The following is a 72,089-nucleotide window of genomic DNA, read 5'->3' as shown; positions in this document are numbered from 1 at the left end:
CAAAGAAAGGCTCCTCCAGGGCTGCGCAACCAAGGACTCCTCCAGAGCGGAAAGACAAAAGGGCTCCTCTGCCGCCAAGCCATCAGGGGCTCCTCCAATGCTGCACCACCAAGGGCCCCACCAGCATAGCACCACCAACAGCTGCTCCGCTGCACCAAAGGGGCTCCAAGAAGAGCTGGGCATCAAACAAACTGCTCCTCCGGCGCTCCCTGCTAACCACTGCTCTGCTGCGGCGGCACAAAGCCAACCTCTGGGGAGGCGCCAAGACACGCTCCTCCGACGGGGCGACAACAAGGACGCCTGCGCAACGGCACTAGCACGGGCTCCTCCAGCGCAAAGCAACAAATGGCTCCTCCAGGGCGCTGCCACCATCGGCTCCTCCTCGGCAGCGTAACAAAGGGCTGCTCCTCTGCGGCACGACGAGGGGCTCCCGAGGCGCTTTGCCACCAGTCGCTCCCCTGCGGCGCTGCGCTACAGGGCTGCTCCGGGGCGGCGCCACTGGGGGCTCTCCAGGAGCAACGCTATCAGCATCTCCTCTGGGGTGGTGCGAGCGCAATGCAACACGACTCATACCACGCTGGAAAGAACAGACTTGAAATACAATACGTCATACCACGTATTACAAACAGCCCAGCAGAAAACACAAGACGTACCATAGGATACAAAATACAACCCTACGCACACCATACCCACTAGGCCGGAAATACAAGATACAGCTCAAGAGACCCTCAGTACAATAAGCACTAAACCACGCAAAACCAAAACAATACATACAGCACAAAATACAGTCCAGATCAGATCATGCAATACTCAGTAGGCACAGGACGACGCACTACGGAACACAAAACCAACTACAGTACGCTCCACCATGTACCCCCCGCCCTTGCTACAGCCCATCCCCGACAAAGGACATTGTACAGACCACTTAAGAGACACAGAAGATGCCGTACAATCAAATACACCAAACCAAACGCCATACAAAAGAGCAAACGCAATGATGCGGCGATGACAGGCTCCTCCGGTGACATCTGGCAAAGGGCTCCTCCGGGGTGCCGCCATTCAGGGCTCCTTCAGCGCGGGGCGACGAAAGGCTCCACAGAGACGGCCTGGGCTGTGTGATGAACATGTCCTCTGGGGCTGGCACGATGCAGGGCTCCCCAGGCTAAACAACCCCAGCTCCCTCAGCCTCTCCTCGAGACACACACCACCGAAGAAATCGCAGGAGCCAGTACATTACAAACCATAGCGCATGTCACAAGACACTTCCAGAAACAGCGCACAAAACCAGACGCAAAAGACAAGACAGGAAACAGAATCTGGGCGGGAAATACCTCAAAAGACAATACGTACCAGAAAATACAGGCAAAACAAGACAAAACCCAGTAAACGACACACAACAGAAGGTACTATGCAATACATATAACATACAACAGAAAACAAAACACGAATACATACCATCAAAATCATCCTGCACAATAAAAGACAGCACAAAGAATACACAGAATACTGAACAGACAGTAAAAAATACTCTACAGAAAACAAAATCCATTCCATGCAATGTATACCATACAGCACACACTGTACAAGAACTACGACTCCATACACACAATACATATGCTACAATACAAAATACAAGTACCACAGTAGAAAAATACAGGCCAACTACAATGCGACACCATCCCAGACCGGACAGGAGATACCACAGGCAGGGACCAGACCCACAGTACCTACCCTAGGGTACGTACCAAATCACCAGCGTCAGGAAGATCTCCCGTGGGGCACTGCGATGCAGGGCTCCTCCAACATAAGTTGACACAGGTGCCCTAGCAGGCCGCACGAGAAGCGGCTCCTGCGGGGCGGCACAAAGAAAGGCTCCTCCTGGGCTGCGCAACCAAGGACTCCTCCAGAGCGGAAAGACAAAAGGGCTCCTCTGCCGCCAAGCCATCAGGGGCTCCTCCAATGCTGCACCACCAAGGGCCCCACCAGCATGGCACCACCAACAGCTGCTCCGCTGCACCAAAGGGGCTCCAAGAAGAGCTGGGCATCAAACAAACTGCTCCTCCGGCGCTCCCTGCTAACCACTGCTCTGCTGCGGCGGCACAAAGCCAACCTCTGGGGAGGCGCCAAGACACGCTCCTCCGACGGGGCGACAACAAGGACACCTGCGCAACGGCACTAGCACGGGCTCCTCCAGCGCAAAGCAACAAATGGCTCCTCCAGGGCGCTGCCACCATCGGCTCCTCCTCGGCAGCGTAACAAAGGGCTGCTCCTCTGCGGCACGACGAGGGGCTCCCGAGGCGCTTTGCCACCAGTCGCTCCCCTGCGGCGCTGCGCTACAGGGCTGCTCCGGGGCGGCGCCACTGGGGGCTCTCCAGGAGCAACGCTATCAGCATCTCCTCTGGGGTGGTGCGAGCGCAATGCAACACGACTCATACCACGCTGGAAAGAACAGACTTGAAATACAATACATCATACCACGTATTACAAACAGCCCAGCAGAAAACACAAGACGTACCATAGGATACAAAATACAACCCTACGCACACCATACCCACTAGGCCAGAAATACAAGATACAGCTCAAGAGACCCTCAGTACAATAAGCACTAAACCACGCAAAACCAAAACAATACATACAGCACAAAATACAGTCCAGATCAGATCATGCAATACTCAGTAGGCACAGGACGACGCACTACGGAACACAAAACCAACTACAGTACGCTCCACCATGTACCCCCCGCCCTTGCTACAGCCCATCCCCGACAAAGGACATTGTACAGACCACTTAAGAGACACAGAAGATGCCGTACAATCAAATACACCAAACCAAACGCCATACAAAAGAGCAAACGCAATGATGCGGCGATGACAGGCTCCTCCGGTGACATCTGGCAAAGGGCTCCTCCGGGGTGCCGCCATTCAGGGCTCCTTCAGCGCGGGGCGACGAAAGGCTCCACAGAGACGGCCTGGGCTGTGTGATGAACATGTCCTCTGGGGCTGGCACGATGCAGGGCTCCCCAGGCTAAACAACCCCAGCTCCCTCAGCCTCTCCTCGAGACACACACCACCGAAGAAATCGCAGGAGCCAGTACATTACAAACCATAGCGCATGTCACAAGACACTTCCAGAAACAGCGCACAAAACCAGACGCAAAAGACAAGACAGGAAACAGAATCTGGGCGGGAAATACCTCAAAAGACAATACGTACCAGAAAATACAGGCAAAACAAGACAAAACCCAGTAAACGACACACAACAGAAGGTACTATGCAATACATATAACATACAACAGAAAACAAAACACGAATACATACCATCAAAATCATCCTGCACAATAAAAGACAGCACAAAGAATACACAGAATACTGAACAGACAGTAAAAAATACTCTACAGAAAACAAAATCCATCCCATGCAATGTATACCATACAGCACACACTGTACAAGAACTACGACTCCATACACACAATACATATGCTACAATACAAAATACAAGTACCACAGTAGAAAAATACAGGCCAACTACAATGCGACACCATCCCAGACCGGACAGGAGATACCACAGGCAGGGACCAGACCCACAGTACCTACCCTAGGGTACGTACCAAATCACCAGCGTCAGGAAGATCTCCCGTGGGGCACTGCGATGCAGGGCTCCTCCAACATAAGTTGACACAGGTGCCCTAGCAGGCCGCACGAGAAGCGGCTCCTGCGGGGCGGCACAAAGAAAGGCTCCTCCAGGGCTGCGCAACCAAGGACTCCTCCAGAGCGGAAAGACAAAAGGGCTCCTCTGCCGCCAAGCCATCAGGGGCTCCTCCAATGCTGCACCACCAAGGGCCCCACCAGCATGGCACCACCAACAGCTGCTCCGCTGCACCAAAGGGGCTCCAAGAAGAGCTGGGCATCAAACAAACTGCTCCTCCGGCGCTCCCTGCTAACCACTGCTCTGCTGCGGCGGCACAAAGCCAACCTCTGGGGAGGCGCCAAGACACGCTCCTCCGACGGGGCGACAACAAGGACGCCTGCGCAACGGCACTAGCACGGGCTCCTCCAGCGCAAAGCAACAAATGGCTCCTCCAGGGCGCTGCCACCATCGGCTCCTCCTCGGCAGCGTAACAAAGGGCTGCTCCTCTGCGGCACGACGAGGGGCTCCCGAGGCGCTTTGCCACCAATCGCTCCCCTGCGGCGCTGCGCTACAGGGCTGCTCCGGGGCGGCGCCACTGGGGGCTCTCCAGGAGCAACGCTATCAGCATCTCCTCTGGGGTGGTGCGAGCGCAATGCAACACGACTCATACCACGCTGGAAAGAACAGACTTGAAATACAATACGTCATACCACGTATTACAAACAGCCCAGCAGAAAACACAAGACGTACCATAGGATACAAAATACAACCCTACGCACACCATACCCACTAGGCCGGAAATACAAGATACAGCTCAAGAGACCCTCAGTACAATAAGCACTAAACCACGCAAAACCAAAACAATACATACAGCACAAAATACAGTCCAGATCAGATCATGCAATACTCAGTAGGCACAGGACGACGCACTACGGAACACAAAACCAACTACAGTACGCTCCACCATGTACCCCCCGCCCTTGCTACAGCCCATCCCCGACAAAGGACATTGTACAGACCACTTAAGAGACACAGAAGATGCCGTACAATCAAATACACCAAACCAAACGCCATACAAAAGAGCAAACGCAATGATGCGGCGATGACAGGCTCCTCCGGTGACATCTGGCAAAGGGCTCCTCCGGGGTGCCGCCATTCAGGGCTCCTTCAGCGCGGGGCGACGAAAGGCTCCACAGAGACGGCCTGGGCTGTGTGATGAACATGTCCTCTGGGGCTGGCACGATGCAGGGCTCCCCAGGCTAAACAACCCCAGCTCCCTCAGCCTCTCCTCGAGACACACACCACCGAAGAAATCGCAGGAGCCAGTACATTACAAACCATAGCGCATGTCACAAGACACTTCCAGAAACAGCGCACAAAACCAGACGCAAAAGACAAGACAGGAAACAGAATCTGGGCGGGAAATACCTCAAAAGACAATACGTACCAGAAAATACAGGCAAAACAAGACAAAACCCAGTAAACGACACACAACAGAAGGTACTATGCAATACATATAACATACAACAGAAAACAAAACACGAATACATACCATCAAAATCATCCTGCACAATAAAAGACAGCACAAAGAATACACAGAATACTGAACAGACAGTAAAAAATACTCTACAGAAAACAAAATCCATCCCATGCAATGTATACCATACAGCACACACTGTACAAGAACTACGACTCCATACACACAATACATATGCTACAATACAAAATACAAGTACCACAGTAGAAAAATACAGGCCAACTACAATGCGACACCATCCCAGACCGGACAGGAGATACCACAGGCAGGGACCAGACCCACAGTACCTACCCTAGGGTACGTACCAAATCACCAGCGTCAGGAAGATCTCCCGTGGGGCACTGCGATGCAGGGCTCCTCCAACATAAGTTGACACAGGTGCCCTAGCAGGCCGCACGAGAAGCGGCTCCTGCGGGGCGGCACAAAGAAAGGCTCCTCCTGGGCTGCGCAACCAAGGACTCCTCCAGAGCGGAAAGACAAAAGGGCTCCTCTGCCGCCAAGCCATCAGGGGCTCCTCCAATGCTGCACCACCAAGGGCCCCACCAGCATGGCACCACCAACAGCTGCTCCGCTGCACCAAAGGGGCTCCAAGAAGAGCTGGGCATCAAACAAACTGCTCCTCCGGCGCTCCCTGCTAACCACTGCTCTGCTGCGGCGGCACAAAGCCAACCTCTGGGGAGGCGCCAAGACACGCTCCTCCGACGGGGCGACAACAAGGACGCCTGCGCAACGGCACTAGCACGGGCTCCTCCAGCGCAAAGCAACAAATGGCTCCTCCAGGGCGCTGCCACCATCGGCTCCTCCTCGGCAGCGTAACAAAGGGCTGCTCCTCTGCGGCACGACGAGGGGCTCCCGAGGCGCTTTGCCACCAATCGCTCCCCTGCGGCGCTGCGCTACAGGGCTGCTCCGGGGCGGCGCCACTGGGGGCTCTCCAGGAGCAACGCTATCAGCATCTCCTCTGGGGTGGTGCGAGCGCAATGCAACACGACTCATACCACGCTGGAAAGAACAGACTTGAAATACAATACGTCATACCACGTATTACAAACAGCCCAGCAGAAAACACAAGACGTACCATAGGATACAAAATACAACCCTACGCACACCATACCCACTAGGCCGGAAATACAAGATACAGCTCAAGAGACCCTCAGTACAATAAGCACTAAACCACGCAAAACCAAAACAATACATACAGCACAAAATACAGTCCAGATCAGATCATGCAATACTCAGTAGACACAGGACGACGCACTACGGAACACAAAACCAACTACAGTACGCTCCACCATGTACCCCCCGCCCTTGCTACAACCCATCCCCGACAAAGGACATTGTACAGACCACTTAAGAGACACAGAAGATGCCGTACAATCAAATACACCAAACCAAACGCCATACAAAAGAGCAAACGCAATGATGCGGCGATGACAGGCTCCTCCGGTGACATCTGGCAAAGGGCTCCTCCGGGGTGCCGCCATTCAGGGCTCCTTCAGCGCGGGGCGACGAAAGGCTCCACAGAGACGGCCTGGGCTGTGTGATGAACATGTCCTCTGGGGCTGGCACGATGCAGGGCTCCCCAGGCTAAACAACCCCAGCTCCCTCAGCCTCTCCTCGAGACACACACCACCGAAGAAATCGCAGGAGCCAGTACATTACAAACCATAGCGCATGTCACAAGACACTTCCAGAAACAGCGCACAAAACCAGACGCAAAAGACAAGACAGGAAACAGAATCTGGGCGGGAAATACCTCAAAAGACAATACGTACCAGAAAATACAGGCAAAACAAGACAAAACCCAGTAAACGACACACAACAGAAGGTACTATGCAATACATATAACATACAACAGAAAACAAAACACGAATACATACCATCAAAATCATCCTGCACAATAAAAGACAGCACAAAGAATACACAGAACACTGAACAGACAGTAAAAAATACTCTACAGAAAACAAAATCCATTCCATGCAATGTATACCATACAGCACACACTGTACAAGAACTACGACTCCATACACACAATACATATGCTACAATACAAAATACAAGTACCACAGTAGAAAAATACAGGCCAACTACAATGCGACACCATCCCAGACCGGACAGGAGATACCACAGGCAGGGACCAGACCCACAGTACCTACCCTAGGGTACGTACCAAATCACCAGCGTCAGGAAGATCTCCCGTGGGGCACTGCGATGCAGGGCTCCTCCAACATAAGTTGACACAGGTGCCCTAGCAGGCCGCACGAGAAGCGGCTCCTGCGGGGCGGCACAAAGAAAGGCTCCTCCTGGGCTGCGCAACCAAGGACTCCTCCAGAGCGGAAAGACAAAAGGGCTCCTCTGCCGCCAAGCCATCAGGGGCTCCTCCAATGCTGCACCACCAAGGGCCCCACCAGCATGGCACCACCAACAGCTGCTCCGCTGCACCAAAGGGGCTCCAAGAAGAGCTGGGCATCAAACAAACTGCTCCTCCGGCGCTCCCTGCTAACCACTGCTCTGCTGCGGCGGCACAAAGCCAACCTCTGGGGAGGCGCCAAGACACGCTCCTCCGACGGGGCGACAACAAGGACGCCTGCGCAACGGCACTAGCACGGGCTCCTCCAGCGCAAAGCAACAAATGGCTCCTCCAGGGCGCTGCCACCATCGGCTCCTCCTCGGCAGCGTAACAAAGGGCTGCTCCTCTGCGGCACGACGAGGGGCTCCCGAGGCGCTTTGCCACCAATCGCTCCCCTGCGGCGCTGCGCTACAGGGCTGCTCCGGGGCGGCGCCACTGGGGGCTCTCCAGGAGCAACGCTATCAGCATCTCCTCTGGGGTGGTGCGAGCGCAATGCAACACGACTCATACCACGCTGGAAAGAACAGACTTGAAATACAATACGTCATACCACGTATTACAAACAGCCCAGCAGAAAACACAAGACGTACCATAGGATACAAAATACAACCCTACGCACACCATACCCACTAGGCCGGAAATACAAGATACAGCTCAAGAGACCCTCAGTACAATAAGCACTAAACCACGCAAAACCAAAACAATACATACAGCACAAAATACAGTCCAGATCAGATCATGCAATACTCAGTAGACACAGGACGACGCACTACGGAACACAAAACCAACTACAGTACGCTCCACCATGTACCCCCCGCCCTTGCTACAACCCATCCCCGACAAAGGACATTGTACAGACCACTTAAGAGACACAGAAGATGCCGTACAATCAAATACACCAAACCAAACGCCATACAAAAGAGCAAACGCAATGATGCGGCGATGACAGGCTCCTCCGGTGACATCTGGCAAAGGGCTCCTCCGGGGTGCCGCCATTCAGGGCTCCTTCAGCGCGGGGCGACGAAAGGCTCCACAGAGACGGCCTGGGCTGTGTGATGAACATGTCCTCTGGGGCTGGCACGATGCAGGGCTCCCCAGGCTAAACAACCCCAGCTCCCTCAGCCTCTCCTCGAGACACACACCACCGAAGAAATTGCAGGAGCCAGTACATTACAAACCATAGCGCATGTCACAAGACACTTCCAGAAACAGCGCACAAAACCAGACGCAAAAGACAAGACAGGAAACAGAATCTGGGCGGGAAATACCTCAAAAGACAATACGTACCAGAAAATACAGGCAAAACAAGACAAAACCCAGTAAACGACACACAACAGAAGGTACTATGCAATACATATAACATACAACAGAAAACAAAACACGAATACATACCATCAAAATCATCCTGCACAATAAAAGACAGCACAAAGAATACACAGAACACTGAACAGACAATAAAAAATACTCTACAGAAAACAAAATCCATCCCATGCAATGTATACCATACAGCACACACTGTACAAGAACTACGACTCCATACACACAATACATATGCTACAATACAAAATACAAGTACCACAGTAGAAAAATACAGGCCAACTACAATGCGACACCATCCCAGACTGGACAGGAGATACCACAGGCAGGGACCAGACCCACAGTACCTACCCTAGGGTACGTACCAAATCACCAGCGTCAGGAAGATCTCCCGTGGGGCACTGCGATGCAGGGCTCCTCCAACATAAGTTGACACAGGTGCCCTAGCAGGCCGCACGAGAAGCGGCTCCTGCGGGGCGGCACAAAGAAAGGCTCCTCCAGGGCTGCGCAACCAAGGACTCCTCCAGAGCGGAAAGACAAAAGGGCTCCTCTGCCGCCAAGCCATCAGGGGCTCCTCCAATGCTGCACCACCAAGGGCCCCACCAGCATGGCACCACCAACAGCTGCTCCGCTGCACCAAAGGGGCTCCAAGAAGAGCTGGGCATCAAACAAACTGCTCCTCCGGCGCTCCCTGCTAACCACTGCTCTGCTGCGGCGGCACAAAGCCAACCTCTGGGGAGGCGCCAAGACACGCTCCTCCGACGGGGCGACAACAAGGACGCCTGCGCAACGGCACTAGCACGGGCTCCTCCAGCGCAAAGCAACAAATGGCTCCTCCAGGGCGCTGCCACCATCGGCTCCTCCTCGGCAGCGTAACAAAGGGCTGCTCCTCTGCGGCACGACGAGGGGCTCCCGAGGCGCTTTGCCACCAATCGCTCCCCTGCGGCGCTGCGCTACAGGGCTGCTCCGGGGCGGCGCCACTGGGGGCTCTCCAGGAGCAACGCTATCAGCATCTCCTCTGGGGTGGTGCGAGCGCAATGCAACACGACTCATACCACGCTGGAAAGAACAGACTTGAAATACAATACGTCATACCACGTATTACAAACAGCCCAGCAGAAAACACAAGACGTACCATAGGATACAAAATACAACCCTACGCACACCATACCCACTAGGCCGGAAATACAAGATACAGCTCAAGAGACCCTCAGTACAATAAGCACTAAACCACGCAAAACCAAAACAATACATACAGCACAAAATACAGTCCAGATCAGATCATGCAATACTCAGTAGACACAGGACGACGCACTACGGAACACAAAACCAACTACAGTACGCTCCACCATGTACCCCCCGCCCTTGCTACAACCCATCCCCGACAAAGGACATTGTACAGACCACTTAAGAGACACAGAAGATGCCGTACAATCAAATACACCAAACCAAACGCCATACAAAAGAGCAAACGCAATGATGCGGCGATGACAGGCTCCTCCGGTGACATCTGGCAAAGGGCTCCTCCGGGGTGCCGCCATTCAGGGCTCCTTCAGCGCGGGGCGACGAAAGGCTCCACAGAGACGGCCTGGGCTGTGTGATGAACATGTCCTCTGGGGCTGGCACGATGCAGGGCTCCCCAGGCTAAACAACCCCAGCTCCCTCAGCCTCTCCTCGAGACACACACCACCGAAGAAATCGCAGGAGCCAGTACATTACAAACCATAGCGCATGTCACAAGACACTTCCAGAAACAGCGCACAAAACCAGACGCAAAAGACAAGACAGGAAACAGAATCTGGGCGGGAAATACCTCAAAAGACAATACGTACCAGAAAATACAGGCAAAACAAGACAAAACCCAGTAAACGACACACAACAGAAGGTACTATGCAATACATATAACATACAACAGAAAACAAAACACGAATACATACCATCAAAATCATCCTGCACAATAAAAGACAGCACAAAGAATACACAGAACACTGAACAGACAGTAAAAAATACTCTACAGAAAACAAAATCCATTCCATGCAATGTATACCATACAGCACACACTGTACAAGAACTACGACTCCATACACACAATACATATGCTACAATACAAAATACAAGTACCACAGTAGAAAAATACAGGCCAACTACAATGCGACACCATCCCAGACCGGACAGGAGATACCACAGGCAGGGACCAGACCCACAGTACCTACCCTAGGGTACGTACCAAATCACCAGCGTCAGGAAGATCTCCCGTGGGGCACTGCGATGCAGGGCTCCTCCAACATAAGTTGACACAGGTGCCCTAGCAGGCCGCACGAGAAGCGGCTCCTGCGGGGCGGCACAAAGAAAGGCTCCTCCTGGGCTGCGCAACCAAGGACTCCTCCAGAGCGGAAAGACAAAAGGGCTCCTCTGCCGCCAAGCCATCAGGGGCTCCTCCAATGCTGCACCACCAAGGGCCCCACCAGCATGGCACCACCAACAGCTGCTCCGCTGCACCAAAGGGGCTCCAAGAAGAGCTGGGCATCAAACAAACTGCTCCTCCGGCGCTCCCTGCTAACCACTGCTCTGCTGCGGCGGCACAAAGCCAACCTCTGGGGAGGCGCCAAGACACGCTCCTCCGACGGGGCGACAACAAGGACGCCTGCGCAACGGCACTAGCACGGGCTCCTCCAGCGCAAAGCAACAAATGGCTCCTCCAGGGCGCTGCCACCATCGGCTCCTCCTCGGCAGCGTAACAAAGGGCTGCTCCTCTGCGGCACGACGAGGGGCTCCCGAGGCGCTTTGCCACCAATCGCTCCCCTGCGGCGCTGCGCTACAGGGCTGCTCCGGGGCGGCGCCACTGGGGGCTCTCCAGGAGCAACGCTATCAGCATCTCCTCTGGGGTGGTGCGAGCGCAATGCAACACGACTCATACCACGCTGGAAAGAACAGACTTGAAATACAATACGTCATACCACGTATTACAAACAGCCCAGCAGAAAACACAAGACGTACCATAGGATACAAAATACAACCCTACGCACACCATACCCACTAGGCCGGAAATACAAGATACAGCTCAAGAGACCCTCAGTACAATAAGCACTAAACCACGCAAAACCAAAACAATACATACAGCACAAAATACAGTCCAGATCAGATCATGCAATACTCAGTAGACACAGGACGACGCACTACGGAACACAAAACCAACTACAGTACGCTCCACCATGTACCCCCCGCCCTTGCTACAACCCATCCCCGACAAAGGACATTGTACAGACCACTTAAGAGACACAGAAGATGCCGTACAATCAAATACACCAAACCAAACGCCATACAAAAGAGCAAACGCAATGATGCGGCGATGACAGGCTCCTCCGGTGACATCTGGCAAAGGGCTCCTCCGGGGTGCCGCCATTCAGGGCTCCTTCAGCGCGGGGCGACGAAAGGCTCCACAGAGACGGCCTGGGCTGTGTGATGAACATGTCCTCTGGGGCTGGCACGATGCAGGGCTCCCCAGGCTAAACAACCCCAGCTCCCTCAGCCTCTCCTCGAGACACACACCACCGAAGAAATCGCAGGAGCCAGTACATTACAAACCATAGCGCATGTCACAAGACACTTCCAGAAACAGCGCACAAAACCAGACGCAAAAGACAAGACAGGAAACAGAATCTGGGCGGGAAATACCTCAAAAGACAATACGTACCAGAAAATACAGGCAAAACAAGACAAAACCCAGTAAACGACACACAACAGAAGGTACTATGCAATACATATAACATACAACAGAAAACAAAACACGAATACATACCATCAAAATCATCCTGCACAATAAAAGACAGCACAAAGAATACACAGAATACTGAACAGACAGTAAAAAATACTCTACAGAAAACAAAATCCATCCCATGCAATGTATACCATACAGCACACACTGTACAAGAACTACGACTCCATACACACCATACATATGCTACAATACAAAATACAAGTACCACAGTAGAAAAATACAGGCCAACTACAATGCGACACCATCCCAGACCGGACAGGAGATACCACAGGCAGGGACCAGACCCACAGTACCTACCCTAGGGTACGTACCAAATCACCAGCGTCAGGAAGATCTCCCGTGGGGCACTGCGATGCAGGGCTCCTCCAACATAAGTTGACACAGGTGCCCTAGCAGGCAGCACGAGAAGCGGCTCCTGCGGGGCGGCACAAAGAAAGGCTCCTCCTGGGCTGCGCAACCAAGGACTCCTCCAGAGCGGAAAGACAAAAGGGCTCCTCTGCCGCCAAGCCATCAGGGGCTCCTCCAATGCTGCACCACCAAGGGCCCCACCAGCATGGCACCACCAACAGCTGCTCCGCTGCACCAAAGGGGCTCCAAGAAGAGCTGGGCATCAAACAAACTGCTCCTCCGGCGCTCCCTGCTAACCACTGCTCTGCTGCGGCGGCACAAAGCCAACCTCTGGGGAGGCGCCAAGACACGCTCCTCCGACGGGGCGACAACAAGGACGCCTGCGCAACGGCACTAGCACGGGCTCCTCCAGCGCAAAGCAACAAATGGCTCCTCCAGGGCGCTGCCACCATCGGCTCCTCCTCGGCAGCGTAACAAAGGGCTGCTCCTCTGCGGCACGACGAGGGGCTCCCGAGGCGCTTTGCCACCAATCGCTCCCCTGCGGCGCTGCGCTACAGGGCTGCTCCGGGGCGGCGCCACTGGGGGCTCTCCAGGAGCAACGCTATCAGCATCTCCTCTGGGGTGGTGCGAGCGCAATGCAACACGACTCATACCACGCTGGAAAGAACAGACTTGAAATACAATACGTCATACCACGTATTACAAACAGCCCAGCAGAAAACACAAGACGTACCATAGGATACAAAATACAACCCTACGCACACCATACCCACTAGGCCGGAAATACAAGATACAGCTCAAGAGACCCTCAGTACAATAAGCACTAAACCACGCAAAACCAAAACAATACATACAGCACAAAATACAGTCCAGATCAGATCATGCAATACTCAGTAGACACAGGACGACGCACTACGGAACACAAAACCAACTACAGTACGCTCCACCATGTACCCCCCGCCCTTGCTACAACCCATCCCCGACAAAGGACATTGTACAGACCACTTAAGAGACACAGAAGATGCCGTACAATCAAATACACCAAACCAAACGCCATACAAAAGAGCAAACGCAATGATGCGGCGATGACAGGCTCCTCCGGTGACATCTGGCAAAGGGCTCCTCCGGGGTGCCGCCATTCAGGGCTCCTTCAGCGCGGGGCGACGAAAGGCTCCACAGAGACGGCCTGGGCTGTGTGATGAACATGTCCTCTGGGGCTAGCACGATGCAGGGCTCCCCAGGCTAAACAACCCCAGCTCCCTCAGCCTCTCCTCGAGACACACACCACCGAAGAAATCGCAGGAGCCAGTACATTACAAACCATAGCGCATGTCACAAGACACTTCCAGAAACAGCGCACAAAACCAGACGCAAAAGACAAGACAGGAAACAGAATCTGGGCGGGAAATACCTCAAAAGACAATACGTACCAGAAAATACAGGCAAAACAAGACAAAATCCAGTAAAAGACACACAACAGAAGGTACTATGCAATACATATAACATACAACAGAAAACAAAACACGAATACATACCATCAAAATCATCCTGCACAATAAAAGACAGCACAAAGAATACACAGAATACTGAACAGACAGTAAAAAATACTCTACAGAAAACAAAATCCATCCCATGCAATGTATACCATACAGCACACACTGTACAAGAACTACGACTCCATACACACCATACATATGCTACAATACAAAATACAAGTACCACAGTAGAAAAATACAGGCCAACTACAATGCGACACCATCCCAGACCGGACAGGAGATACCACAGGCAGGGACCAGACCCACAGTACCTACCCTAGGGTACGTACCAAATCACCAGCGTCAGGAAGATCTCCCGTGGGGCACTGCGATGCAGGGCTCCTCCAACATAAGTTGACACAGGTGCCCTAGCAGGCAGCACGAGAAGCGGCTCCTGCGGGGCGGCACAAAGAAAGGCTCCTCCTGGGCTGCGCAACCAAGGACTCCTCCAGAGCGGAAAGACAAAAGGGCTCCTCTGCCGCCAAGCCATCAGGGGCTCCTCCAATGCTGCACCACCAAGGGCCCCACCAGCATGGCACCACCAACAGCTGCTCCGCTGCACCAAAGGGGCTCCAAGAAGAGCTGGGCATCAAACAAACTGCTCCTCTGGCGCTCCCTGCTAACCACTGCTCTGCTGCGGCGGCACAAAGCCAACCTCTGGGGAGGCGCCAAGACACGCTCCTCCGACGGGGCGACAACAAGGACGCCTGCGCAACGGCACTAGCACGGGCTCCTCCAGCGCAAAGCAACAAATGGCTCCTCCAGGGCGCTGCCACCATCGGCTCCTCCGCGGCAGCGTAACAAAGGGCTGCTCCTCTGCGGCACGACGAGGGGCTCCCGAGGCGCTTTGCCACCAATCGCTCCCCTGCGGCGCTGCGCTACAGGGCTGCTCCGGGGCGGCACCACTGGGGGCTCTCCAGGAGCAACGCTATCAGCATCTCCTCTGGGGTGGTGCGAGCGCAATGCAACACGACTCATACCACGCTGGAAAGAACAGACTTGAAATACAATACGTCATACCACGTATTACAAACAGCCCAGCAGAAAACACAAGACGTACCATAGGATACAAAATACAACCCTACGCACACCATACCCACTAGGCCGGAAATACAAGATACAGCTCAAGAGACCCTCAGTACAATAAGCACTAAACCACGCAAAACCAAAACAATACATACAGCACAAAATACAGTCCAGATCAGATCATGCAATACTCAGTAGGCACAGGACGACGCACTACGGAACACAAAACCAACTACAGTACGCTCCACCATGTACCCCCCGCCCTTGCTACAACCCATCCCCGACAAAGGACATTGTACAGACCACTTAAGAGACACAGAAGATGCCGTACAATCAAATACACCAAACCAAACGCCATACAAAAGAGCAAACGCAATGATGCGGCGATGACAGGCTCCTCCGGTGACATCTGGCAAAGGGCTCCTCCGGGGTGCCGCCATTCAGGGCTCCTTCAGCGCGGGGCGACGAAAGGCTCCACAGAGACGGCCTGGGCTGTGTGATGAACATGTCCTCTGGGGCTGGCACGATGCAGGGCTCCCCAGGCTAAACAACCCCAGCTCCCTCAGCCTCTCCTCGAGACACACACCACCGAAGAAATCGCAGGAGCCAGTACATTACAAACCATAGCGCATGTCACAAGACACTTCCAGAAACAGCGCACAAAACCAGACGCAAAAGACAAGACAGGAAACAGAATCTGGGCGGGAAATACCTCAAAAGACAATACGTACCAGAAAATACAGGCAAAACAAGACAAAACCCAGTAAACGACACACAACAGAAGGTACTATGCAATACACTATAAGTGCAATAAGCACTAAACCACGCAAAACCAAAACAATACAGCACAATATACAATTTTGACAAAGGTCGTGGAATACATACCCATGAACACAACACATTCTTTAGAATACACGCAAAACGCCATACAAAAACTACACTACACTACATTACATATGATGGAAGATATAATACAGGACATATACTACAGATTTCAAAATAAAATACTAAATACAGAATGCAATACGAAATACTACACATTGCATAAGATAAACAAGAGACTGTTATAAATCATTAGGGTAGAACACATTATTGCACAGTAAATACCATATTACACAGCATACAATAAAACTCACCCCACTCTACAAAGGACACATAGAACACAGGAAATACATTGCATAAAGAATTCTCTACAGAAAGCACAATCCATTCCATTGCATGGATACTACATAGTACATGCAGTACAAAACCTACAGTTCAATACACATAAGACATCCACTACAATACAAAATATAAATACAATAGAAAATACAATACATACAAAATGCAATACCTTACCATATGATACCATAGATACCGGACTTAGATTACATACCACACAATACATGCTAAGTTATACCACACCTGCTAAAAAAAAGGCATGCATACCATACATTACAATGCATACCATGCAATACATACCAGACCGTTCCCCACACCATCGCCTAAATACCACAGCATACCTGAAATACCCTGTAATAGCATACCATGCCATCCTACAGCATAAAAAAATGTACCTTCCCATACTAAAAAAACCCACCACTATACATACCATACTGCAAATACAGGAAAGGCAATACAAAATGCAATATCACGCTTAACGTAAAACAACGCAGACCACACAATACCATACCCAATGCCAAACCACATCCCACACTACAGCCAATGCTTCTGGGGCAGCACAGCGAAGGGCTGCAAGGAGGCCTGGGCAGCACGATGAACAGCTCTGAGAAGGAGGCAAAATATAGGGCTCCTCAGGCATGGGGCAACAACGGGCTCCTCCACGGCAGCGTGATGAAGATCTCCTCTGGGGCGGCGCAAGGAGGGGCTCCTCCCGTGCAAAGCTAATAAAGGCCTCCTCAAGGGCACTGCAATGAAGGGCTCCTCTGCGGGGGTGCAAGAACCAGCTCCTCCGCTACCAAGCGACTAGGGGCTCCTCCAGGGTCACATGAGGTCACATAATTCCACCGAGCTATACAACCCCACTTCCCTCTGCCGCTCCTCAGACAACTTGCAATACACACCCCAGATACAATACAAAACAAGATACACACCAGACATTCCATACCATACCCGACATACAAAACGTACAGTACAATTCCTAGAATAAACATAATAAATACCATACAACCTATAGAATACAAGAAAGCCAACAGATTACATACATAAATACCATACAATACAGAAAATACACGCTACAACACAAATAACCGCACACAAGATGGCACAAACTGAAGCACAATACAATACATATGAGACAATGCAAGAGCCCTACATAAAATACAGTACATACAAAACATACCAAACAACACAGGAAATCATACAGCACCACACATACCACACAATTTATGACAAACCACACCATACAAACCACAACACAATACACGTCATCCTAAAACACACATCACAACACAGAGAGAATACAACACTACACACAAGAGACGGGAAATACTAAGTGTCAAATACCATGCAGACAGGGCATTACAAACCATCCAACAGAAAATACAGGGCATACCCCAGAATACAAGACTATACTATACATACCATACACGCAACACACACAGAAGTGCATGACACACAACACAAAATACAATCTATGCAATACCAAACCATACAACGGGAAACGCATGCAACCCAAAATACAGTCCAATACAAAATACAACCCATACCACGCAATAAAATACAGACCACAAGAAACAATACATACATATTACTGTGCGTGTAATACTATGCCACACAACACAATGCATAGAATTCTGCACAACACAGGCAATACACAATACAATATACAATCCAAAACAACCTGCAGTACAATATGGTACATACTGTATGGTCTGTCTCACAGGGTATCTACTACACCGTACGTACCATGCAACACAATACAAGAAAACACAGAATACAAAACACAACACAGAATGGAAAAAGTAGTATACAATAGAACACAAAATACAATAAAACACACAAGAGAATACAGTACATCTAACAACAAAATTCCCACACAATACATACAATAAATATACAACACATACAGTAGAAGTACTACACAACACAATGCACTAACACACTAACAGAAAAAATATAAAAAGAGTACATACGATCCAATATGATACTACACATACAATACATACAGATACACACAACACAGTACATAAAACCAATACACAGAATACATACAGTGCAATACAAAATATAAATACCATACCATAGAATAGAAAATACAATACATACAATAGAAAATACCATACCGCACTATACCATACCATACAATGGATACCATACATGCAAGACATATTATATTCCATACAATACATGCCAAACAATACTATACATGCTGTACAATACAATGCATACCATGCGGTACATACCATATAACTAAACACCATACCCTAAACACTGTACACTAGCATAACCTACCATAGGCACAATACCATACCACACATACTATACCATACAAAATACACCTTACCATCCAAACCAAAACACCATACATACACTAACGGCAATACAAAATGCAACACAACGGTCAAAGTAATGCATAGAACACAGTACCACAGCCAGTTCCATACCATATCCCGTACCACACCAATACCTCTGGCACAGTATGCTGAAGGGCTCCAAGACCACCAAGAAACACAATGGAACTGTCAAAAAACACCAACTGGGGAATCACCCCAAAGAAACTAGGAAGAGAATGGCTCCTCCAGGGCCATGCAGCGAAGCCCCTCACCAGCGTTGTGTGGTGATGCACTCTAATAAAAGCTGGATGATGAAGCACTACTAAACAGATACACAGTGAATGAAGCTCCCCAGAAAATCCAGGTGGTGAACTCCCCAGGAAAGCCAGGCAGTGGAGGAACCCAACAAAGCCACTCTGTGAAGGACTAGCTGGGCATTCAAGCATCCTCCAGGACCTCATGCTGACGCACTCCTCACATGCTTCAAAACCCTTGTGAGCACTTCTAGAAAACAGCACTGAAATAGCTGTTCTTATCCTCAGTCAGAAATACCCAGCCAACAACCGTACAGAGATAATTCCTAGGAAGCTGCAGGAAAGTTCCTGAATGCATCCAAATTCATCACCTCCTAGGCCTTCCTGGGAAATTCCTCATTTCTCACTGGTTTTACTGTGCTAAAGAACTGCACTACACCATTCCCAGAATGGAAATGCTGCCTGCGTTTAGCCAGGCTACACCTCACAGGGACACAAATGCCGCATCTCTTCCCAGACCACTGCTGTTGCACAGGGATCAGTCAACTTTGTGGGCAACAGAGTTGAGAAGAAGCTATCCTCTTCAGTCTTTATGTTAAATATATACTACCTTTACAGGGGACATAGACATTCTCAAGGCCAAGGGAGGAAGGGCTTGTCCCTGCATGGCATTTAACAGTCTGTTCCAGAAGAAAAATAAAGTACCGAGATTAATTTCTGGGCCCCAACACCACAATCCAGCATATCCTGTAAATGCAGACTTAAAGGGAAAGCAGTGAGCAAGCCACTGCACTTTAGACACAATCCTGCAACACCTTCATGCATACGAGGGCAGGGGGGTCTCCCTGGCAGCGAGTTACCTCCTCCCCCTGCCAGCAGCAGGGACAGAAGAGCGACAAGCACTCACACCATAAGCAAAGACATGTTTCTGACACTGCTTGGAAAAGACCACTCCACACCACCTACTCACACACACGGAGCACCACAAAGCTGGGCAGCACTAAATTCAGCCTGCTCAGGCAGCTCCTGCTTGCCTCGGGGGTGATCCACATACCCTTCTCCCCACAGCCAGCACAGGAAGACTGGAGCTCCCTGAGCACAAAACCCTGGCATCGTTTCTACATGCACCCCAGGGTGTAGCGCAGGGCATGGGCCAGGCTTCATTTATTCCACATGAAGAACTGCCTGAAGAACAGGTTCTGAATGGACTGGTGCCCATGAACCATCTTAGCTGCCCCTCACGTCAACAGCACATCCATAACCAGCTCCGTTTAGTTTTCAAATGCCAAGGGGGGTGTGCGTTCAACGGCCTCTTTTGAGGTGGAAACTGGCAGCACCAGAGGTCCCCGGTCCCTATCTCCAGTGCTCAGCCTCTGAACCGCGGGGCCTGATGCTAAACCACCCGGCGTGACACAGCGCCACAGCCCGGCGCACACTCGGGGCCTGTCACCGTGCCGGCTCCTCACGGCAGGGCCGGGCACAGGCTCCAGACCCGCAGGCAGGCTGCCCGCCGCCCGCTCCGGGGGAAAAGCGCCTTTCTCCCCTCGCCAGTCCCGCCGGACAAGGTGTTGGCTCACCCGGCCGTCCTCCACGAAACTGCCGCCGCCGCCGCCGCCTCAGGGCGCTGCCGCCTCAGGGCGCCGCAGCCGCGTCCTAACGACAGCTCCGCGCGCGGCAGGACCCGCCCCTCGCACCGGCCGGTGCCGCCCGAAGTTTCCCGAAGCCGCGCGTGCTTCGCACCCACCAATGGGAGGGGAGGGGAGGGGAGGGGAGGGTGCCGACAGCCCCGGCCGGAGGCCAGAGCAGCCCGCCCGCAGCTCTGGCGGGCCGAGGGAGGGGAGAGACAGCGGCGCCCGCGGCAGAGCCCGCCTGGCAGGGCTCGGCTCGCCCGCCCGCTCCTACCCAGCCCCCGTAACCCCGCACCTCAGCCCCGGCCCCGGCCGAACCCCACCTGAAGCCAAGCCTGGGGCGAGCCCCAGTCCCAAGCCGCAGACCAGCTCCTGCCTGTCCCGGGGAGGACTCGCTGAGGCGGCTCCGTCCCGACACAGCCCGGCTCCGATGCCTCGCTGCGGCAAGAGCTCTGGCCGCGGCAGCTCCCCGCCGAGGGCAGCTCCCCCCGCGGGCAGGGGCGGCTCGGCCACAGCGGCGGCAGCAGCGCCCGCCGGCCGCAGCCGCCCGCGGGGAGGCGCTGAGGCGCAGTGCCCTGGCAACAGGCAGACGCGCTCCGGGGAACCCCTCAGATTCCCTCTCCTGTGACAAGGCGCCACCCCATTGGCCGGCGGCCCCGACGCCTCTGGGCCCAGCCAATGGCGAGCGCCCTGGCCCCCCCGCCCGCCCGCCCGCCCGCCGGCAGCCCCGGGCCCGGCCGGGCCCAGCACAGGCCCAGCGCGGGGGGCGGCAGGCTCAGGGCTGCGGAGGCCGCGCACAGCTCGGGGCGGGAGCAGAGGGGCCCCCTCAGGGCCCGGTTTGAGTCCCCCTCGACTCCTTCCCCGAGAGGAGCCTGGTCACAAGGGGACGGCCACACGAGCTGGTCAAAGAACACAGCAGGGGTGTTGCAGAGGGCACCGCGTCCACAGAGGCCTCCTCAGGCGGCCACAGGGAGGGCAGCGGGCCTTCACCCCACTGCAGGGAGAGGGGACTCAGCCAAGCCCTGTAACGTGCTTCCCTGTCAGCATCAACACCGCTCACGGTGACTCCCTTGAGCAAAACTATTGGGGGACAAACTTGGAAGAAACCTGCAATAAACTTTGTCAGAATCCACGGCTGAGCCTATGGAAAGCTCTTACTCCTTTGCTGTCTGCCCAGATGTCACGGCAGGATGGTAAAGAACTAAGAGGCAAGAAAAGCAGAGAAAAATCAAATTCAATTGAAAATAAATTCCTTTAGTTTAAAAATGAAATCACATTAGTTTAACTAAAGAACTCCTTTTCAGGTCCCACTCCAAGATTAAGTCATTATCCCAGAGTTACGTGTATTCGGGCCACCACAACAAAAAATGGCAATAAAGAGAGGACTGTGCAACAGGAGCAGCAGAGCAGCTCCCTCCTCTAAGCCCCTGTCAAGGGCAGGTACCTGGGCACGGACCCCAGACGGCCTCCGCGCCCCCTCACCTGCCATGCCCATGAACAGGCCAGCAGAGGTTTGTCTCTGCAATCACTGACCGTCGGTGGAAAACCCTTCCCAGGATCATGCCTGGGCTGGGGTCTCCTGTCATTCTCACCCGAAACAGTGTCTGTTTCTGAGGATCACTCTTCCAGAAAGACATAAGCCAAGGAGAAAGCAGCCAGAGGCTATGGTTAAGAAGGGTCAGGGCTTCAGGAAACAGGGTCTCACAGGATTAATCATAGGGTGAATGGACTTGTTTAACATCAGCATCTTCTTAACAGAAGAGCTGTCTAAGGGCCTTTAAATATTTAAAAGGATGCTACAAATCAAAAAGTAATTAACTTCTCCCCATGCTCTGGGTTGAGGGCACTCCGTGTTGACCAGGCTTTCAGTGAAGCAAAGGAAATGCATTTGAGGTGTTACGGAAGGAGAATTTGGGGGCAGTTTGAGAGCAGTCTGTAGCACCACAAGATAAAAGGAGGGAGGAGTTACGGTCTGCGCCCCATCACACAAGGAACAGAGGCTTGCACATCTTAGCCATATTATTAAAACAGATGGGTACCCTCTCAGGTGGCAGCTGGAGAGAAGCACTTCCTACTCACTTCATTTGAAGTACAGTATTTCAAAATGGATTTTCTGGGGAGGAGGCAGGGGGGTAAAGATTTCACCAGTTGCTTTTTTTCAGAGCAAATAAGCATGTATTACAGGGTAATGTGATGCAGAGTCTACGTGGTGAAACGTTACCCTCTGCCTTTCTGGGTAACTTGAAAATTTTCAGGGTCTCCTGAGTGCCCGGGTACTCTCATCTGTATCTCCAACAGAGTAGTTTCAATCAGTATTCCAGTATCCTGGAGTTACCAATTCATCCTGCCAGAAGAATAAAAATGCATCCTGCTCTTAAGGAAAGAATACAAGAACAGGGAAATGCACTTCAACAGAGAGAACTTCAACCTACCAGCACAGAGCAGCTCACAACGGCTTTGACTGTCCCAGTGTGCTGCTTTGGTCATACCCAAGTTTTTCAGTCCCGATGTATCAGTAATAAAACTTGATCTATCATGCAACATCAAAATTTACTTCCAAATGTGCTTTTGTGATTACAGATCTGACTGGGAGCCTCCAGCAATAAAAAGCTATTTCTGCTTTCAAAATAAAGGCTAGTAGCTCCTGTGAGCAGCTTAAATAGCCATTCACAGACTAATGCTGTGATACAGAATGCTTTAGCTTGAGGAAGGTTATGGTCACAGAAATCACTGTACAAAACACCAAATGGATTCTTTCTGTATGGAATAACTTGAGCAAACAGTAAGCCGTTGGCCAACAGAAGCTGATGTTCTCCAAATTCGCAGGAGTTCCCCATCATAAATGTTTGTATTTTTGACATCTACAATTTTTGAGAGAAGCTTCTGACACACAATTGGCAGAAGATGGTCCCCACATCCAAAAGCACCCAATGCCAGCTTGCAGCAACAGCCATTTCATTTTAAGCAGAGCACACTGAGCCACACAGCTGAAAAGCTTGAGCGTATTTGGATGTCTGTCTCCAGCTCCCAGGGGAGCCAGAGCCACACAAGAATAATTCCCCTGCAGAATTTCCAGATTTGGCACCTTTTTGGACACAATTCACATGGCTCCAGTCACCTGCCCTGAAACACACTAAAACTTTTACTTTCTTGAAAGCTCAGGCGTGCTGCAAACACACAGAAGGCAAGATCCTTCAACAGTCTTTAGAAATCACAGAGACACAGGCAAACGTTTTTCCCGCAGTATGTTACAAGTTTAATTGTGCAAAAATACAGTCATCAAGACTTAAGCTTTGTTGTAAACTGAATGTAATTCCAGTGAGGTACAGGCATGGAAAGAGGTCCTACTGTAATTACAGCAAATACACCATAGTCACTGTGTGTATGCGGTTCGATACACTGATATACTGTTCTCAAGTGATTTACACATTCTGTATTTAACTGTATTAATCTGTATTTAATCTGTATTAATCAAGAGAACCAAAGAAATGACACCAAAGAGGAAAGCCAGTAGCACTGCACTAACTCAAAAGAACGTTAACAAAATTTAGACAAACTCCCCAGTGATGGCCAAGAATTAATCTGTGATATGGCAGGTGGGCAGTGTAACTCCCCTAACTCCCCTTCATCCAACACAGTATATACTGTGCTTCAGCAAAAGAAAAGGCTTTCCTAATGCCAGCATTTATTTCAAGCACAGGAAGATGAAGCATTAACAACCTTTAAAACTGTGTTTCAAACCATGAAATACCAATGGTGTTGCATAAGAACATAAGAAATAGATGGGGGGGGGGGGGGGGGCAGGAAACACAAAAAACTTTCAGAGCTCAGTTCTCTGGCTCCACCACTTAATAAGACAAAAAACCCATATGGAAAAGACAGACACTGCTGAATCCCCTCGCTGACTAAAATCCTCCTGCAGTGCCTACATCACTGAGGAAAAAATAGCTTTCAAAGCAATTCCCCTCCTTACACATTCATGTTTTAACATAACCAGCTTGGGCATTCGTAATGCTGTCCCCCTATGGCTACTTTTTGGTTCTAACAAATCTAGACGCTTCTTGCAAAAGCATTTCAACATCTTTGTTATCCTTGTCTTCTGAACTTGGTTCCCAGTCAGAGTCTTCATCGGTAGGTTTGCACACCTCTTCCTCATCATCTCTAAAGCCGCCATTAAGGTCATACTCATGTGGTTCATCTTTCTGCAGGAGCGGGCTGGAAACCAGGACCATGCATGGCAATCAGTTAGCTGAGGGGAATGTGCTCAAGCTTGTCTAGACAACAATTAACATGATGAGACGTGTTTACAGAGCACAGGGGAGTGGGAGACGGATGGCGCCAAGGATGGCGCCAAGGAAAGGTAACAGCTTGCTGTTAATTGATGGCAGTTAACCACCAGTCAGGGATTGCCTAGGATGCAATGCTTAGCTTCAAGAACCAATCTGTTTAAAACGCGCAGCTTCTGAAAGTGTATATAACCTCGTGCTTCTGTACAATAAACTGACATTTGCTTGCATCAAGCTGCGTCCCGTCTCTTCATTCGCCGCATCTTTCTCCACAGCCCTTTCTCCTGTAGGGACAAAAATGCCATATATTCATGAATAATAAATACAGAACGAAAGAGACCTTGCAGGGGCCATCTAGTTAGCCTCTCTCCTCAGCAGGAGAAAGGCTCAACTAAAGCACTCTATCCAATGCTGACAATTTTGTGTTTGACTTTCAAGACTCTCATGTAAAGCTGTACCATCCCTCTCTGACCACTACTGCAGGGCTTACCAGTCTGATCAATTAAGAAAGTTCTCCTTAGTGGCTTTTCTTCCAGCACTTGGAAAACAGTTGCCAGGCCTCTTCTGATAACATCTTCTGATATCAGAAGAAAACGGTATCAGATAACATCTTCTGACAACTCTCCTTTCCTGAAGGAGTGGCATACACAATTTTCCTGGTCATCTTCCTGCTACTTCTATACCTAAACAAGGCATCTTTCTTGCCCTTTAGCCCCTAGCTCTTGCTAGACAGCTATTCTGACTCTAAATTTTCTGCCTTCACCCACCCATATTTACTTAGGGCTACTTTATACTCTTGCTCTTTGGAATCTGACATGGCTTTGAATTCCCATTCACTTCTTTCCTGAGCTTCAGGTCAGCAAAGACAATCTGCTAGATCACTCACCTCCTACGTTCTCAACTTCGATCTGTGCTGTGTAGTCTGTGCTTCCTTTCTGAACACACGTTAAGGAAACAACAAATGCTGAACACTTCTTTCCTGAGCTGGATGCAGCCTACCCCTTTCCCAGTTCAGTCTGTTCTATCGCGCTGCTGTCCAATCTGCTGCCTATCCATCTTCTGCACAGCTCACACTTTGTGATTAAATTGCCTTCTCTCTTCCCAGTATGTCACAATACTCTACATTGGCAGGAGTCAAAACTTGGAAACCTCTATTCACAAGAAATGGATGCTGCTCGCTGCATGTTCCTAAACTTTTTTAGGCAGCTTGTCTTGCAGTAGTCTTTTAATTGCTCAAATATGTTGACATATATAAACCAGTTCCCAGAGACAGGGCAAGCCTGATTTTTGAAGAAGCCTTATCTACCTGACTTGGTAGCATCGATGCAAAGCTGCTGCCATAGCAGCATTGCATTCTCCTTTTACTTATCGGTAGCTGTGAACCTTTAACAAGTTTATTTCCACTGCTTTGGGACTTTGGCAGATGTGCACGACCATTGCTCTACCAGCCTACGCTACCTCCCTTTTTCTTACAGGCCCACAATTCCTAACTAGCCACAGTCTGTTAATATTCCAGTCATGGTATGCTGCCCTTAAGTCACACCCCCGAGTAAAGCTGTATTTGTTCCTTTTCTTCCCAGCCTCCAGTTTCTGCATTCTTACCTCATTTGGAGATAACCTGTCAATGATCTCATAATGATTTATCTGTTGAGCAGTTCTTATCATCTTTTATATGAAACTAGAAATGTGTCTTCTCAGCTACACAACCCAGTCCAAATCATCCATGTTTATATTAACCTCAGGTATTTCTTAGCAGCTTCTTGAAACCTCAGGTCAGAGCTCCAGACACTCAAGCTGTGCGTGTGGTGAACAAGCAAGAACACCAGCGCCTGGTGTAGTCAGATCACATCCTCTGTCAGTTACATTTTTCTGCTAGTGGGAATGTTACTATTCCAGAATCATCTTATGGTCTGATTAACATTTTATACTCTATAGCAAGGTTTTCAAAAGCACTTACAGCAGCAGTCAATTCCCTCAAAGGTACACAATTTTATGGGTGAACTGTGCTACAGAGGCACCCAATGACTTCCTAGAATAAAGTCAGCCATGCGTGACACAGCCAATACTACAACTGAGAAATATCCTATGGCTAGCAACCTATATAGCACCTAGCAGAAAATCCTGAAAATATCAGCTGTCAATTTCGGCTGTAATCCCATCCCATATGATGCTTGCTAGTTTACTGTTTACCAGACTTTAGAGGAAAGTAATTATGCCCATGTTTACCCATAACAGCAGAATTTTTTCTAAGAATCACAGACTATAGTCGTGCAGAAGGAATTATGTCTGGAGGGAGAAGTCGAAACAAAGATTCTAAATACCTTAAGAACAAAATCTCTCTTCTCAGCCTAAGCCTGTGAGAATAATAAACCCAAGACCGGATTAACAAAGAAAAACTGCTCTTCACTTTCACAGCACTGCAGGTGGTATTTTACAACAGAAATAGGAATTCTGGAAAAATACTGATTACTTCCATATTTCTCCTACAAATGTATGAGGAACATACGATGTTGGTTTTCGTCCACCAGTGTTTTTAGATTTCAGCAGTGAATGATGCACTTCCTTCCATGTCTTCCCACTCCTCTCTTTCTGCTATAGTTTAATTCAGCTCCACAGCCCCTGAAGCTGCTCATTAAGCACAATTCTGCCTTTCCCCTAGTACCATATTTATAAATATGACCTTGAAACATTCCCTGGAAGTATCTCCTTCACATGGGGAGAAAAAGCTTGCTGACCACCCCTTTACAAAGGGTTATGTTTGGAAGTGAGCCGATCAGCTTGCTAGAAAACATACACAGAAGCGTGCAGGAGAACTCTCAGACTCCATAGCCACAGCAGGTCATTCATCTAAGTAGCAACAAGGCAGTGAAGTCATTCACTAGTGACAATTTAATGACAACACACATTCCAGCCTTTCTTTTTTTTTCCCCTTCCTCCCTTACAGCTATTTCCCCAGTAATTAGCCTTAGACTGTTTCTCAGAACATAGACCACATTCTCTATTGGCAATTTGTAATCCATCTCGCAGCAATTAGACTATCAATGTTAAAAACTAAACATGGCAAATGTCATGTAGATAGCACCCTTCTTTTCTTGGCTGGTGGAGTTTCAGTGCACTTGAACAGAAATTAATCCTGCTGTGCTTAACAGTGCAGTTGTGCCAAACAGCACGAAATAAAGGCTAATGGAACCTTGCCTGTGTGATCTTGCATGGCTCGGTACGACTGCCTCAGACGTGAGCTTGCTGAGTGCAACCTTTTACAAGCTTTGCCCTCAAGAGAACGAAGCAAGCCAGTCAACAAGATATTGAGGGGAAAAAAGAAATTTAAACAATCATTAAATATGAACAGAACTTTAATTAATGAATTCCCTTCTTCCCACTGTGCATGGAATATCATTTTTTCCCTGGTTCGTTCTTAGGATGAGGAGTTGAATTTAACAGATTGAATTTCACTTCCATGTCAAAGATTTACACATTTACAAGAGAAGCACTTTTCCATCCATAGCCATGCCTGGCTGACCACCTGCCATGAGCTGCACACACAGGATCTACCATTCTGGTAAGGAAGGTCCTCTTATGAAAGACACAGCTACAATTTTAAACCTTCAAGATTAGCTTTAAACTTCAGATATGCACACAGTCCAGCTTGCTTCATTATTAAAATTTTAACCGCTCGCTGCACTTACAACGCTGCTTACAACTCTTGCCACTCTTTAATGCACATTTCTGCAAGGGAGCGGTGATCAAGATGGGGCTCATACTTGCATCATGGGATGTGGCAAAGCGTACAGCTAACAAATATGCCTCAAAATATGCTAGTGCACAGATACACCCATATCAAGCATTCAGTGACAGCAGAAGTACACACACATGATAAGGAAATGGGATGGGAAAGACATTCCCGAGTGGAAAGTAGGTCGCAGAACAGAATGGAGGCCAAAACACTTTGTCTAGAAAACTACAGCTATTTGCACTTTACTTTCTCTAGAAGGCAGATCTCTGTTTTGAAGATTTCTGTAGGAAATGCCCAGCCACACCTTGGTGATCTCAAAGAAGACAAGTCAGTTCCCACCTCCACTCGAGATGCAGCAGTTCCACATCCTCATGCCTTGTTCAGGCCAGTGAAAGTAAAGATGGCATATCATCAGGCTTTCAGACTGCTCTTCAACGCTCACTTTTAAATTATTTTAGAAATAACAGGAAGCTTCACATTTGGAAGCCAAACTGAGATACAAGAGATGCCTTGAAACAGAGCTAAAGGATATTTAAAACTGGAGCCCATGCACCTGCCACATGTAAGTTAATATTATTGGCAGCAGCAAAGCAAGCTAGGTGTACTACTGGTAAATGGAGGAGATACTCATACACAGTATTACAGGTTACATTATCAAGAGAGACTACAGCTTGCCTGTGATACTACACAATCCTCACTGATTTCTAGAAACTAAAGTTCGAAGGATACATACATAGTTCACAGGGAACACTGCCCCAGCTGAAAGGCATTACCCTTCTTCGACACTTCAGTCCTAACAAGCCTGTAACATCAATACCTCAGAGTAAATATAAGAAAAGCTCATCACCACATCCGCAGATATCTTTTGACATTTATTTAGAGGTCAATGCAATGCAGAAGGAGTATCTCAATGTTTCAAGAGCAATCAGTCTTCATGGGGTAACCTTAACTAGCTGTGGATGAACTATTGGCTCCTTTCATCCTATTATGAACCCTGTTCAAGGAAGGAAGAATTGACTTGGTCACACATGTCTCTCAAAACATTTGTTTGTTTCGCTGCCTGCTTCCAGGGAAGGACAGGTGTGCTCAGCACACAGGAATTCAATTCCAGCACTATTACTTGCAAAAAAGGAAGCAGAGTTTTACTAAAATAATGACTACCTTCTTCTCAGGTAAGTATTATCAAGCATCTCCAGCACCACTAAATGCCCCAAAACCCAAAGCAGATCAGTTGCATCCCATGCTGATGGGCCCATTCATAACATCAGAACATACCATTTTTTGAAGTTTTTGTCGTGTTCTTCTTTCAGGTACTAAAGAAAGAAATGTTATTAGCCAGGACAGAGTACAACCTAGCAATAAGGTTATTCGGAGAGGTTGCTACAACAGAAGACTGACTTATTAAAAGAAATGCTGCAATGGTTGTGCTGTATTTACAAGTATAAAAACTACTCTGCTGCCCCCAAAAACCTTTTTTTTTGTATTAAATGATTCTTGAAAGATTACCCAGATGAACTGTTCTTACAATTATGAACCATGCCATCTGTAGACAAACATCATCGGTACTGTTTGGGGTTTTTACAGCAGACAATTGCAGTATTTCAAAGCATTTAAATATTTTACGCCATTGTTTCCATAAATGCAATTTCTCCTTAATAACCATAGAATCATAGAATGGTTTGGGTTGGAAGGGACCTTAAAGGTCATCTAGTTCCACCCCTCCTGCCATGGGCAGGGGTAATGTCATAATCCTGATTTTTTGAAGTAAAATGCATTATCATTACATTTCCCTAACTGTTCTGCTCTAAAGTATTGTCTTTTTGCATTGGGAATTAAATTGGGGAAAAAAACCCCTCCAAGTCCAATAATTAAGAAAAAGCACAAAAAGAATGCAAAGTACATCTTTGAATTCTCTAAGAACAGACAAAATATAAACAGTATATTCCCCTGTGTTTTTCAACAAGTCTAGTTACTGGAATACAAAAAGACTTTTAGAATAGAATCTCAGATTCAGTTTTAATTATATTCCCTCCAAGCCTCAACAGAACATACATGCTATAGGGATATACACATTTTGCTGTGGGGATGGGAAAAAAAGCTACAGAAAAAATTTACTGCAGTATCCATTTGAAATGTTGAGAAATACTTCAGTATATTCCCTGTTTTCACTGTAATACTCCAGCTCCAAATGGAGGAAGCAGAATAGAGAGATCTGGTAAGACCATGCTATACCATGCTTAGTTTTCAATAAAACCTGTTAAACTCATGAAAACAGCCACTTGCCACCTGGCATTTTTGTCAAATCCTAAGATACAAAGCATACAAACTATGTCAGCGGTGTCTGACCCAGACCATCTTGTTTCAGTTGAAAAACATTTGAAAAAGTGAATGTAAGTGTGCAGCGGCCAAGCAGCCTTACCTTCCTTATCACAGACAACGGCAACACCGCATGCTCAAGAAGAGCAAGGGTGCAGGGCAATACAGAGCAAGCTGCAAATGCAATGTTACTTTCTCACTTAAAGCATTTTATTCCAAGGTGTTGGCATCCATTACTGGGTTTGGGGGTTTTTTCCCCCCACTTTGAGCTATACTGAACAACTTGGCTTACCTGGAGGTGCACTGTGCTTGTATTCTAGTTTATGCTGTGGATTCTTCCTGCAAAGAAAACAGTAAAAGCTTGATTTGCCACCTTGTTCCACACCTAACAAGAACCTAACAAGTTCCCAGAACTCCTCTGTATTTTGTGAATAATTTTCACTTCTTTTTAAAATAAAATTCTGTGACCAGTGCCTTACTGCAGTGTCTCAGCTTACGTAATGTAGGGTGGAAGAAAAAAAGGGTTCCATAAGAGTTCCTTTTGTTTCAGCCTTTTAAAAAAAAATAAAAAAGACAGCTGACCAAAACCAAGAGATGAGATAGTTTCCAAACTTGTAAGATGAGATGCATTTGTTCAGCATAATAAGAACTGATCCAATTATTTACTCTCACTAAAACCAAAACCAGAACATAACCTCTGGTGCACAAAGTGCAATGCACACACAGTGCATCACAAGTCTGAGATACCCAGCCGTAACTTCCATATTCTGCAACATAAGGCTAAAAATCAAATAGTTTGGGAAAATTAAAGAAATTGAAAAGAATTGCCTGTCTCAAAGTATCACAGGGAAAGGCCAAAGAAGGACTGTTAAGAGAGTTTACTCATTTCTGCAATATGCTGCTGCAATCTGGGAAGTTCAATATACAAGTGTGTATGTCTTCTATTAAAAAACAGCATCAATGCAATGAAAATTAAAAATTTAAAGTCAACTTACTCTTTGATCTGCAATAAATGCTCCCCTCATTCAGGCTGCGATCCAGGTCATGAACACACTGATTTATCCCACCCCCTAAAGCAGTTATCCAATGCTGTTCTAATGTTTTAACTTGGTCCCACTTACACCGTGCTGATCTGTTGTGTTAGTGTATTAGAGCGGCACGTTAAAATTGTTTCAGCTCAATTTACTTCTGTGCAGAAAATTAAAATTAAAAAAAATTCTAACTTTGGAAGAAAACTGGTTCAGTTGTCCTAATTTCTCCTTCTGAAAAAGAATCAACAATTAAAGCCCACTATTTAAGAATGACATACCATTTGACATTGCTTGAAACACAAGATTAATTTCTATAACTGCAGAATTTTTTTGATATTTTACAAAATACCCTTGCTGTGAAGACTGCCTTGTAAAACTAGTTGCTTATGTTTTCTTATTCTTCAAAAACAGAATACTCTTCAGTAAGAAAATCTTATTTTTACATCAAATAACTTGTTACACATTCACATACTTGAAGCTGATTTACAGTTTTATAGCTACTGCTATCCCAAAGTGCATTTCATGTGCATTAGAAGGGATAGTTATCTGAATAAAAACATGCAAGTACAGCTTTCTATTAAATACCGTACTGAAACAGAACAGTTGCTTAATCCAGTGTTTTGCAAGTGTTGGTAGCATCAGAGCATTTGATCCCAACTCAAGGCACAACATTTAGATAACTCAATTATGTATTCCAGTAGTAGCCAACAGATAAAGACAACAAAAATAACATCCAAATCCTTCAAATGACACCTGTTGCTTTGTGGAAAGAATTATCATTGCTTTGTGGGTGCCTCCTTTCTTCTACCCCAAAAAGAATGAAACGCTGTTTAAGAAATGATCAACTAATACAGCACAGGAGTTGACTTATCTGCAAGGAGAGACAGTTTTAGTTTTGGACAGTGTCCATTGTACTCCTGAAAAGTATGTTGGCAATTTCAGGAGCGGTATAAACCTAGATTTCGCATCCTGAGATGAGAAATTCATCTCACAGATGGTTTTTGAGAAAAGAAACACTTCTTCTGCATTAGTTGAACATAAGATGGCTTTTCCTTAAAAGTTACTCCCATTTTGTTACACTTTATAAAGAACACGCTCTTTAGGATCATCACGCTTCCAGGGAGAGAGAGAGAAAATGTTTCTGCTCAAGCACAATCTTTAACAGCAGCTGTTAGTTTCAATATGCCCCCACAGAAGGGCTGTTGTCTCAAAATATATCCTTTTGTCCATTGCATCAATTACAAAGCAGTCCTTACACTCTGCTAAATACAAGTGTAAAACCTAGATATTAAGAAACAAATGGAACAAAAGGATCTTTTGAAGAAAATCAACAGCTGCTAAAAGAAACAGCAGTCAGCCATAAACTGGATTTTCTTGCTGGTACCTAAATTATGCTTTCTAACAAATCAAATACTGACTAAAATAGAGGGTTTGTACAAAATCTTAACAAATATTTTGTCAAAATCTGAACTAAAAGTTACATATCAAGAAGAACATGTAACAATAAATTATTGTTTCTATACAAGAACAGTTTACTTCAGGTTGAAAAATGAGAAAGTTTTGATCTCTAGGCCACTGAACAGGTTCCAAAAGTCAAGGCTTCATGTTCACCAGCTGAAATCACAAATACTTTGCACAGACCTTGGAGGCATAAAGGTAGCAGTCTGGCGCCAGTAAATTTGGAAAGCCACAGTCAAGATTTAACATCACTATCCTACTGTCAATTTGCAACTCCAGGGGAGAACATTCTTAACCTGTAAAACAAGAAAAGCCATTTTGTACAGTGCTTCTTACCTATAACAAGCCGTTCCATACAGACATTCAGGCCGGTTATCATTGTTATCCTGAGTTACGATCTCTGTTTCATGATTGTCATCGTCATTAGGGTGACTAAACTGCTGAAAGTGAATGGGATTCTTCCTGCAAAAGACAAATATAGATCAAGAACTGACTATTCCATTTAAACAGGAGAAGTGGAGGTAAGAAAGGTGTTACTGAATCAGTGACATTTTCAGCGGTTACAGAAAGAGAAGCTTTTAACGTTTAACTTGGTGCAGAATGTAAGACCTGCTTTCAGGATAACTGAAGAAAAGTTTTGTTTCAGCAGAGGCCGCAAGAGGTTAAAACATGAATTCTCCTATTTGCCATCATCAGCTTTACGTTTCAGGCCTCCAACACATACACAATCTACTGATGTAGTCCCATAGCATGAATCTCGCTCCGTGGCTTGCTCTGTCATGACTCCCTCTGGAGTTACCAAGTGCTACACAAACCTCTCGCAAAGTCTGAGCTCAAGCTGCGAGGGCCAACCCATGGCAGCCGAGCAACTGCAGTCCTGAAGCCTTCCCACGCTCTCGGGTGATCACCTGTGAGCTTCAGGCAGCATGTCTCAATCATTACTTCTGTTCCATATGCAAGTTACTACTCACTTGAACACTTCAAATGCCAGCGTATTATTCCAGAGGGATGAAGTGCTGGGGCCTGAGCAGCAGGCCCTGAGCCGAAGCTGACCTCCAGAAGAACCCGCCAACCCAACCTTAAATATATGTATTTAGTATCCAATCATTAGCGAAATATGCACGGTCATTAGTGAACCATGTATGGCCATTAGCAAAAGATGCACCTTGGATAAACTACAATCATGAGAGAAGAGACAGCGCATCCTTCCTTGCTTAGAGGCAGGCGGCCAAAGCCATGAATCCAGCTGTTTGGCCTTGTCTGGAAACCGGTGGTTAAAATCCAGTCGATAAAGGGAACTCCCTCGGTTCCTCCCAACCCCTGGCCAGGCTTTGGTGGCATCTGACAGGAGAGTGAAACCAGATGTTTCCACGTTTGGAATTACGTGAGCTTGTTTATTAATAGTATAAAAGCTGAACCCTCTTGCAGCGACGTTGCAGACCTCACCTACCAGGAGATGCCCTGCGCAGGACTTCCCAGCTGCCGGGACAGGCTCTCCAGATCCTCGTGCAACAGGGGCTCCCCAGCGACTGCGGAGCTGGAGGATGGCAACCTGTTAGGGCAACGGGTGATGTATCTTTCTGAACCACTACAGCTAGCTGTGAATAGTAACGATTAGGTGCATTGCCTTGCTTATCTGTTTTATTGTTTGAATCAGGGTATCGTAGGCTAATCCTTCTGTATGTGCATATTGCCTTATTTTCTGCATTAATTTGAAACAAACAGTGCATCAAGGGTATCTTCTGTATTGGTTTCTGTGTGCTATCTATTGACCCCATCAACTGGCAAAACAATGGAGCAGTCTCCTGGACATTACATTGATTATGCTCTCAGGTTTGCCTTGGCTACCGTGGCATTTTATTTGAAATACCAAATCACAACGATGACATGAAGTTGTACCCTAAGACATAACGCTGTGTGTAGCTGAGCCACACCGATGTTAGTGATGAGAGCACCATACAAGACAAGGCAGCTATAAACAACATCACTTTGTGAAGAAGTGATGTTAAAAAGAACACAGAAAAATACATTATGACTTCAGGAGAAATTCATGGGGCAGATCAAAAGACACTACAAAAAATTATGTCATAGTGAACATACTGTACTAAAAGCAAATCTACTTTTTCCCTCTGATTTCTTTTAGAGACACTTTTTTTCAAGCATATTTGAAAGCAAGAAAAGTGAGATGTTTTAATAAATGATTTTCCAAAAGATATACACAAAATACTTCAGTGATTTACCACTAATCCCCAGTGTACATAATCAACATCTTTGTGCAAACTGTAAAAGTGAACTGCTTGCCTCAAGCAAGAGCAATGATAACTTTAAACTGCAGAGGGATTACTGCTGTCATTTGCACTTGTTACAGCTGCATTTAGAAACACCAAGCCAGAAGCACGTATGCAGCTAGCGACATACACAGCAGCTTCCTCACTGACCACAACGGGCTCTTATGAACTTTCTAGGGAACAGTCAGTATTATTTTCAGCATTTCAACCAACACCGTAAGAGAAAAAGCGTTTGTTATAGCTTTTGCAAAATGATTACTTAAGCACCGTGAGCCCCACTAACCATTCAGGCCTCCTTTCAGGCACCGAAAACAGATTAGATATTTAGTATTAATACTTTTACATCTCCATCTGCTTGGTATCTTTCACTCGGGAAACTCAGCAAGCAAGCTACAGATAAACTCTTCCAGGAGCTACTTATCAGAGATCCAGTGTCCCTTAGTCCTATTTACACAGGTGACAGACGCCTTGTTCTGGTTCTGGTCTTTTCTGTTGATTTCTGCAGACTGTAGGGTAAGTAAATACTGTTTCACTAGATATCATTGCAAGGCTGCATTTACCAGTCTTTTATTCTACAAGTTCTCAGAAAACATCACTTCTAACCCCACATTCAGGCTGGCTGCCTACTTCTTTTGCCATTTAAAAATAAATGGGATGAAACCAAGTCATTTTAGAGGCTACTTGCTTTGTTTTCTAAATGCACGGAGCTAACGTACTAGCAATATTAGCCAGAATTTGAGTTCAGTCATTTGAAACACAATTCATCTTCTCAAAGGGACACAGAAGCAGCTAATGCTCTGTGAAATCATTTTAATACTTATTCCTACAATAAGATACATGCAGCATCATAGTCATGAAGGAAAGAAGGCCTAAGAGCTGCCAGTTAGCTAATCTATTCTGTTTTAGGTGATAGCCAGTTCCTTTCATGAATTTACTTCAAAAGCTATTTGGCCAATACCAAAGAGCCTTTATTGCAGGAGAGAAAAAAGAAAAAAAAAATTGTATAGGAGGAAGCAAGAAAAAGGGAAGGGTCTTGAGGTACGCACCCTATCACTGGGCCTCAGGATTCTTTGGGCCAGTGGATGATGCTCCTCAAATTATTCATCACCTGTGAAGCACCTTAAACATGTCCTATTTCAGATGCTCAGGACTAGTAACAACATCATAGTTTCTCTTACCTTTATGTGGATAATTTATACTTACTCCATTTCTAGATGTTGTGCAACGATATCCAGCAAAATAAATAGAAGCAGAGAAATGCACAGCTAATATTAAGTACACATTATCCCTTCTTGCAAAAATCTTCTTCCTTTTATTAAGAGTTTGGGTTGTTTGAGGGTTTGTTTGGGTTTTTTTGAATACAAGAGATCTGAGTTGTAAGAGCACAGCACCCTTCATGCTGGAAGCTGCACTCCAAAGTTAGTTTTACAACAAAACCTTGCTGCACAGGAATACGTTATTAATTTGATCAAAACAAAATCATTAAGCTTTACTCGCACAAAAAATAACCAATTAAAAGCCTATTTTAAGAATAAAGTTTTAGGAGAGTTGCCTTCTCATACACAGAAGCTCTGAATTTGTGGCAGAAAATTATGCAAATAAAAATTATGCAAGTAACACTTACAAAGTTCTTCAGAATCAATGCAGTCATCTCCAGCAGCAGCTGAGCATCGCTCAGTGAAATACTCAAGACAGTTTTCATCTATGCAGCTCCCAAAAGCATCTTAAAAGCTTTTTCTAAAACAAATTTAAGTGGTAAGGTCAGAATCCCTGGCTCTTCTTAATCACATGCAGGAGACCCCTGTCATCTCAAGGGCTTATTTTCTCAGCCTACTAAAGAAACTGGTAAGGAAAACGTAATGACTCACCAGCACTAGTTATAAAGCCATAGTATTCAAGCCTGAAGTTAACGCCACAAGTGCGTGTAAGATGTTTATAAGTTCTAAACTCTAAGTCTTACTAGAAAACAGGTCTCATAAAAAGACAGATGCAAGTCTGTAGCTGCCAGATTTACAAGCTGAAGGTGAAATGAAAAATACTTCTTTTCATAAACAAAGAGCACAGTATTTAGAAGAATGCACATACAAATCCAAAGGCTGGTTGAGCATGCCCTGCTTTGACAGTTACAGGAAAGATTCACACACACCCAGTCAGCACAGAACTGTACCACAGGCTAGCCAAAGGACAGAATTGTGGACAAAAATTGTGAAATTACAGTTTCAGAGATGAGAGTTCAGCTGTACCACACCCCTACTATGCAACTCGAAATGGGGGTTGGGTTTGAATTTGTTTTTGTTTTTAAATCCCTATTCTTCTAACTTCTGAAAAGCGAGCAGCAGACAAGAAAATGAACACAAGACAGTATTCAAAGAGTAAGTTCCTTGACAACAAATATAGTCAGATATAACACAGACAGAGCACTTGCCTCCTAGTGGTAACAGCAGTTTCTTTCGATTTGGAAAAAGCTTCAGACTGCCACAGGAAGAGAATCTCACACTGACGGAGGATAAGAAGAAGAATCTCTGCAGAGAGAAGTGTGAATCAAGCTTGACTCTTTCAAAAAGCAGCGTTTTCAAATTCATAAATGAAGAAACTGAGCTATGGGTTACAAAGTTATTTCCTAAACATTTCAGCTATGTGTTAGAGACATCTAATAAAATCAACTAAACTAACATTTCATCTTTTCCATTTGTGCTGTTCAACCACGCACCCACCAAAGGTGCCTGTCATATGCAGAAGACAAGTATCTCTTACTAGGAGTTTATAAAATACGGATTAGAAAACTGAAGGGCATTCAGTTATTGGAAAAATGACATTTTATATGAAACCTCACCTAGAAAGAACACTGTAAGGAAATGTTATGGTTACCAAAGCAGTCCTCATTTAAGACGTTGACTCCTACAGCACATTGTGCTAGAAGACACCTTTCATAAGGTTAATGGAAGGAGACAAAAACCAGCTACTCATCGTACTCAAAAGAGCACTCAAAGCAGCTCCTCTTCCTTAGCAACTCTAAAAAACAGGTTTTGCTCAAGGAGAACACTACACAATCAAAAACTGAATACGCTATCAGTGCGTTCCTTCAAAGCGTCCATTCACATCACACTTATATACACTTCTGTCAAGAATATGGGTAACTGCAATGGCTTGCTTTACTGCAACATAGCTATCTCATTGATGCAGAATGACTACTTGGTGGTCTTGCATTAAAAGCACATACAGGACAGACGATAAAGCACCTTTCTTTGCAAACAAGCAGGTTTAGTCTCATCACATTTCCTGAAGATCAAAGCTGATGGTTTTGATACTTCCTATTTACAAATTTCTCCAACAAAATAAGATTTCGTTATGTGCTATTTCAGAGCATTCTTTTCTTCTTACAAAGCAACACTTCCCAAAAGTACTGCTGCCAAATGTTTTAGAATAAAGACCCAAGAAGAAACGTGCACATGCAGACTCCTATTGCATGTTACCTGTAACTAAAACTTGCCTTCCAAAACATTAGGAATCCTTCAGCGTGTCAGAGCACTGAATCAGCTTCACCCCCACAGAGGGGAAAACTTGTCTGAGCAAAATGAAAAGTAGCTGGAGCAAACTAAAGGCTGCATTTGTACTACTGGATCAGCTTGGCTGCCTAATGAACCATGTCCTCCTCATAATCATGAAGGGCAAAAACTGAGATATGCGAAGGAATGCTACATGAAAACTGGAAGTCTGATGTGCTCATGAACACAACAGCTTTACGCAGTTATCTGCAGCAACAGGCACACCAAACATACACAAGAACCCATTTACTTGTGCTTGCTTGTTTGCTGAACAACCTAAGCTTTTACTGTCACTCAAGCCCCTTGGGGGAAGAGGTAAAAAATACAAAAATAGTAACAGTGATAATATTTTAAAAAAAAAAAAAAATCACAGGACCTCCTGTTTCCTGGATTAGCCTTATCTTTTGTGCTTACAATGTACATAGATTTATGTAGTGCTCAAAATCTTCTCCTAAAGGCAGTTCTCAGGTCACTGGTCACTTGCTACCCTCAGGAACACCTCTAGACGCCTATCTTCTCTTCAATATATTAACACATGGCATTACAGATCTTTTCTGGGCAGAAAGAACTAGCAGGAGACCAGGCACTCAGCACTGGGGTTTTTGGGATCTTGCTGGAACATTTGTATCGCACAAAACATTTGTATGACAGATTGTGAATTGAGAGGATATGAGTAGCAGAAAAAAAAATAAAAATCATCCCTCAATTGAAGTATCGCCAAAGACACTGACCAGATAAGGGTTCACAGGGAGTTTATAAGTGTGACTTGTTCTGGTTTTAAGAGGGGACTGAATGCTTAAAAAAAAAAAAAATAAATAAAAAAAAAAAATGGTGCAGATTGGCCAAGTTACAACAGAAGTAATTCTCCATTGTTTAGGGATAACAAATAATAAGCATTTTAAATAGTCAGATCACAAAGCATACAATAACTTCATCTTTCATAAAAGTTTCAGCTGCAAATAAAATAAGCCTACAGGGTCTATGTTGGGCATTTCAATCATTTACATCTCTTCTCCCTGCCGGTACATGTACTGTACACACAGGGGGGTTTATTTCTTTCCTTTTTAAAGTGGACCTTTGTTTCTTATTTCCTAGAACTCTGCATCGTTTAATCTGCTGAAGTACATCATCCCTTGTTTAGGTTATATTGAAAGTTAGCAAGACATCCTGGCTCCTCCTTTTATACTTTTAAAATTCTTGCTATGCCATTGGTTTCTCATCAGTCCCCATTTACCAAAAGATTTCTTTCAAATCAAAGCTTGTAACGACTTTACTGTTTTTGGTAGCTAATACAGTACTTCTTAATAACAAGCTAGCTTAAGCTGGGTTTATTTTTGCTTCACCTGTAACAGCCTGTTCCATACACGCAAGGTGTCCTCTTACGCTTGTTCTGTTTGGAGCTTTCTGAAGTATCTGCACTTCTGGTTGAATCAGAAATCTGTCTTGTAATCCAGATTTGCATCAGGCTCAAGAGTCCCTTCCTGGGCACCAAAAGATCAGGAAGTCCTGCCCAGTGAGCCTGTTGGCTTGCAGAACCAGTCATCTGCTCTTTGTTTACTGTTTCCTCAATTCTATTTCCTTTACTGGAGATCTGACCTACTCTTTTAGACAATTTACTATGCTGCTGCCTAGCTTTTCTTCCCACAGAACTTCCAGGGGTTTTTGTTCCAGTCTTGCCATTCCCTGCCATGTTTCTCATGGTATTCTCAAGAGGAAATCCAGAGCATTCTGTGGAACAAGGTTCCATTTTGAAGGACCTGAAAATGTACATTCTTCAGAACTAAAAGCTTTAAGGTCAAACTCTGCCTCATCATTCCTGTTTTCAAAGTGAGAGAATCATAGTAGAGCCCAGGCTGGAAAGGACCTTGATAGAGATTAAAACCAGCCCCGTGGGCACATATTAGCTTGGGGCTCATCGTTAGCCAGCAGATGTGTTACACTTGAACAAAAGGTTAGATGATGGAAGTGTAAAGAACTCTAGTAGGTAACAGAAACTAAACAACAGACTGCTAATGTATGCAAAGGTAAGCAGGAAATTTAGGTAACTGCCCAATAAGATGAAAAGTACATCCTGAAGAGGCGCCAGAGGGAGGAGGTTATGATAATGAATTTTTGGAAACCTTACGTATTTGCATGACTTTGTATAATAAATATCTGTCGGCTTGTTGAAACAGCGTGCAAGTTAGGAGTAGCGATCCCCCTTGCACCCAACGCTGCAATAAACATACCTCTTTGTAACTGCCCTCGAGTTGTACAGTTCGATTCCACATGTCAGTTTGGTGACCCAGGTGAGACCCTCTCTGTCCGGCTGTAGGACCTGCTGAGGACAGGACTCCTCTGGGTGCCCCCAGGGTTTCTCAGGAGGACTCCCCTACTCACCTAGATGACTGCGAGGACAGACAGGGACCATCGTCGGTGGACCAGGTATGTTGCAGTTGGGTTGGGGATACCTGTAAGTTGTGAGGAGACGTCCTACGTGAGGTAAAGAGCGCTGGTGCTTGCCCCTGGAAAGGCTGGGGGTGGGAATTCGGGTGCTCTCCTCGCTGCGGTAGCGGGAAGGGGCCTCTCGAGGGGTAACAGGTTTTCTCCCAAGTGGTGTGTTTTGGCCAATTTGGGTTCTCTTCAAGAATGTCTTTTGGCCATTTTGTCATCTGTTGTAAAATTCGGTACCGTGTATTAGTTGAGACCTCTTGTTGATATTTGACGTTCTGGGGTGGCATAACGGTGTTTGAGGTCGGAACGTCCATCATAAAATGGTATTGTTGCTATCTATCTGAGTAGCAGAGTGAGTGTGTAACGGGCCCTTTTGTGCGAGTGTTTTGTGCAACTGAGACGTAGCTCAGCTACAAAGCGAGTGCTGAAACCTGCAACTTGTGATAATTTGTATTATTTACTGTATTGCATAAAGGTGAAATGGGAGGTCGACAGAGTGGGGAAAGAGTGAACATGAGCCCTTTGGGTTGTATTTTGGCTCACTGGAAGAATACAGGAGGACCGCAGGGTGGGAGTGTGAGGGAAAGGGTTAAAGAAGTTTTAGTAGGTCTAATTGCTTAACGATTACCTAGATTGTTGTTGATAAATAATGCTTTGTTTTACTAACTATTGTGTAAATTAACTGAAGCAAGGAGTCTACAGCTCCTCCTGAAGGACAGTTTGTGATGAGAACTAGCTAAAACCAACTCTATAGTCTGGACAAAGACCAAGGAGCAACTGAGTCTGGCAAAGAGAGAAGGTTCAGAGTGAGAAAGACTACCAAGCCTTCATCCCCATGACCCCCATGACCAGCAAGAGGCACTACGCAAACGCAGTTGGGAGGGACATATGGAAATGACTTCTTGGAACTAATTTTAATATGAAGCAGGGCTAGGTTATGAATATGTATCGGTATATTTGGAAATCTTATGTATATGCAACATTTGATTATATAAATTGAGACAAGTTGTTGCCCCTGGCGCACACGGCTTTGGTGGGACTACCCCTGGTGCTGCCCAGCGCTGAATAAACATACCTACTTTACAATCTGATAAAGATTGTGGAGTCTGATTCCACACGTCAAGCAAACATTGATAAAATATTATAACCAATGGTGGCCTTTATGTATCTTAGAAGATCAGGAAACTGTAACACCTCGCTACAGTTAATGCTATTTTTAAGATGACAAGGGAAATGGGACGACACATGCAGATTTGTTTTTCACATTGAGAAGCCATACAGAGTGTGGCAGAAGGAGCGTGGGATTAATATAGCACCACCTGATCCTTTGACTTTGGCTCTAGAAAAGGACAAGGAAAAACTGAGACCTAAACTAGAAAGATGCTCTTGTTGAAGTTTTTTGTGTAATATAGGATCGCTGTGTTTTGTAAAGACAGAGCCTCAGGCTGTGGCTCCTCCTGGGGTGAAGCGTATTGGGAGATAAAAACTTGCACTAATGTAGGACCTGAGGCGGGGGAGTCAAGGACCCCAGGGAAGGGTTAAAGTCTTGGGGTGAGTTTGTACAAAGCCCCACACCCGCTGGGAGGTGCGGCTGAGCCAGGCTGGACGCGTGGCAGGCTGGTTGCTGGTTGCTGGCAAAGGCACCACAGGTAAGGACACAGACTTAAAGCAGCACAGAGCAGATCTGCGTTCAGGGTTCGAAAGGGTCAAAGCAGGGGTGCTGTTGCAGAGGCAGGCACTTGTGCCTGCTGCAGAGCAGGGAGCATCTCCTGCCCGGAATCCTTCCAGTGCGAGGAGGCGGGGGTCGCTGTTGCTGACACCAGAGCTGAAGGACCTGACAATGTCACCCCAAGGGCCGCAGCATTTGCAGCACGACAGGACCGGGAACTGGCCCCTTCAGGGCACGCAGTGGGGGCGGGGGGCGGGCGGGAATAAAGGCGAATCTGTGATGGGAGATTTAGATGCTTGGAAGTCGGTTGTGAAAGACTATCAGGATGACCCAACAGGAGTAGAAAAAGGGTTGACTGTTACTGGGTAATCGCCATGTAGAGAAGCTGACAGAAGCAGCACGGCACAAGCACAGCAGGTCAGAGAAGAAAAGCTGAGTCGTGCTGTAGTCACAGCTACGGCGGCGGCTTCGGGAAAAGTGAAAACTGGCAGAGGGACTAAGGTGAGAAGACGAGGCAGAGGCAGAGGCAGAGGAGGGATGCCTGGCAGAGGTGAAAGAGCGAACCCTGCCCTGCGGGCCCAGATCAGTGGGCACATCGTAGGGAAGTGGGCACGGGCAGCCAGATTGCCCAAAGCTGAAGAACCATCAGGGGGTTCCGGTGACTGCATCAGAACCAGACTGAGAGGCCTGGGGAATCCGCCCTAGCGGATCCACTGGTTAAATTAAAGCTGGGGACTAGAGAAAAAGGAGGTGGGATTTTTAGTGAATACAAAACCAACTTATTTGGTGTTAAACTTCAGCGAGAAAAGAATTTATTACAGTTGTGGGAGCTACTGGCTGCCAGGAAAAAGCATTGTGAAACCTCTGAAGTACAAATTAAGAAAAAAAAATCAGAATGCCATTTCACCAAAATCTTTAACCAGGTATATCCGGGAGTAAACTCCAGGCAAGGCGAAAAATGCTTTACCTGTTACAGCAGAAATGAAAAGGGGGGCCTGCCCAGTTCGGGTAAAACAGTATCCCTTGGTCAGCAGGGCTGTGGGGGATATTGGCACAAAAACTGAAATAAAACGCACTGTGTAGTGGTTCTACTACCAATGTAAATCTGTGTGTTTTGCCATGGCAGCGACTTGTTATGGGATGCGCAGATGAAACTCTGCATTGACAACAAAGTACAAGGAATAAGGTTGGTCAAGTGCCTCCTACCGTAGTCAAGGGCAAGACTGGGTTGGCCTCTGTGTTTGCCACCAAGAAGAATCTTGAATTCTGCTGTTGGCTGCAAGCCAGTAGGTGCCGAGTGGTGGGAACATGTGCCATGCCAGACCTTGATGTGAGGAATGGCCCCCGCTGTTGTAAGAGGGTCACCCAGGAAGGAAGAACGTCACAAGACCCATTGGGGCACTGACTCATAGTATAAATATTTAGACTGACAAAATTGTAGGGAGAACATGAATCAAATGGGGACAATTGGAGAAGAAAAATATCCAGGGCAACCATGACAAACTGATTTCTCAGAACTCCCAAGAAAAGGGGGGTCTTGATACCTGCTGGTCATGACGGATGCCTTTTTAGGGTGGCCAGAAACACACCCTTGCTGAACCAATAAAGCCAAAGCAGTAACCAAAGCACTATTATAAGAAATAGTACCGTGATTTGGGGTTCCAGCAGTAATCTCATCAGACTGGGGGCATTAGCAAAAAAGGTTGCACTTGCTATCCAATACTCAGCAGTGGATACAATCTGTAGCCACAGGAATGTTAAGGGAAGGTGTCCCCTACAAGAAATGGGTTTCTGCCTTGAACTAGCAAACATCTCTGTGCTTAAAGAGAAGCCTTTTTGCCTTGATGGAGATAATTTACTCTGTATTCTGTATTTATGCTGTATTCTGAATGTGGAAATTGGCTGGGACTAGGAGGCTGGCTTAAAGGCATTTTGCAAACAGGATTATTATTTTTGATCATTATTGTAATAATAGTTTTTTGATCAAAACCAGCCAAAATTATTTGTAAGCATTAGGCATATCTGAAGAGAATGCCTTTATTTGAATCAGCAGTTAAGGTGTAGTTTAGTCTGATGCTGTGGTTTTATCTGCTTCTGGTGAATTTTTGAAGTGATGAAATCAGAGATACTAAGAGTTATGAGGTAGTAAGGTAATAATCTAAGTAAGGGTGCTGTCTTTTATATCCACAAGTGCAATATGCTTTTATGTAGCAGAGAGAAACTTTGACAATAATGTTGCTTGAGCAAGATGTGCATGTGACAACTTGGGAAAAGGGATATCACAACTGGAGCGCAACAGTGTTTCTATGTCTGGCAGAGTGAAATCTTTCAAGACCTGAGTTTAGACAGTCTAAAATAAATTGTCAGTATTCAAAAAACCCATCTTAAGCCTCTTTTGCTTACATAGTGTTATGGAAGTCAACTGCTATTGTAGATAATTAATGATTTTTTAATACATATTAACAAATACTACTATTTTAACTTGAGGCAGTTGAGTGAGAAATACTCACGTGTAGCATTTGAGGGAATGTCAGCATAAATCACACTTACAGTAAGACTGCATTTTTAATTACTGTACTCATTAAGATTCAATGATGCCATAAGGCTAAGGCCTTATATCACAGATTGGTTCTGAACTAAAAGGTGTGTGCACATGTAGTTACGCACATTTGTGTTATTTTCCTTAATTGGCTACAAAATAATATAATTAGGTTGGGGACTAGATCTTGGGAATTTACCTATTATACTTCTGTTTGTTAAGGAACGTGCATAACACAGAACCCATGTAGGCTTGGCTTGTGGCACAGTTGTCAAATTTAGCATAGACATTCAGACAGATAAGCAACGTACTCTTCTTGTGTGTATCACCTACAAGCCATTATGGCTTAGTGTGTAAATCTGTACGCAACTATTGAAAAATCCCCTTATGAATGTATATAGCTTAGAACTAATTTTTTCCCTTTGTTAATTCTTTGATATCAATGAGGAATTCTTCAGAAAATGTATGGATTGGTTGGTTGCATAAGGGCAGTTGTTATTTGGACAGAAAATTGTTAATGGTCAGGGATTTTCCACTAAAATATTTGCAAATATTCCTAGTCAAACATCAGTTTGGTTTCTTTTTGGGTTTTGAGCTTGCATTAGTCCATGTTCAGAACTTTAAAATTACCTTTGAATTTTTTAAACTTTTTATATCACTGGAACAGAAAGAGCATCTAAATTAAAGCTTCAAGCTAACTTTATTTTTCAAGTATTTCAGGAATTATACTTCTGAACTGAGATTTTATAAGTTGGCTGTGTATTTTCCTGTGTTAAAATGCTGTTATTGAAAATGGTCAACCAAGCCTATGTCGCCCAAAATAAAAACGGGGGAATTGTGGATAACTGGCTAGCTGAAAAGGGTCACATAGACATAGTCCAGCTGGCTGAACAAAAGTGCGCATCGCTCTCAGCTTATCTGAAGTAAAGCAAAATACACTGTCTTTGGCTGTCCTTGTTACACAGTAACAGGAAGATTTTGGTGGGAAAAGAATGTTGCAGGTGGGAACAGAAAACTACAGAAGAGAAACAAGGGGCGGGCTTGGTATTTAGGCAACTAACCAATAATGAGCTTAACTTTTGTAATATGTATGAGCTAATTATAACAAGGCATAAAAGGTGACTGTAAGGGACAATAAACGAAGTCTGCTGATCACTCATATTGAGTGACTGTGTCTTCCCTCCGTCGCAACAGGAAGGAACATCAGGAATACTATCTCAAGAAATAAGGGAAATAATAGGCAAAACCAGCCTCACCACTCAGTTTGAAAAACATCACCAGGCTTGGTGACAACTAGTAAACTTCACCTACAACCCACAACAGGAGCAAACTGAAGCATATGTGCTCCCAATTAGTGCAGCAAAAGAACAGGCAATCTTTCCCGTTGCGACACTAGGAGCCATACACCAGAAAGTCACTGTCAGACCCCTAGGCCATAATGTTTGGGCAAGTTATGGTCAGACCAAAGGCAAGTGGCAGTCAATGAACATGGAATGAACATGTTCCCCAGGGAACAACTGGGATACATCTGTGAAAACGCAGTAATAAGAGAATGAAGATCTGTGTTTAGATATCAAAAAGGCTATGCGTGCTTTTGAAATGTTTCCACATATTAAAGCCCAGCCACAAATATTTTATGTAGGAAATGGATGCACATGTGTTACAACTTCTTCTGGTAACAAGAGTATTGATAATTGTCATGAAATGGCAAATGGTACTAAATTTTGTATGTATAATTTTACTAGAATTGTAGGCTGTGACTTTGGTTATGTTGTTCCTGTAACTACCAGACAGTTAATTGGAACTGATTATACCCTGTATCATGATATACCTAAATTAAAAATAGGCATGAACATTAGCCTCTTCAAAGCAATGCTTAGACACCCCAACATAGAAAGACTGGTCCAAGAAATAAACAGAACGGCCCAACACATGCTTCGACAGGAGAAACGTGACTCTGAAAATATAAAATCCATCTTTAGCCGATGCAGAACAAGTTGGAGAACATCACTGGTGGGACACCTTTGCAGGCCATTCCCCCAAAGCAACACAAGTATTCTACTATTTAATACATCCCATGTTAAGTCATGTTGGAAGGAATGATCCTGTTATCTCTCTTAAACGTCTGTCTGTGGTATAAACTAAGTATCATAGTCAGAAGAACACAAATAATGTGATCAATGATGCATGTCTACCAAAACCCTTTGTCTTCAGAACTTGACAAAAGACTTCCCAAGTCCTAAGAAAAAGGGGGAATGAAACAGAGCAAGGTCTTGAAAGATTATTCGGGATGAGTTTGGTACCATGCTCTGGGGGATGCTCTGTTTATGTTGAGATATAACAGAGACGGCACGGCCTGTTCTGTTCTGCTGATGCTACTGAAGTAAGAGACAGGAGAAATGTACTCTGAGCAATCTAGCAGTCATAAATAAAGATAAGGTGGGCATTTGAAGGAGATGAGAAGGCCATGAGTCAGGAGGCTTTGCAAGCTCCAGCCAAAGAACGGAACGACCACCCAAAAGTCTCCCCAAAAGACAATTCTAGAAGACTCCACTTCAAGCTCCGCCTAAACCCCATCTATTATGAATATGATGATTAGATGTCAAAATCAAATGAATATGTATGTAAAGATGTTGTAACCTCTCGTGAAAACTGTATAAATTACCTGACTTTTCACTGAAAACTTTGGGGCTAGTTTGTCTGGTGCAAACTGGCTAGCTCCCCAGCATTGCACGAAATAAATACCTTTGCTGCTTAAAGACAAAATTCATCTCTGAGCAGTTACTCTGTGCCGTTTTGGCATCACCCTCCTAGAGAACTGCAGAGCTGTGGACTTTCAGAAACACCGGGGCACAACGCTTGGCCAGCCTGAAATGTTCAGGAGGCTCTCAGCAGTAGAAACCGTTCTGACTTTACAGCAAGGCTGACCACACTTGCGAGTTTTCTTTTGCATGCTCACACCTGCAAGCCAAACCAGAACAGCTGCACACACAGCAGAGCAATTGCTCAGCACATCTACACCAACAGAGCTCTCCTAAAGCACACCTGGAGCCACTCATACCCCAAGTCAACATCTACAGCGGAACCTGGCCACAAGCTTTGACACAATGTCATTTTGGGGTCAAACTGATGCACACCAAAAAATTAGTAAAACACACCTCCTTCTCTGCCACGTCAGGTATCGTGCTCCTTCAGTTGAGCTGTAACTGTTACATTATTTCCCAAATGCAAAGCCAAACAGAGAAAATATAACCAAGCATGCTCCTTAAAAAGCACAGGCAACTGTTCATTGTGTGTGACCAAGGGATGATGTGACCGCGGCCCTTCAAACTTGCGGGATGCCTAGGCGGGACTAAACAGTGCTTGCAAACAAAGAACATGCCTGCTCGTTAAGACAGGCTGGTCAAGTTTACCACCAAAACTCTACATCAGCATTTGCCAACCCTGTCCAGCTTTGGGTCGCCAGAGCCACACTCAGTTCACTTGAAAGCATCTCCTAGTAGCAGTATCAAGCTCAGAACTGTACCTCCCAGATGCCTACGTGGAAGAAAACTCAAACTGTGCCCCCTTCTCCTTAAGCTGGGTTACAGCTTGTGACAGGAATTTCATCCCACTGCTTGGAAAAGCTCCAAGGCTGCAGCTGAAGGGAACTGGAGTTCCCTGCGTCTCAGAGTAATTCTAGAGCTAAAGTGGTGACAGACATCAGCTCTAGATCAGACGATACATGCCAGCACTCACCACTGACCCAGGGTGGCAACCTCCTTCTGTCCTACCCAAAGGTTTCAAACCCAACACACTGTCTTCCTACGGCAGGAAGCTTTTAATTTTTTACTTTTTAATTTTTTACAAATTTATAATTCGTAACACCGTTAACGCATTCCTTGAGACGGGACTACAGATACATTATGCAGACCACCAACCTGCCGTTTGGAAGCACTGGAGCTTTATGGTGAGAAATTTTTTCTACAACAGAGCGAGCAATGGTGAATAAATAAGACTGAGACAGGGTCCTTTTCCTCGAGGGAAAAGCACGCAACACATCAGCGATTGTTGAACAGACGGGCAGAATTCTCAGAAAAAGCAACCCCTAACTCTTAACAAGAAAAAGAAGGTCATTCCTCTTAATAAAAGCACAGCTGTGCTGAAACAAGTCAACACAATGTACTCACCTGTCCTCCTCCCAGATGAAGGCATATAAGCAACATGTTTCTCTGGAAATGACACGCTTAGGGCATCAGGTTTTCTTACCCCATCCTTTCATGGCATCACCTTTAAAAAACACCAAGAAAAGGTCAGTTGTGGTGTTGGCTTGGGAGATTCCCATGCCTGGGGGGAGTCAGGAATTCCACAGTAGTAAGTGCCTCTTTGGACACAGACTTTCCTGAGGTGCTCCCCACCTCCAGACAACTCCCTGGACCCCGAGTGGCACGTACAGGTGCAAGGAGGAAAAGAACGTCAGGGAACAGACCAGAGGCGTTAGGGAAAGGCGGGGGGGGGGGCGGGGGGGGGGGCGGGGGGGGGGGGGCGGGGCGGGGGAAGAGAAGAAGAAAACCTAAAAAGAGACAGGGATACAGATGAGGACAGAGATGTAAAGGGAAAACCAGCCCTGGGCTGCAGGACAGAGGCGGAGGATGAAGAAAAGGGGAGAATGAGAGGGAGTGGGACACAAGCAGAGAGAGTAAAAGAGAAGGGAGCAGCAGAATGAGAAAGACAGAAGGGAAGAGGGAGCAGGACAGAAGAATAGGATGGAGAGCTACAGGGAATCAAAACACGATGGGTTTGTATGGCAAGGTTTGGGGAGGAGGAGGAAAAGGAGGAGAAAGAAGAAGAAACAACTGTGTGATCAACTGACCGCAGCTGCCGTTCCCCATCCCCCTGCGGGGAGGAGACAGGGAAATCGGCAGTAAAGTTAAGCCCCGTAGAAATGGGGGCTGGAGGGAAGGTGTTCTGAAGATTTGCTTTTCCGGCACGTTCTCCTGCTCTGACTTGACTGCTAATCAATCGCGCTGATTTCCCCAGGTTCAGTCTGTTTCGCCCACGGAGGTAATGGCGGAGTGACCTCCCCATCCTTGTGCCCACTCGTGAGCTTTTTGTTATATTCTGTCCCCCCTGTCCAGCGGAGGAGGGGGAGCGGTAAGAGCAGCTTCGGTCCAGCCCGGGTCACCCCCACACAAAATCACAGCGGCACAGGGAAGGGGAGGGGGGGCAGAGGAGGGGCAGAGGAGGGGCAGGGGGCGCCTGGGGCACACAAGAGGGGAGACAGGGTCCCACGGACCAGGACTCACCACAGCTCTCGCTTTGGTACCGCTGCGAAAATGTGCCAGTTCAGACGCGCCTTTCCCCCTCTCCCCTCCCTCCCTCCCTCCCGCAGAACGCCGGCCGCTCGGCTCCCCCACCCCCGGTAACCCCCGGGTGTCTCACAGCTCTTCCTCGCAAGACGCGGCCTCCCGGACACGGCGCGTCGCTCCCTCGCGCACCGGGGGCCGCCCCAGGCTGTGGGTGACACACGGACCCCGCGGGTGACACACGGACCCCGCTGTGCACGCTGGCACCCGGCTGCTGCGGGGCTGGTCCCCCCCCACCGCAGGGCCAGGCCCTCTGTGCCCGCAGCAGGAGGCAGCTGCTGCCCGCCTGCCCTCGGGTTCCTTCTCCTTCGCCTCGCCCCGGCCGGCCCGGCTCCTGCCCACACCGGGCCGTGCCCCCGCTGCCCTCCCGCACCCGCGCCGCGGGGGGCGAGGCCGGGCAGGGACAAACCCCGCCAGCCCGAGGCGGCGCGGCCCCCGGCAGAGGGACAGAAGCGCAGGGGGCCGTGACCGGCGCCGCTCGGCCCCGCCCGGAGCCGCTCCTGCCGCAGGCCCTTCCCGAGCGGCAGCGGGGGGCCGGCTGGCCGCCGCCACGGCAGCGCCGGGGGCACCTGGGGCTGGGGCCCGGCTGCGGGGGAGATGCTGCAGCGGGGGCAGCGGCGCGGGGCGAGCGGGGCCGCGGCAGGCTCGGGGGTCTGGCGAGCTGGGGAGGCGCCGGCGCCCGGGGGGCGGCCTCCTGCTTCCCCGCCTCCCCCCCCTCAGCCCCCGGACCCTCCGGGGCTCCCGCACCCGGCTCGCGGTCGGCTGGAGTCCCCCGTGCCGCCCCCCGAGGCGGCCGGCGGGCAGGAGACACCCCCACGCCCCCCGCAGGGTCCGCTCGCCTCCCCTGCGCCCCCGCACCCCCCGCCGGGCTCGCCCCCCGCAGCAAAGCGCCCCCCGCGCCGCGCCGGCAGCCCGGGCCCCGCCGCTCCGGCCCGCAGCGCCGCCAGCCCCCGGCACGGCCCGGGCAGCGCGGCCGCAGCCCAGTGCCGGCAGCCGGCACCGCCCGGCGCTCCCGGCACAGCGCGGCCGCCCCCCGGCAGCGCAGCCCCCGGCCCCCCGCGCAGCCCCGCGCCCCCCAGCGCGGCTCCGGCCCCGCTCCCCGCCCCGGCCCGGGCCCCGCCGCCCCCCCGGCGCTCTCCCCCGCGCCCGCCGCTCGCCGCCCCGGCCCCCGCTCACCTGCCCCGGCGCGGCCGCGGCCCGGCGGCGCTCAGCGGCCGCTCCGCTCCCCGCCCCGGCCCCGCCGCCGGCAGCCGCCCCGCTACAGGGAGGGGCCGCCGCCGCCGGCCCCGCTGCCCGCCCCGGGGTCCCCCCGCCCCGGCCCTCAGCCGGAGCCCCGCGGGGAAAGGGGCCCTGGCCCGACCCCTCCCCCGGGCTCCTCGCAGCCCCTCGCCCGGCGCCGGGGGGTTACTCGGGGCACGGGGAGCGAGCCCCGGGAGCGAGCCCGCTGCGGGGCTGGGGGCCCCCGCGCCCCCCCTGCCCCGGGACGCCTCGGCCGGCGTTCCCCGAGCCGCGCTCGCCGTTCCGGGGGGCTCTGCGACGCTCCCCTCCGTGCCCGCGCCGGGACGGGCTCCCCAGGGCACGGACCCCCCCGGCATGTGGGCACATGAAGGAGACCCCAGCGGGGTGCGGAGGGGCTGGGGCGGGTGCGGGGCGGGTGCGGGGCAGGGGGCAGCTGAGCTGAAGGGGGAGCCGGGAGCCAGGTGAACTCCTGAAATCCCCGTGGGGCCGCGGGACAAGGTGGCACCGTCATCGCAATCCAGGCTCACCGACCCCAAAAGGGGGGTCCTAATATAATACCTGCTGGTCATGCAGGAGGTATTGAGGATGCCTTTTCAGGGTGGCCCGAAGCATGCCCTTGCCGAACCAACAAAGCTAAAGAAGTAACCAAAGTACTATTACAAGAAAGAGTACAGAGATTTGGGGTTCCAGCAGTAATCTCATCCGACTGGGGGCCACACTTCATTGAAAAAGTCATTCTGCAAGTTATTAAATTTTTAGGAATAGACTGGCAGTTACACACCCCATATAATCCACAAGCAAGTGGTCAAGTGGAAAATGAACCACCTAATTAAGCCGCAAATTGTAAAACCTGGACAGGAGGCTGGTTTATCTTGACCTCAGTCATTGCCTCTGACGCGCCTGAGAATTAGAACCAAGCCCAGAGCTAAAGAAGGGCTAAGTTCTTTTGAGATATTGTATAGGAGACCTTATAGTATACAAACAGGAGCAGAGCGTCAGCCCGAGTTGAGAATGAAGTACTTACTGATTATGGAAGAAGCATGCAGAAACAGCTTCGAGACGTAGTTTTAGGAACTGGAGCTCCAGGTCTTGATGGACCTGTGCATAACATGGAGCCAGGAGATTATGTATGTGTCAGACCTCTTTCAGGTTCACCTCTGGAACAGAAGTGGGAAGGTCCTTTCCAAATACTGCTTACATCCCATACCGCAGTCAGAGTTAAGGAACAAGCATCCTGGATCCGCCACACCAGAGCGAAGGCAGCCCCTAAGTCACAATGGAAATCAACACCTACCAGACCTCTGCGGCTTCGGATCCAACAAAAAGACCATTGATTGTTTGTATATTAACAATGTTCTGTACAATAGGAACTCATTCTTGGGACCAGAATCTGTTTGTACAATTAACCCATAATGTAACGAATGCTTTGAATCTGGCAGATTGCTGGGTATGTTCAGCATTTTCCAGAGGTAGTAGAGAATTTCCATTATATGGTGTAATGGTATCACAGGCAAATTGGAGCTGGCCATTTAATCATGCAGGATTTGGTTGTTACAAATCTCCAGATAGTACGGCAGGACCCTGATATGAAGTACAGAAATCAGGAAATTCTACAATAATTAGAGGGAATGATGGGAATGAATGCTCCACTGACAGGATGGCTCAGTTTAAACTATACTGCTCTGAATTGGAGTGTATGTGGCCCGCCAATTCTAACACCAACTAATACAAAAGGAAAATATAGTATTACCCTGAAATGTGGAAAAGTGCATCTAGATATGCTCGCTAATCAGACCTATAGCTGCTTACATCAAGGATTATGGTGGTTATGTGGAGATGGCAGGGCCAGGAAAAGACTACCTAACTGACGGCAAGGTGAATCTGGGGTAGGATACCAGTTCCCCAAGGCAGGATATTTAATCATTCGCATCCTCCACCAGGTGTTTTGAGATCCCCATGGAAATTGGTTAAATGAGGAACTAATAACCCCCTGATGACCCAAAAGCCCCTCAGCATTCCATAGTTTTGCGAGACGGCATCTTCCTTCATTAGGGGTGAGTTAGAAAAAGCAATAATAAATATTTCTGCCACAATAGAACAAATGGAAAAACTCACCATGGACGCTGTACAGGGAGTCCAACAAAGTTTCTTCATTAAGAAATGTAGTACTTCAAAACTGAATGGGTCTGAACAGACTTTTAGCAAAAGAAAGAGGATTGTGTATGGTTATTAATCAAACTTGCTGTGTCTATGTTAACCAAGAAAAACGTATTGAAACGGATTTGCAACAAATTTGGATAACCCCCAAAATACTACATCAAGTATCCCTAGATGACACTTCCTTTGGATTTTCTGACCTCTGGGAAAAGTTTACTTCTTGCCTACCTCATTTTATGTGGCTGAAGCAGCCCTTTGTTGTAGTTATCATAATTATTGTATTAGAATTATTGATTTGTATTACGTTACGATGCTTTCTGTGCATGTGAAAAAAAAATAACAATAGCAGTTATGAAGAATGGAAGAAACAAGGGCTAAGACAAAGGCTAGAAGATGGGAAATATTTTACCAGAATCCATACTGGGGGAAGGGGTGCATCTCAGAGGCAGAGGGGCTCTAATCACCCCGTTTGCAGTGAGGAAGTAGCTTGTGCAAGTGAGTCCACATCACAGAGCAAAATCCTGCCACAGGACCTGGGCTACCCAGGAGCACACAGCTAAAATGTATGGAGAGTGGGATACTGCACTGCCTGGTCCTACTCCCACCTCACACAGTGCCCGCCTCAGGAGCCCTCAGTGGGGAATTCCCCTGTTTTCTCGCAATACCCAGTATCCCCATCATCACCTCCACTCCAGCCAGTTCACACCCCCATGCCCCTTCGATGGGTGTGCAATTGCATCCGCAGCCCAGCAGCAGCACAGTGAAGCGGTGCAGTACCCAGGTGGGTGGATGCCCCCTCCGTGGGGCAGATCCGTCACACAGCTACAGCACGAGGTAGAGCACAGCACTCCCCACTGTGCCCGGTGAACAGGCATGTCAGTACTCATTTCTGAATTTGCTGATCTTTTTAATGCATTCTGTAGCCCAAGGCCTTATTTATCACCCATGCTATCCTCTGCACTGACAGCAGTGCTGATCTTCCTCGCAGGCTGTTGTTTTCTCATCCCACCCGTGACATCAGAGTGCATCAGAAGTAACAATTTTTTTCCTCTGTGGCCTCTTAATGTGAGGGCAGTTCCCTGGCATCCCTGTCTAACAGCTAGGCACTGAGGCACAGGGCAATTACAAACATCCCTTAGATCCTGGGCCAGGTGAGCCGTGGGTTTTGCTGGCAGACCCGAAGTGCACGGTGCAGTGAGTATCTGGCTCTGCAGCCACAGCAGCGGAGCGCTGAGCACCAAGAGGTGCTGTGCCAGTGGAAAATGAGGGACGCACCCTGGCACGGTGGTGGAGAGACTGGATGAAATGATCTTCCTGTAGGCCCTGTGTAGCCTCCGCCAATAACATTACCCAGAGTGATTTAAAGAGTCAGTCACCAATATTCGAGTGAGCGGAGGAGGTTATCTTTATTCACCAGCGCTGGGTGCATGGGGGATCCCTCCACCAAAGTCACCCACACCGAGGGGATTTTTCAGTCCCCTCTTTATACAAGCAACTCAGACCTATTCATTAACTTTCCAGGAAATCGTTTACATATTCATTACAATGCCAGGAACTCATTTACACATCTCACTAAACTAGTGACCATGATTTAAGTCCTTGTCTTTGCCACCTTTCATAAACAGCAGGAACTTAGGACCAGAGAGCCTTTTTAAAGATGACAGATCCAAGGACTTTGCAATTAGTACATCCCTCATGTTAGCAATAAGGGTCCTTGCATGTTTCCCAGCTTTTAGATAAACATAGGTACATCATCCTATAGATAAGTGGTGCATCATTCATCATTCAGCACTTCGTTGTCAATGCAGTTTCATCTGTGCATCCCGTAACAAGTCTGTGTCGTGGTAAAACACACAGATTTACATTAGTAGTAGAACTACTACACAGTGCGTTTTATTTCAGTTTTTATGCCAATATCCCCCACAGCCCTGCTGACCAAGGGATATTGTTTTACCTGAACTAGGCAGGCCTCCTGCTTATCATTTTTACTGTAACAGGTAAAGCATTTTTTGCCTTACCTGGAATTTACTCCCGGATATACCTGGTTAAAGATTTCTTTTACTTCAGGGATAAAGATAAGCTCAAGATTTCAATTAATTGATTATTTTTAAATTTTGGGTTCATTTCTCCTTCTTTAAACATCTAGATGTTCTAATAAATCTCATCCCAACAAAGATTTTGGTGAATTTGGCATTCTTACTTGTTTTCTTAGTTTGTATTTTAAAGGTTTCAGGATGTTTTCCTGGTGGCCAGCAGCTCCCACAACTGTAACAAATTCTGTTCACTGAAGTTTAACACCAAGTAAGTTGGTTTTGTATTCACTAAAAATTCCACCTCATTTTTCCTAGTCCCTATTTCACCAGAACCCCTTGCTGGTTCTTTAGCTTAGGGCAATCTCGCTTCCAGTGTCCACTTTCCCTACAATATGCACAGTGATCCGATCCCATAGGAGAGGGATTCACTTTTCACTTCTGCCTGACATTCCTCCTGTCTCTGCCTCATCTCCTCTACCAGTTCAGCACGACCCAGCTCTTCTCTTACCTTCTGTACAGGTTCCCTGTTCCTTCTATCAACTTTTCTACATCACAGTTACCTAATAACAATCAACTCGAACCTTTATCTAGTCCTATTAGATCATCCTGATAAGTCTTTCCCAACCAACTTTCAAACATCTAAATTTCCCCATCAAAGACTCACCTTTATTCTCCTCAGACCCACCGCCTGCCCTAGAGGGGCCGTTACCGGTCCCATTGTACTGCAAATGCTGCAGCAATTGGGGTGACATTGTCAGGTCCTTCTGCTCAATCGTCAGCAACAGCAACCCCCTCCTCCTCACCATCAGAAGGATTCGGGGCAGGAGATGCTCTTCCTGCTCTGCAGGTTACACAAGCCTGCCTCTGCTACAGCACTTCTGTTTTAACTCTTTCTTACCCTGAATGCAAATCTGCTACTTGTTGCTCTGTGTTCTTACATATCACGCCTTCGCAGGCAAACAGCAAACACCCTGTCATGCGTCCAGCATGCACCTTCGAGGGGGTATGGGGGTTTGTACAAACTCACCCCAATACTTTAACACTTTCACAGGGTCTTTGACTCTCCACACCCCGCTTTAGGTCTTACATACGTTAGTGCAAGTTTTTATCTTACAACGTGCTTCATTCTGGTTGCTCCACAGAAGGAACCACAACCTCAGCTCTTCTCTCTCTTCCCACCCCCCCCACCCCCCAAAAAAAAAAAATTCAACAAGAATATCTTTCTAGTTTAGGTCTCAGTTTTTCCCTTATCCTTTTCTAGAGCCATAATCAAAGATCAGGTGGTGTTAATTCCACTTTTGTTCTCTATGAAGAAACAGCATAAGGTGTAAAATTGTGTTGTAATATAAGACTTCCTTCGAGTGGCCATCTTTCACCATCACCTAATGTATACAAAGGCCACCAATTCTGACAATATTTTAAATATGTCTTTTTGTTCAAATTTCCACTGGGAATTCTGCCAAATTCTTTCCAATGCTTCAAAATACATCCCAGGGGTGTTTTGGTATTTATTTCTTGGCTCGGTCTGCCCCCCATCGTCCTAATAAGTCTGGCATTTTTCTACAATGTGTTAGTTATTACTGGAGGTACCATACTTATCTCAGAACACACACCACAGTTCCAGACCTCTATTTAGCCTTATTTCTTGGTCTCATTATTTTTCTTCTTATTATTATTATTGGGGTTTTTTTGCAAGGAGATAATATATCTTAGACACTTGCAACCTCTTGCTCGAGTATACAGACAGCACCTACGACACTAAGGGCAGAGGCTAGTTCGTGCTTTTTCCAATGATGTTAGTTCTAATGTTTTGTCCACAGTCTCCCGCTATAATGTCTAATTATGCATTCCAACACTTCATAAACTGATTTTGCAATCGCTCCGTCCATCTCTGGCTGGCCCCTCGCGGGGAACACAGACACACAGATCGGGACTCCCCAGTCGCTTTGCAGTGACACCACGTCTCTCACACACGCCACACTCTCTGGGCAGCCCTCAGTCACACAGGCAGTATGCTACACGGTACCGTGCACTTACAACTCTAGGAATGCTGACAGTTTACGTTATCACACAAAGTACGCATTTCAATGAACAATTGCCAAAAAACAGATTCTCATTTTTTTCTGGCCTTAAGCAGAGTGTTAAGTTTTCAGCTATTTGCCTAGAATTACCAGAATATTTTTTTTTTCAACATACATTTCATAACTCCAATTTTGAACATGTAACAAGACAATACGTAGAACAAACAAGACACAGAGCGCTATTTCAGTTGTTATATTCTAGGAATTCCTCAAATCTTAAGACAACCTAAAGGAAGTTTTTAGCTTCCCAAATCTTAAGATAATCAAATAGGGCTATTACCCTTTTCAGAAGGCGTCCCTTCTTCTCAACCCTGCAAGACGGCGCCCTGTCTTTTGTCTTATGGGGTAAAAACAAATCTTAAGACAATCAAATATTCAAAACAAAGAATAAATATAAATACCTTTTATGTTGTGCAGAAGTCCTTGTCCACCTGTGTGAGAAGCCGAGAGGCAGGGGAGTCTTGCCGACAGAAGATGCAGTCGGGGGCCCTGAGGGTCCCCAGGCCCCTGGATTCCAGCACTGGTGGAGAGCTCTCCTGGCTGGCTCGCAAAATCGATGCCAAAACAGCACAGAGTAACTGCTCAGAGACAAATTTTGTCTTTAAGCAGCAACTCCCACCATATACTCACTAATTCTTTACACTATATGCGCTTTAAAACATATAGAGGTTTACACTCACCCCTCGGATGTTCAAGACAATAACCACATGTCAACATTCATGATATACCTAATACAGAAATGTTCTCACATTTCCAGCATAAAATGAGTATAACAAATATTATTAGTAACCCTATAATTATTAATCCTATATACACAGATTGACTTCAAATCATCAAACGTGTCAGTCTTCCAACCAAAACAGAATTAGAGTTCCGATATTACCTCAATATCAGAACAAATACCAGAACAGAATCAGAGTTCTGATATTACCTTAATACCGGAACAAATACCAGAACAGAATCAGATGTATACCTGCGGTGCTAGCTACCCGGCATACGCCATCCTGCATAAGCATGCAATGATCTTATGTCTTACGGACAGCTTTACAGATGGACCAGTCCCAGAACAGAAATATCCAAAACAGTACTGTTCAAAATATAATATTAATATAATATTTACAATTAATATAATATTTGAATAAAGATAGTACCTTTGCTCCGCAAGATGGAGTCCTTGTCTGCTCCTGCGGTGATCCAGATGAGACGAGGAGCCCCTCCGGGAAAATCCCCGGGGGTACCCTAGGGAGTCCCCGCTCGCTCTCAATGGGTCCCGCAGCCGAGCAGAGGAGGTCCCACCTGGGTCGCCAAATTGATTTAAAGAATCAGCCACCAATATTCGAGTGAGCGGAGGAGGTTATCTTTATTTGCCAGCGCTGGGTGCATGGGGGATCCCTCCACCAAAGTCACCCACACCGAGGGGATTTTTCAGTCCCCTCTTTATACAAGCAACTCAGACCTATTCATTAACTTTCCAGGAAATCGTTTACATATTCATTACAATGCCAGGAACTCATTTACACATCTCACTAAACTAGTGACCATGATTTAAGTCCTTGTCTTTGCCACCTTTCATAAACAACAGGAACTTAGGACCAGAGAGCCTTTTTAAAGATGACAGATCCAAGGACTTTGCAATTAGTACATCCCTCATGTTAGCAATAAGGGTCCTTGCATGTTTCCCAGCTTTTAGATAAACATAGGTACATCATCCTATAGATAAGCAGTACATCATTCATCATTCAAGAGCATGAGGAGGGGAAAGATATTCAGCTGCTTTAAGGTTTCTATTCTACAGCACCTTATCTTCTCACTGCCTGTCATCTAGCACCCACAGCAAATAAGCAGGGCACCCGCAGAAGGCACCTTCCTTCAGTTTACAAACCCTGACCCACTCCTTGGGCAGATCGAGCATGAATGAGTGTCCCTGAGTCCCAGAGCAGCTGCATTATAGAGCCTTCACTGCAATGCTTGCAAGGAAAGGAGCACCTCTCAATTCTTACTGCACTGTTTTACCATAACTAGTTGTCCCCAGCACCAAATCTTGTGCGTTTCTACTTGAAATGCAGTTTAGAAAGCCCTAAATGATGACAAAGTTTCTTTCTAATTTTTTGCTCCCAAGTAAACCAAGTGTTTTGTTTGTCTTGCAATAAAATGTTTTTGATTCATATCCCAAAACTGTCAGGGCTTGGTGAATCCAACATGGATTTCTTCCAGGATACAGAATGAAAAGGTTGAGTTGTTCTCACTGCTCTGGTCTCCAGGAGGAGCAAAGAAAAGACCGAACTTGCTCCATACAGGAAATCGGGCCCACTGATGGTAATAATGATGAGGGAGAAGTGGAGCGGCACTTTCCTAACAGCTATTCTTGGTCTAAATTCTAATATATTTTGCAAATGCTGGGAAAGTAGTACCCCTGAAAGCCAGAAGGTCAGTCTTTCTGATGAGTGCTGGCTTCTTACCACTGTGCCACCACCAGGCACAAACAATACATATATTTCTCCTAAACTAACTTTCAGAGGCAGCTGTGGAAATAAACCATTGTCAGCCCAGCCTGAGAAGAGCACTTGAAATGTTATCCCAAATTACTGTTTTGGAGGCAATGGTGGGAAGCCCAAGTGACTTGGAACTAGTGCAACCAGTTCTGCCTCTTACACAAGAGGTCATTAGCATTTGAACAAGGTAGTGACATGACACTTCACAGGCAGAAACCTTGCTTTGAAGAATACACAAAAGCACACACATATCTCAGTTATTTGAATGGGGGAAAAGGTTTCTCTTGTCCATCCCAGATTTTCCAGGACACCGCTATGTTGTTTACTTGTCTGGAAGATGTGCCTTGTATACCCACCCAAAAGTAACTCACACTCCGGTGTGGAGACAAACACACACACGGGTTACTGGTGACAGGTCTTTCCCAGTGTTGGTAGACACAAACTGTTGGGATGCTGTCAGGTACTGCAGTGCTGTCCCTGCTTGCCACAGCTGAGAGACGGGATGCAGCTTGATGCAAGCAGACGTCACTTTAACTAGCCGAATATCATGATTATATACACACAAGCAATTGTTACATCTAATTCTGATCGGTTCAAAAACTTGCTTATTCAATAACTATGTGGCAACTCCTGCGAGGATCTCACACTAGCTATTTAGCAATTCAGCAATAAAGACAACAATGTCTGCAGCTCTTGCACCACGTCTTTGAGCAAGCTGACAAACTGACTGCCTTATTCCTTGTATAGTCTCAACTTGATGATTAGTCCCTGTTTCTATACCCTTCAGAAATTTCTCATGTCCCTTTCACCAGGGCTTGTGACCCACAAGCTCGAGCACATTCCTTTCAACTAACTGATTGTTATTTGTGGTCCTGCTTCCCAGGCCCCCTCCTGCACCTGCTCTTGTCCAGCACATCTGTGTGGTTCCCCCATTCCCAGCTGATCTGCTCGCGCCCACATGCCAGGACCTGTCCAGAGCAGTTTTTCCCCTGTGATGGAAAGTGCAGCACAAGGCTGTGCCGCAAGTCTGGAAACCCCTCCGTGCCCCAGCAGAGTACGGGACAGACTACCACAGCACAGCGCCTTCCCTTACCTCCTCCCACCCTTGGGGTCTGCAGCTCAGAAACGATCCCTTCCCCTCACGTGCCCTGCAGCTCTGGAGTCCTCATTTGAAATTTCAGGGGCAGAACTTATGAGCGGGGCTCCAACAGTCCAGCTGTCTGGGCATGCTGGACTGGCAGAAAGGCATCAGTCCAGTTTCCAGGGCCTTGGTGCAGTTTGGTGCCTCACAGCACAAGGGTTGTATCGACATGATGAACATCCGACGTTAGGGGCAACCTCCATCTGCTCCCCTTCAGGAGAAGTTTAAAGTGGTTCCCAAAGTCAATAGGAGTCATGTGTGCATATCTGAGGGTCTTCACTAATCCATCTGCTAATTAAATAATAATTAAAAGCCATGCTGTCCACATGCACTGCAATCATTACTTTTCATAATTAGCTAAACGTGTAAGTCAGAACCACTGCTTCAATTTTTTTTTTGTCCGCTGCCTCAGCCATCGCTTGCTTTGACTGCCTAGGCTCTTCACCAAGGCAGAAAATTGGTTTAGCTGCATTTAATGGGTCTGTGCTAAGTACCACTACATGCTGTGAACTCCTTGATGCCTATTTAATGACTCTTGCCTATTACAACGGAGAAAAAGAGATGATTTCATGATGACGTTCAGCAGTGGTCTGGAGCAGCAATTGAACAAATCCAACGAAACCCAAAGAAAATGGTCATGCCGCCTTAAGGTTGCTACAGCAGGTGCTTACAATTAGAAAGCACTCAAAGAAACCCTGAGTGTGGGCCAACACTGTTTACTACGTATTGACACGCTCTTTCTTCAGCTAAACACGTCTGTTGGACCACTTGCATTGGTGCTTTCCCCAGCTTTGGAGAGAGAACAGAAACAGTGTGAGCAAGACAAGAGAGCCACGGGCACAGGGAGGCTCCCACCTGTGTGCAAAACACTGGCCCTTGGGTTGCTTTTAAGACTCAGCCCAGTCCTCACTGCCTGGAGCACATTTTCTAACAGAATTCAACTCCAGTTCAGATAAAAGCCTATGTTTTGGGCATTATTTTGATGTGGTGTAAGGAGAGAGAGACACACAGAGTAAAATTAGGCTATGGCTGGTTATCAGCCCAAGGAGGCTCCCTAGCACCAAAGTAGGGTTGGGTCCTCTGCTAAGCAGAGCAGAACTGCCAGTTGGACAACTCAAGCTCAAACTTCTCTGGAATAAGGCCCCACCTTTTTCCTGAATGAGTATTATTCCCTTGCCAAACTGCAGTTCTACTCAGACCTCAACATTCTGCCTGCAGGCTTCTCGGGAACAAACATAAGTATTACTTTTATAATGGGGAAAGTTTCTTTTTTCATGCTGCCCTAACTCAAAGCCAGCCAATGCAATTTTGCTCAAGCTTTCAAACAATAATGCCATCCCAGAAAATGTCTACAGATTGTATTTTTGAATGACTCCAAAACTTGGAAGCCTGTGTCTACGTTGCAGGAGAACAGACTGCCCAGTTACACGATTGCTTGAATACTCCCAGATCATCCCATCACATGTAGGCTCTCAACTTCAGCATTGAATTTAAAAGTGCAGCAGCTTTAGGCATCCCTGGAGGCCACAGTACAGGCAAGTACCTCAAGCAGAAATTCAGATCTTTGGTGCTGAAAACGGTCTCCTGGAAGTGCTCACCTGCCTCCATTCCCTAAAGATGGAGCCTAAAGCAACCATACTCCTAATGTAGGTACCACACCTAAGTGACTAATGGGTAACTGCTGGGCTCATGCTGACTGTGCAGCTCACCACCCGGGGAAGCCGGGGGTCTCTTTGCCTGGGAGGGGTCCGTGTTACATGGTTCCAAGCAGCGAGCGGCAAGATACAGGTGTCTGGCACTGCACTGAATGATGATGTGCACATATATATATATCTCCAGGGCGACCAGGCAAGCCCAGAAGAAACTGACGCTCAGGCTGAACACAGGTAAACGAGCCCAGCAGTGGATCTGGAAAAAATCTACACCTAATCCTGCCCAAGCCTGAAGGTGCTTAAATTCCAGAAGTATATTCTTTTTCACCTGCAAGAGCCCCGGGCATTCAGAGGAGTATCACTGCAAACCCCCAGCCGGCCTGATGGTGCAGGGGAGCTGGAAACACGAGGCACAGCTACGCCCGGCAGGACTTGGAGAGGACTCTGTTAAATAAAGTCCCCTGAGGTGTTCAGTTCAGTAGGCATTCTCAGGACAGATCTAACATGCGCCAACTGGATGAGAGTCATCTGAAAGCTCAGCTGCAGCAGCCGTTCTCACTGAAAACGTATCCAGAGGAGACACAGGAGGTATGCCCAAGCTTCCAGAATTCCTTCAGCAAGTTGTGAATGAGGCATGAGATGAAAAATCTCTCCCCAGTGGACAACACACAGACAAAGCTCAGCATACACTGCCCTTCCCTTTTTTGTTTCCCTCTGCTTTAATCAAGGACACTCCGCAGTCAGCTCGAATGAAAAAAAAAAAAAACAAAAGGAAAAAAAAAAAAGCCCTTTACAAATGCCCATCAAGCCCAAAAGTGTCAAGACTATAGAAAAATGGATGGGGAAAACCCCTTGAGAAGGTATTTAAAATACTCAGTACGTATTAAAAATTTCCCTTTTTTTAAGTTCACTGAAGCTCCCCCTAGCAAGATCAGCTCCTGCTTAGGGAAAAGTGTGAACTGTGGTTATTTGTTCAAAGGTAACTTTTCCCACTAATATAAAAAAGAATAACTGAACCAAGTATTTCAGAAGTTGTAAAGACTGTTTGAATCTGTGCTTTGGGTTTTGTTGGTTTCTTTCATCCTAGTTAACACTGAAAGTTTACTCTTACCTCTTCCAGAAGTAGCCAAACAGGCAATCAGGGATATTCTCCAGACCTTGGGTCCTACTGCTGGTGACTGTCTGCCTGTTTTACAAAGTACTTGGAACACCAGGTTAACCCAGGACGGTACAAAATACATGGGCATCAGGTGAACCAGGTCTGGACCTCAGAGCCCAGCCAGATTTCCCAGATCAGTAAATGGCTTTTGAAACAAGCACTACCTACAAGTCCTTCAGGGTTGTCTTAAAATTTGCTCATTTTGTCTCAGGTTTAGTGAATAAATAAGCTTCTCTAATTAGTGGCAACATTTCCTTTAATGTTCTCTATACCTGCTGAATGTAATCTAAATGCTGAGATAATGTTATTCTAACGTCTTCAGGAACTGGCACCTCTGTAACAGGGACACTGACTGATCTGTGGTGAACAGCGGGAGTAGGTAAGCACTGTGAGAAAGCAAATCTCTTCCTTCATCCAACACCTTTGGTTGACTAAATGCATGGATTGTTTTTGCATTTGGTCACAAGTATCAAGATCTCAGCTATACTTTCCATTCCAGCTGTAGCAGTCAGGGACTTGTACTTCTAAGTTTGTGCATCTGCTTTACTCCTAAAAACATCCTGAAACCCCTCCATGAGAAATACTTCAGTCACAATTCTTCCTCTTCCAAGTTCCTGAACCTTGATTTTCAAATACATGGCATCAAATTACGATTCCCTCATCATAATAACTGTTGCAAAGAAATTACATGCTTTTCTCCCAAGAGCAAAGTTTCAACAACTGTGGAATAAATCTGGGCAAGTGGCTGGTGTAAAGGCAAAGTATCTTTCCAATGGTAGAAAATACTCATCGCACCTACCTGCCTGAAAAAGTGCTGTGTTGTTATAGCAAAGGCATCAAAGCCACAGCTGGCCCTTTTAAGGTCACCTTGAATATTGCTTAATTGCTGGGACTGCTCATCACACTCTTCCTTCAGTCTCTGAATGAACTGCTTTTCAGCATCTCGACTCTCTCCCGGTTTGGGGGAGAATCCCCTCTTTGGGGTGGTTGGCCTTTGCTTGGGATGTCCTACAAAGGAGAGAAGAAAAGACCATCAGGGTCCCTTTATATGTATGGATATGACCTTCCTGTGTTTTTAAGGCCCTTGGGACTCAGCCCTATAAAAGAAAAAAAGGTCTGTAGCATTCACACAGATCTGTAATGACTTTCAAAAAAAGCAAGAGCACAGCGCAATATGTTTCTGTAGGGGCCAAAGCTCAAACCTTCGTAACAGTCATCTCACCGCAGGCTCTGAGCCTGAAGGTCTGCTATGAGCCGAGGAGAGCTCTCCTAAGAACGTCTTACTGAGAACTGAGGTTGTTAGAGGAAGGTTCCCTCTCACCTATGTTAGACATCGACAACAACAGAGGTCTGCATCTTGATGCATGATGCTGGACTCCCTTGGATAACAGTGAGAGAAACGGGCACGTCCAGACTGAGATTCAGCTTATCCTGTTGTGGATGTGGGAAACAGTAGGATGATGTCTACACTCTACACATGATTTCTTTGGCCACCTCAACCCCAAGTCTGGTGACTTGACAGAGGTCCCAGATGGCCTTTGTAGATTTCCTTTTGCCTCCAAATAGGACAATGTGGGACTGGAGTTGTCCTTCCCTGAATGCAAACACAGCATGGGTTGCTTGCTATTGGGATTCGCGACTTCTTTTTCTCAGCAATACTGCAGTCTACCTTGCCAGTCCCCCTTGCTCTGCCCTTTGTAACACTTCTAAAGTTGCAGCACAAAACAGATCTGTACAGAAATGCCACCAGGTGCCACACGGTGCTGACCGTTACACCACTGACCCTGCATGGCTGCTCTCTCTGCACCGTCGGTCACAGCAGCAGCGCTGTACGGTTTGCCCGCAGAAATGGGCCCCGACCGACTCTGGCTCCTCTGACGTGCTCCAGGTTGGCTTGAAGCAAGTCTGATCCTGTATAAAGATGTGGAACCACGGGAGTAGCTTGTGTTCAGGATATCGGCTCAAACACGGTGTCATATTCACGTGAATGGCTCAGGAACTAAAGCTCGCTCATGATAAGCCACTTTGGGGAAGTGAGGCCTTTATCCTAATTTAAGGTCATATCCTGCCTGGGTCAGCTACTCCTTTCTCTGGAGATACTCGGGAGGATGAAGCAAGAAAGGGCAGTGTTCTGGTAGTGCCAGGTTGCTCAAGCCACTGCTTGGACCATCTGTTTTGTCTTTATCTTCTCAGCTTCCTGAGAACTCTCTGCAAACATCAGGCTGGGGCAACACCTTTGATTTAATGATTCTTGTTGCTACCCTTGTGTCTCCTCAGTTGTTGCTTTCTAGCTCATTCCTGAATACTGGCCAGGAATTCCTGGTTCACTTCTTGAGCTCCTCCCACTAGTATCAAGCTTTTAGCCGAGGAGCTGGAGTCAGTAAGAAAGAGGCAGAAAACAGCCAGACACCTTGTTCCCATGCGTTACTAGAAATGGAGGACATTGGTCTGGATAGATGAAAAACGAACACTGCTGTGCTGGCAGCAAGGGTTGGGTACGGAAGAATCTGGGAAAAAAGAAAAGGAAGAAAAAAAAAAAGAGTATCTTGTGGTCTTACAGTCTTGTAGCACGCAGTTCCTGCAAAACAACACAGGAACAATGTCTCCAACTAGTTGTCAGCAATGAAGGTAACAGGGGACAGTCTTCCACTGTGGATACTACCTACCCCTTTCCCAAAACCCAGAAGAATCTTTCCACAGAGATGCATCTAATGGTATGAGTTAGAACCAATTTACGAAGCCGAGCATTGCTCCAGAGGTAATTTTGTTAGATGTGCTTGAGATATTTTAGATTTTTAAGACTGTGGCCTGGGTGTGCAAACAGACCCTTAGGGCAATTTTACTACATCAGGCAGGGAAGCAGCATAGCTTTTCCAGAACAATACACCAGGAGCATATTCCTACTTTTTTAGATCCCTGACTTGCGTGGAGCCACTGGGAGCATGTCTTCCAATTTGCTGGACTGTGTCCTGGCTCCAGGCTAAGCTTACAGGGAACTAGCTCCAGAGATGATCCCTCATGACCCCAAGTATCTCGTGCTGCAACCGCAGAGAGCCACGAGTGCAAAACAGCCTTTGACACAATTTGTGCCCATGACTGGCATTTGTAAGGAGGAATACCAGGTTTCCCAACATGTCAAAACTAACTTTACGATGTTGCAAGTCCTAAATACTACAATACGGGATGAGAGAGAGAGGACTTTCTGTCATTAAGAGAGTTCAACCAGCACAGCCATTGCCCTCTATCCATTTTCATGTCAGTTAAAGCCTGTATGCCTTTTTGTTCAGGAATGCTATTTTCTTACAGATTCTTCCATTCATGTAAAGGGGCTCTTAGCTGGGCAGTAGGCAGTAGGTATTATCACAAAATAAGAGATTCATAGGAGCAACGGCCACAAATATCTGTCTTTCTAGTGTAAAAATCTTGGGTTGTTGAGGCAGCACGGTGATGTTACAACAAAAGGCATAGGCAGAAGTGTAAAGGGAAGCTCTTGAAATCAGTCCAGTTTTAATGAAAACAGAAACCCATCAGGTTGCTTTGTCTTATATCTTTCTAGCTTTCCTGTTCACTGGAACACTTGAAGCACACATCTCTGTGTTGTCCTCGTCAGTGTTATAAGCTGTCCTTGCAAATGAAATTGTGCTATTCTCCTCAGGGATGAATCTGAACTTCTCAGTTCATTTGGGTCTGAAAAGCAGCTTACTAAGCTTACTCTGCCTTTCGTGTCTCCCTTCTGTTGCTCTGCACAAAACAGGGTATGTATTAATGATGCTGGCCCTGATCCTGAATGTCCTTTTTGCTGATGGTGGGACCAGGGGGGAGACCTCGTGTATGCTGAAATAATCACCGAACCCCTTTGATCCACTTCAAAACTCCCAGGTCTTTTTTATCTACTTTTGTTTGAACTAGGGGACATGACAAGTATATACTCACAATTAACACAGTCCATGAGTAAGGGCTGCCCCTTAGCCCCAGCTACACTCACGCCTTGTCCTGTTTAATGGCTGCTTTGATTGTTTTTTGGAATTGTTAAATAGGTGAAAACATTGTCTGCTTGTTATTTCTGTTATTGCTGTTGTCATTTCATAGAATGCTAAAGGCTACTCTCAAAAATAAAGATGAGGTTTACCTTCCTATTTGATCCTTACAGTGATAAACAATTTTAGGTTGCCATAATCTCAGACAACCAAGCTTAAGAAATCCTAAATCAGTCTGTGCAGTGGGAGAGAGGGCACTTACTCAACCTGTCATGACAATGAAGCAACATTTGAGGACTTACGAATTGGATATGCCAAAAATTTCAGCCTTGAAAACCATTAAGTGACCTGTGGAAATGCAGGCCTCCTTAGGACAACAGAAATACGCAGTACAAACATGCCTATGTTTCATTTTGCTTTCCAGTTCTAGTGGAAGCAAATCAGCTGTTCTGTAACATGCTGCTACCACCACAATCAGTTCTGGTGCTTAAACTGGAGTCCCACCGTTATAAATGCTGGTGAGCTGCTGGTCAGGCACTCTGCACAACAAATTTTTCTTTGGATCTCTCTTGGTGATCTCACCAGTTGCAAAACAGCCTAAAAATTGTATGATTCAGAAGACAGCAGTAAGTTCATGTTTTTACCCTAGTAGCTTCGTGAGGAGAATTCTGAATCCTATCGGTGCCTGGGAAGATTAAATTTAACCTCCCATTTTCTGCATTTTCTTGGGTGTGAAGGAGGAAGAAGAGTTTGAGTTTAGTAAACATGAAGAGACTCTTGATGAATGTTCTAGAAGCCAAAGAGCTGTTCTACATTTTTTTTACTTTACCATCAAATGAAGAAACATGGGGTTCTGCCCCCCATAATAATAACAACTCAAGCGTCATATAGCTGTAGAGATGACATTTGAAGTATTTAAGTAGAGTCTAAAAAATGAGGCAACAGAGCAGGAGATAAACTGCAAGCACAAAGAAATCATTGGGACCATGCCCACGCATTTCAGAAGCGTTATCAGCCAAAGGCCAGCCTTAGAAAAGCCTTTAGGTACCTTATACATCTGTTGATGTACACTTAGGAAACAAAAATAGAAAGAAAATCCCTTCATTTTAGTAAATAAGCAAAGGTATTCTTCAGAAATGCTAAAACCATGTGTTTGTACGCAATGTTGAGGGCTAAGCTGACAATGCCCCAATAGCACTCCGAAGGTTATTTTTATAGATAACCCCTTTTCCAGTCATGCACAGAAACAGCCCAGGAAATTCAGCGCCTCTGCAAACAGTAAGAGTAGATCCCAGGCAATATACAGTATACTCTCATTCCAGGTATCTGAGGTGTCTTTTATTTCACTATACCTATCTGTTCTCTTGTTAGATAAGAAAATTGTAATGATAAACATAAATGTTCCCATGACCTTAAAGATGTAATAGCAACAACTCTTTGTTTTGACGGAGAGATGACTTCGCGGTTGTAACAAAGAAAACAAAAGTCTGTTCAGCTCATGCGTTGGTATGATAAAGCCTGCTGTACTCAGAGCCAGCTTAATGAACCTTGGACACAATCAGTCCTCACTTAATAGCAGGTCTCCGTTTAGTGTGTTGACAAGAGATGCAAAGTCAACAAGTTTAAATCTTCCCTGAGCAGTGGGTTTTGGTTCATAATTACCTGGTGAACGGAGCCTGGTGGTTGTTACCGCTGATCTCTTAGGGGATGAGACAACAGGCCTGTTAGCATCCTGACCTTTTTGTACTTCTTTCTTCACACCTTTAGGGGAAAAAAAAAAAAAAAAAAAAGGAAAAGGTAGAAAGAAACCCGTTTTATAATTCTGTTTGCAACTGTGCAGAACTATGTCACTAAGATACATACCAGAATGGCAAAATACCAGTATTTCATCCATGCACACCCTGGGCTTTGCACAGAATGATACTACACAGTACTTCTGTGTTGGATATCAACCTGCCCCTTCTGCAAGCATGACTGTGTGCATGTGGCTGAGCTGACACGCACAGCACTAAAGAAGGTCAGAAGGTGCCTTACACACCATCTGGGTTCTCCAGCCACCTGCACGGTGGCAAATGCCATTAAGGCACAAACAGCTACATAGGTAGCCCATCCTATCTGTTCTGAGCTCTGTGTTCTCTCTCTTTACCTTGCTGTGCATCCTCATCCTGGGCTGGAGGAGAAGCTGAGTAGGACTATGCAAAGCTGACTGAAGTTACCTGCAGGGCCCTGCTCTATCAGCTTCTTCTCCAGGTTAGGAAACGGCCTTTTCTGGTGGCCAGCTTTCCCAAGAGGGTCTCACACAGGCAAGAGACGAGCTTCTGCAGAACCAGAAGCAGGCAGGCTGTGTCCGGGCTGTGCTGGATGTGGCGTGCCAGACAGGAGAGGGGGTCTCTGCCTGTGCACTAACTCAGCCAGGGCCAGAGAGGTGCAGCACAGGCAACGCACAAAACCGACAACACGCTGTGCAGGATACAACAGGGCCACATCATTTTCTTGATGTCCACAAGGCCGAACCAAAACCTGGTTCATGCTCATCTGCGACCCAGGCACGTTCCAGGCTGTCTGCCCTCCCTCCTCTCCCCTCCGTGTGTGTAGCTCTCCACATTACTCTTGACCTCTGCATT

General features: G+C 46.9%; 1 protein-coding gene and 1 non-coding gene across 2 annotated transcripts; both read right to left on the bottom strand.

Moving 5' to 3' along the window:
• Positions 1 to 24,919: 24,919 nt before the first annotated feature.
• LOC129736193 (aprataxin and PNK-like factor) lies at positions 24,920 to 52,243 on the bottom strand. Its single transcript, XM_055711997.1, has 8 exons — positions 51,475 to 52,243; positions 50,359 to 50,458; positions 38,425 to 38,525; positions 34,052 to 34,173; positions 31,519 to 31,565; positions 30,186 to 30,223; positions 25,436 to 25,461; positions 24,920 to 25,106 (listed from the first exon to the last, which is right to left on the bottom strand). The coding sequence occupies exons 2-8, from the start codon at positions 50,381 to 50,383 to the stop codon at positions 24,920 to 24,922; spliced, it is 546 nt and encodes a 181-aa protein (XP_055567972.1). The 5' UTR covers positions 50,384 to 50,458; positions 51,475 to 52,243.
• Positions 49,851 to 49,935, bottom strand: LOC129736299 (small nucleolar RNA SNORD45). The gene has a single exon (XR_008732670.1). It is a non-coding gene; the product is annotated as a small nucleolar RNA SNORD45 (small nucleolar RNA).
• Positions 52,244 to 72,089: the final 19,846 nt, after the last annotated feature.

This window comes from Falco cherrug, chromosome 5 (assembly GCF_023634085.1).
Source record: "Falco cherrug isolate bFalChe1 chromosome 5, bFalChe1.pri, whole genome shotgun sequence".
Classification (NCBI taxonomy): domain Eukaryota; kingdom Metazoa; phylum Chordata; class Aves; order Falconiformes; family Falconidae; genus Falco; species Falco cherrug.
Note: the sequence above shows the minus strand (reverse complement) of the source record. Positions and strands in the feature narration are given on the sequence as shown.

Coding starts and splice junctions, on each gene's coding strand:
- LOC129736193 (XM_055711997.1), bottom strand. CDS start 50,383: ATGCCTTCATCTGGGAGGAGGACAG. Junction 38,526..50,358: donor TTCATCTGGGAGGAGGACAG/GTGAGTACATTG, acceptor TTCTCTCTGCAG/AGATTCTTCTTCTTATCCTC. Junction 30,224..31,518: donor CAAGCACAGTGCACCTCCAG/GTAAGCCAAGTT, acceptor TTCTTTCTTTAG/TACCTGAAAGAAGAACACGA.